General features: G+C 32.8%; 4 protein-coding genes across 6 annotated transcripts; 2 read left to right on the plus strand and 2 right to left on the minus strand.

Annotated features, from left to right (window-relative positions):
- Nucleotides 1–22,589: 22,589 nt before the first annotated feature.
- LOC130510956 (protein C2-DOMAIN ABA-RELATED 1) lies at nt 22,590–23,906 on the plus strand. Its single transcript, XM_057007695.1, has 3 exons — nt 22,590–22,756; nt 23,079–23,174; nt 23,274–23,906. The coding sequence occupies exons 1-3, from the start codon at nt 22,646–22,648 to the stop codon at nt 23,571–23,573; spliced, it is 507 nt and encodes a 168-aa protein (XP_056863675.1). The 5' UTR covers nt 22,590–22,645; the 3' UTR covers nt 23,574–23,906.
- Nucleotides 23,907–26,728: 2,822 nt separating this feature from the next.
- LOC108848610 (protein C2-DOMAIN ABA-RELATED 1) lies at nt 26,729–31,257 on the plus strand. The gene is made up of 3 exons (XM_057007694.1): nt 26,729–26,990; nt 30,451–30,546; nt 30,644–31,257. Exons 1-3 carry the CDS (start codon nt 26,880–26,882, stop codon nt 30,941–30,943), a joined length of 507 nt encoding a protein of 168 aa, XP_056863674.1. The 5' UTR covers nt 26,729–26,879; the 3' UTR covers nt 30,944–31,257.
- Nucleotides 31,258–32,002: 745 nt separating this feature from the next.
- Nucleotides 32,003–36,408, minus strand: LOC108854190 (calmodulin-1). Of its 3 annotated transcripts, XM_018627700.2 has the most exons (6): nt 36,229–36,408; nt 34,654–34,737; nt 34,292–34,413; nt 32,953–33,001; nt 32,721–32,867; nt 32,003–32,523 (listed from the first exon to the last, which is right to left on the minus strand). In XM_018627700.2, the coding sequence occupies exons 5-6, from the start codon at nt 32,794–32,796 to the stop codon at nt 32,150–32,152; spliced, it is 450 nt and encodes a 149-aa protein (XP_018483202.1). In that variant the 5' UTR covers nt 32,797–32,867; nt 32,953–33,001; nt 34,292–34,413; nt 34,654–34,737; nt 36,229–36,408; the 3' UTR covers nt 32,003–32,149. The 3 variants fall into 3 exon arrangements, with proteins under 3 accessions (XP_018483202.1, XP_018483201.1, XP_018483199.1); XM_018627699.2 differs by lacking the exons at nt 32,953–33,001; nt 36,229–36,408 and adding an exon at nt 34,847–35,110; XM_018627697.2 differs by lacking the exon at nt 36,229–36,408 and adding an exon at nt 34,847–35,110 and having other exon boundaries at nt 32,721–33,001.
- Nucleotides 36,409–37,788: 1,380 nt separating this feature from the next.
- LOC108855853 (probable serine/threonine-protein kinase PBL7) lies at nt 37,789–40,543 on the minus strand. The gene is made up of 6 exons (XM_018629767.2): nt 39,586–40,543; nt 39,261–39,518; nt 38,994–39,166; nt 38,844–38,923; nt 38,627–38,774; nt 37,789–38,499 (listed from the first exon to the last, which is right to left on the minus strand). The coding sequence occupies exons 1-6, from the start codon at nt 40,181–40,183 to the stop codon at nt 38,140–38,142; spliced, it is 1,617 nt and encodes a 538-aa protein (XP_018485269.2). The 5' UTR covers nt 40,184–40,543; the 3' UTR covers nt 37,789–38,139.
- Nucleotides 40,544–72,089: the final 31,546 nt, after the last annotated feature.

The raw sequence follows: 72,089 nt of genomic DNA on the forward strand, positions 1-72,089 counted from the left end.
ACAGGTTCTTGCGTTCTTATCGTTTTAATTTTTATATAGGTGGCTTCAAATATGTTACAAACTTTGAAGGTGGTTCTGAAATCCTTTTTGATATTGACGTTCCAGACATTCGTTTCTTCAAATCGCAGTAAGAATAATATTCTTTGTTGTAACTTAATATGAGTATATATTTAGAAAGGAAAAACTGAAACTGCCTAATATATTTTCTACGCTTTTTTGCAGGATTCCAATACGCGAATACTGAAGTCTCAAAGTTATTTCTATTTAATTTTAAGTTTGCTTTGGTCTTATAATACCCTATTTTTATTTAGAGGATTCTTTGTATTTTAAAGGATGAGTTATGCATCTTTTTTTATAATGGAATTTTAGTATTTTTCGATTTTACATATGTTTATCTTTACATATGAGATTAAACACAAAAAAAAACCGAGATTAAACACCAAAAAAAAAATTTCGAGTTATGCATCGCCTATGCCGTAAAAGTAGCACAACCGAGATTAAACACCAAAAAAAAAACACACTAAACCCAAATTCCAAACTATATATATATACTTTCTAATATTTCGAAAAATTGCTTAGCTAACAACCTCATCCCGCGCGAGGCGCGGATCACTACCTAGTGGTGGTATTATTTGTATTACAAATATTTTTTCTTTCTGAAAGAGTATTACAAATATATTTACCAGAATTATAATGCACCGAAATTCTTTAGTCCAATCTGTAGAGAAAAGGCTCTGAAATATGAAAACGGAAACCTAAGAGATATTATTTGGAATATCACAACGATCGATTAATCAAATATTAATTACTACTAATGTCTTCATCAATAGTCGTGACCACGTTCTCCAGAAACGGTCAAAGACTAAATCATTTTTGGAAATTGTAAAAATAAATCAGCTCTATATATAAGAGCTTTAGATGATGTTTATGTCACAATCCATCTTTTGTCCCTTCTGAAGTTTTCTGAAATTTTGGCCAGTTTAAGAGAGAAAAAGGTAAAAAGAATTGTATCATGCAGATCATCGTCAAGGATATGCAGAACAGAAACGTAACCCTCAGTCCTCACTGTATATGGATCTGATACTATTGATAACCTAAAGTATATGATCAAGGAGAGTGAAGGCGTCCCAGCGCAAATGCAGAGGCTCATATTTTCAGGCAAGCAACTTCAAGATGGTCAAACCGTAGCAGATTACAACATCCAAAACGGTTCATTAATTCACTTGGTTCTGCGTCAACTTGGCGGTTTCTGAATGTGCACAAGAAACAGAATGTTGGTCTCCGTTGTTATCTATTAAATCAATAAATTGAAGTGTTTATTTTCTGAATAACCAAATTTCCTAGAATTCAATTAAACAAAAATGTCTTATCTAGTAGACTTAACAATTTTTTTTGCATGGTCTCAATTCTTAAGATTGTTTGTTCGCACCACTACTTGTTTATTCTCATTTACTTTCTAGAGAATTTTGGTTAGAGGAGTCATCAAGTCATACGTACTGAACATCGACAAAGATATATAAGCACATATGCTCAAGAGATGAAATACAAAAATGTAGTGCTGCTATTAACACTAACGCTACTCATGGGATTAGACACAAACAAATACAAGAAATGGGATATTAGATTTTCAATTAGACAATGCAACAATTTTTTATTTGAAACCAATTTTTAGAATCTATGGTACTTACAATACTTTGTTGTGAAATAGATTTTGGGAAGAGCAATGTATAAAATAAATATATTAATAACACTAAATTTTTAAAATGACAAAATGATTTATTTTGTTTTATCTTAAAATAATAAAAGACTTTTCTTGATTTTATAAAATGATGAATGCAATAAATATAGACTTTAAAATATTTACTATTTTGTAAATTTAGAAACTAATAACACTATGTATAAAAATAATTTGAAAAGTATTACTTAAATACATCATAATATTTTAAAATTTCAAATGTTTCTCATTCTAAATAAGCAAAACCAAACCACGTGTCAGTGGTCGAATGGTATGTGCTCTCTCTTGTTGTCCGAAAGGTCGAGGGTTCGAGGTTACCTCTCACAGATTTGTGGTGATTATCTTGAGGGACCTTTGGACCTAATACAGAGAAGCCCAAATCTGCTGCATGTGGCCACTGGTAGCTTAATATGGGGTGATCACCAGCTCTCCTGGATATCTTCGGTGGGCTCTCTAGCGGGCAATGTTTAGATTTCTGAGATGGTCACTAGGCGTTAATCGGGTTCCTCTCGAGATATTCGGATACCAGTGTCATCAAAAAATAAACAAAACCATAAAAACATATTTTAAAGAACAATACTTTTGTTCACCTCCTGTTTTTGAACTGTCAAATTTACATCAGCTCTTATCGCCAATCAAAATGCAACATATGTTTAGTAAATAAGTAATATAAAAATTAAAAAAATAGCTGAAAAAAAGAATAATGCCGACATCAACAACATTAATTCCGTAAGAAAAATTCTAAATCCCAAATTCTAAACCCTAAATTCTAAATTCTAATCACAAACCCTAAAACATAAATATTGTATTATATTAAAAAAAATTAACCGCAAGAGAGAAAAATGAAGATTTTTTTTGTGACCTTGCCCAGAGGCTTTTTAAGCACCGGCGCTGAGATTTCTTTTCTAATAATCTTTTATTTTTTGTTCTCTAGTATTATAGATTCATTCTGGATTTCCCAATATTTTCGGGGATATTATTGTTTTCTACCGGCTTTTGTAGTCGGAGATATACTTGTCTGACTCCGTTATATGTTGTAATGGTTATCGCAGATTGTTTGATGGGTTCAAGAGTAAATTTTTTTGAAGGAATATCCTCCGAAACAACTTTTACCAAAGAAAATGATCTATCTTAATCTAGAGAACTTTTCTCGTGTAGGCAACGCAAGTGACTGCAACCCGTTGTAGTGGCAGAAAAACACTTTGATTGTTAACAAGCGCAAAAAAAGATCAGCTTGATATCAATGTATTGTCACCATCCAACCAATATTAGGTCTAGACTTCATCATTGATTTCTCTTGTAATCGTAATTATCAGGTTATATTTTCTGTCGGGTTAGATTGTTTTCTCAAGATTTTATTTTGGCTTTCTTCATACGATGTACCACATCCTCTGTTATATTGTTGTCTTTGAAAGACTGAATAAAATAACCTTAGACGAAAAAATAACACCATAATTTTTATAAAGTTATATGTTTCTGTTTCTTGATAAACAAACCAATAACACATCCTGAAAAGTTTCTTCAGTTTGTATTCTTTCAATCTCCTAATTATTTGTTCAAAGCTGAATCACGTTTTTGCCCTTATGAATATCTAATTTTGTATTCCCTCCATTTTATATTAAGTGTCGTTTTAGACTTCTACATACAGATTAATAAATCATTTAGTTGTACATTTTTCTATATAAAAATATCGTTACCTATAAACCTATTCATATTTCAACTAATAGAAAAATAAACTGGAGAATTAAGTTAACAAATTCTATTTTGCAACGAAATATTTTTTCTACAACGATATTTAATATGAAACGGAGAGAGTAATTTGTATAGCTATTTTTTGGTAAAACCAGCCAAAAAGTAGATGAAATCTCCTCTCCGGAAATATACTATATACCTCTTAGTCATAGAGAATTTATTTTGACTCAATATACAACATCCACATCTAACCCCAGCCCAGCCCCAATCGCAAATCGCATCATGCTTCGTTGACGCAGCTTGGGAAGCCTCTACCTCTCGAGCAGGACTTGCATGCGTGATTGTTCAGAACCCACCGCTTGATCCCATCTTAGAAGCGCAGATCGTCGATTCGGTGGCTTCCCCACTCATGGCGGAGGCGATTGCCCTACACCGCGGGCTATAACGAGCCCTAGAAGAAAAGCTCCCCTCCATCAGAGTCTTCTCGGATTGCCAAACGCTCATAAGAGCTATCATAAACAAGAATCAGATCAAGGAGATCTATGGTGTTCTCCAAGATATCGATGTTTTGTCTCCTCTGTTTTCTTCAATTTCCTTCCAACATATCCCTCGTTCACAGAACAGAAAAGCTGATTTTAGTGCAAAACAGGCTCTTAAGGCCCATTGTCTTTTATCTTCTGCCAGCATGTAATAGCCTATGGGCTAGAAACTCTTTTATTTTTTCCTTAATATGAATCTGTTGTTCAAAAAAAAATGCCTAAAATTTTCTATAAGACTTAGAACTAAAAGAACTCCAACCTAGAATTACTTTAGAGTTAAAAATTATTATCGTACGTATAGTGAATATATTATTAAAAAATACTTTAAAATATACTTGCTTGTCACAATCTTACTCATATCATGTGCTATTTTCTTCTTACCCCAATTTTTCTTTTCTTTTTCATTTTTCATCTTCTAACAAAATTTAAATAAAATTTCTTAAATGAAATTCAAAATTTATGTTTAGAAGATTTATTTATTTAATTATTTCTTATATTGTTTTATATATTAGACTTTTATGATATATTGTTTCAGTTTGAATTTAAATGGAGGAATTTGATTTAAATAGTTTAATTAATTCATTGAATTTTTATTGATTTTAATCTAATATTAGATCCAACAAAACCTTATTTTTATAATCTAATATTAGATCCAACTTGGTATCAGAGATGTCAAACTAAGCTAGCTTACTCAACTCATTTCAGCTCATAGTGAGCTCAGATTTTCATGAGTTAGCTAAGTTAATCTCATTTATTATATGAGTTTTAATATGTATACTCGAACTTAGATCATTTTGAATCATGAGTTAAATGAGGTAACTTGCGATCAAATATAATAACAGAAACTATAAAAATTAATAAATAAATATAGAATAAAATAACATTATAATATAATTTAAAATTTTATTATAAGAATTCAAAAATAATATTAAATACCGAATTAGACCAATACCTAATAGTAAATTCAATTGAAGCTAAATTAGTAATCCAAAAATCTATTCCACATAATATTATTGAGATAATTCATCTTACATCTATTCAAATCATAAAAATATATATTCCACACGAGAATCTATGGGAATATTTTATTTTATATTTTAATTCTAAAGATATATCAATATTCTTTTACATTTTTATATATACTTAAAACTTTTTGTTTTTACATTATAATTTTAGAAGATATATATGACTAATATAGAAACTATCTTTTCATACATAAAAAATAGAAGTCATACATATATATAAAGTATAAAAACGTCCAAGCTCATAAGTTAGTTAATGTTCATTAAAATTCATTTATATAACCCGTGATCTAGTTTAAACTCGATCATTAAGTTCATTACAGAGCTCATGCTCATGAAAATTTGAGAAACTGAACCCGCACATGTTTTATAATTTTTTTTGACATCCCTACTTGGTATATTGATTAAAATTATGTATAAAATAGAAAATACCCATTTATATTGGTCTATTTGTACTTGGTATACTTGGTAAAAGTAATATAACTTTGAAATGATGAAAGTTCATAAAACAATATTTGTAAATCTGGATCATTTGGAACTAGTTCGATATGCAGAGAGTGAGTGTCAATCCTGGTTTAATGCAAACGAGATAGTACCAATAGCTCCACAAGACCTTAGTATTGAAGAGGCTCAAGTCTTAAGTTTGGGAAATTTTTGCATGATAGATGGGTCATGGACATCTACTGCCCAGTCCAATGGGTGTGGATGGGTCTGGCTAGATGGCTTGAAAAATGTACAACTTATTACACGAAATTATATTCGAAGAGAATCTGCTTTGCATTTAGAGGTGGAAGCACTGAAATGGGCAATTGAGAGTATGCTTCAGCATTTGATTGCAATGATCAAGGAACCTCATGCTTGGCCAAGCTTTGCAACAAAATTGGAGAGAATAAAGACTCAAGATATGCTTCCCGGATTTCAAGATTTTTTTATATCCCACGAGCGCAAAATCAGATTTCAGACTTCTTAACTAGGACTACGAAATCTTTCCATAGGATTCTTTATTTCATTGGTTGTTTATTCCGGTCAGATTACCTAGACTACCTCAAGTTGAGTAATAGAATAGTCTTTCGATGTCAAAAAGACAACATTTACTATACAATTACAAAAAATGACTTACCTATTTTAATTATTTTATTATATATTTTATTTATATTTATTTTCTACACTTCTTATCTACTTCATTAATTATTTTTACCATAGCAATTCGACGTCATTTATTTTTTGTGTTAACCATAATAATTCCAAATGTTTGAATGACGAAATTTTTTATTTTTTACATAACCAGTTAAGTATGGATGGATATTCAGGTACATTTTTGTTCTTTAGGATTCAAGTTTTTTTTTTTTTTAAAGTTTTGAAATTAGACACCACTCGGATATTATCAATTTCTGGATGGAGTTCAGGTTGGTGTTTTTTATTTCGTGTTGGTTTGTTGTAATGTGTAGGAACCTAAAATAAGAAAAAATAAATGTATATATTTAAAATTGTCATTAAACAATTTATTTAAAATATAATTAAGATCACCACTTGCACGTGCGGATCAAGTTCTAGTAATTGTTTATTAATTTTGACATATTTCTGAAGCAAAAGTTAACAACAACAGATTCAGATCTAGGTCATGTGCATATGAATCATGTTACCACATTAAATAACTTTGTAATACCATTTCAATGTATTTTATTATTTTCTTTTTAGAATAGAACTAAAGGCGGACCCAAGAAAAGCATGAGTGTGGCATAAGTTCCACACTGATTTTTATTTTTATTTTCCTAATGAACCTAAAATTTATGAGAGTATCAATGTTCTTAATATGATTTACAGTAAGTGCCCTATACTAAAATAATTGCTGGTATAACAACTCTATAATAATAATAAAGTATAAAGTAGATTTTTTAAAAATGTTGATCTCTAAAAATAAAGTAGAGAGCAGAAGACATGAAAATAATAATATCTATTTATTGGAAGAAAAATAAACGAATTAGAATAATATTACTCTAAACACTATTTTAGTACAAAAAAATAAAGATAAGTTAAAGATGTTCTAAATTAGTTCCACCACCAAGACAATAATTGAGTCAATCAAATACAAACTAGTTTTTAAAATAGTGCAAGTAGGATACCCATAAATATTACTAACATATCTATCACTAACTCTGGATAAGATAAGGTTTTTCTAATTGCAAACTAACGTTTAACCAAAAATATATACCCTAATTTTCTTATTTTTTTATTATTGCCTTTATATTCTCATTTAAATCCAAACACACATATCAAATAAAATTTTCTAATTTTCATCAAAGTTACTTGAATAAATAATTTGCCCAACTAAAATAATCGATTACAAAATTACCATTGCTTTTATACGCAGTCATATAATTAGTGCCAGTCTAACATTTTTTACACTGCCCTGATCCAACTTTTAAATTATACCCTTCAATTTTTTTATCCAAAATTACAAACATCAATATAAAAATAACTAAAACTTTCATAAAACAGTCAAATCACATCAAATTTTTATAAAAGAACAGTAAACAAAACAAAAAATATAATTGCATTTTTCTTGTAAAATCATTTACTAATTTAATAAATATGTAATCATATCAGTCTTAATTAATCCATTTAATCTCATGTGTAACATAGTTAAACCACAAATATATATATATATATATATATATATATATATATATATATATCAATTTTAATTTTAACAAACATTTTAGCTATGATAATTGATATTAGAATAGTTAGCAATACATATTAAGCAATTTATGTGTTTGATAACATCTTCTATTTTTCAACAAAAAAAAATACTTTACTAAGCTTTGTAATTTTTCTGATATTGATTCTCATAAAAATTTTAGTCCTGTAAACATATTATCATCAATTATTTTTGATGCATATCATTTTGAAGTTTTCAAATTTAAACATTATGATTTCAAATTATTATAACTAAAATTTTCGTATTATATTAAGTAAAAAACCTTATCAATTTTATTTATTTATAAACATTAATAAGAAAAAAAATTTGAAATATACCCTTATAAATCGGATGCCTCAATTGATAACTTGGACGGCTTCTCCTTTGGGTCGACCCTGCATATAGTGAACCACTCTAAAAACTACCTTTGAAACCATTTCGAAACAAAATATGTAACACTTTATTTAAACATTAATTATATGTAAAATAAAAAATAAAAACGCTTATTCTTCGAGAAATTATCTATATAATACTATATATTTCATGATCCAGTATTCTTGTGAGAGAACAATGTCTTATTATTCGTATATAATTAAGGGAAAATTGTTTTCTAGGCCAAAAAATGAGAACTATGTCCTAATAGACTAATTTCATATATTTTATGTCCTATTAGACTAATTTTTTTTTTCAAAATTACAATACTGCCCCTAATTTCAATTAAAAAATTCGAAAATACAATTAAAAAGATTTTTAAATATTAAAAATAATTATAATTAAAGTAATTAAAAATATGAAAAATCCCAAAAAATCCTAAAATTCGTTTTTTTATTTTAGTTTAAATTTAAAAATTGATTTTATAATTTTTTGAATTTTTAATTTAAAAATTGATTTTATAAATCACGATGTTTTAAAAATAAAATCGATTTTCTGTTCTGATAAATCGATTTTTCTATTTTTTATAAATCAATTTTATTTAAAAATGATTTTCTATTTTTTTTAAATTGCTTTCTATTTTATATAAATCGATTTTCTATTAAAACATTTTTTAAATTGATTTAATTAATAAATTTAAGGAAACTGAATATAAATCGATAATCTATTTTATATAAATCGATTTTATATAAATCGATTTTCTATTCTTTTTTTTTGGAACTGATTATCTTTATCCATAGAATGTAGAATACAGTAAACATGTTTGAAATCGTTTTTCTACTAGTTATAGATTTACAATAATATGTGCTGATTTCTACAAGTTTTAGATTTATAATAATGTGTAGATTCCAATTTCTACATATTTTAGAACGATAGGTTAAGTGCGGAATGTGTTTTCCAAATATTTTTAGATTACTATTATTTACGTAGAACACATATTCTAAACATAGTAGATTCAATGAAAAAATGGATTATGTTTTCTAATATGTAGAATGTGGATTTTACGTTTTTAGAACAAAATATGAAATTATGATTTAAACATTTTTAGAACTGAAAAAATATCAATACGTAGATATAGATATTTCATCAGTATTTACTATTTTGATTTTTTTGTTTGTAAAACTATTTAATTTGATTTATTTTAGAAAATACTAAAATTTATTAGAGGAAAAAATGGTATAAAAAAGATTAACCTAATAAGACATTTTTATTATTTGTTGGACTAAAAAACAAATTTCCCAATTAATAGCATTTTCTATACTCATTCTGTTTCATAATAAATGTCATTCTAACATTTTTTTCTTTTTACACAAAATATCACTTTACAAATTTTAATGCAAATTATACTTATTTTCAGGTGAAACTTAATTGTAAACTGCATTAATTTTATAAATAATTTTATCATCTCAAATATTATCGGTCAGAAATGTATAATTAATAATAAGTTACATATATTTCTGTAACTTTTTTGGCATCAAATGGCTATCATATTACTCAAACTTGAGGTGGCCTGAGTAATCAGAACTGAATAGAACAACCAAAGTAACAAAGAGATCTATGAAAGGTACGAGCAGTCGTAGCTAGCGAATTAGCTATCACATTTTCAGCTCTCGGGATATAGCATATCTTGAAGTCTGAGTAACACATCTTATGAGCTGGAATCATTTCCAGCTCCGTTGAAATTTTGGGCCAGACTGGTGGCTCCGTCAGCATTGTTATTAGATCCTTGCAATATGTACCAAAACGTTGGCAGTTCGAATGTTGTATCATGGTTTTTATAGCCCATTTTAGTGCTTCCAATTCCTAGTGTAATGCTGACTCGCGTCTCCTTAAGTTCCTCGTCTCCATAAGTTGAATCTTCCCCAAGCTATCTTTCCATATCCATCCAATTCCACTGAACTGATCAGTACAGGTCTATGAACCATCCACCATGCAAGTCTCACCCAAGCTTAAGACTTGTGGTTGCTGAGTAATTTGACCCATTGGAGAATTCGATATATTCATCTTTGCATCGCGTCAGGCTTGACATTCACTTTCTGCATACCTGACTAGCTCCATTGGGTCTCTGTCTAAGCCCCTGAATAGTTTATCATTCATTGCCTTCCAAATGTACCATATTATCCAAGGATAAGGGTCTCTATTATTTTCTGGCTCCATGATACTATTCTTCTTCCAAAAAAGATAATCCATATTGTTATAAATGCTGGAATTAGGAAATGATTGAGGATTTGACGGTGTAGATGATAATGCCCATGTTTGTAATGCTGGTGGACATTCAATGATTGCATGAGTAGCAGTTTCTTCTGGTTCTCCACATCTTAGGCAAAAGTTATCGCATCGCATATTCCTTCTTACCAGATTCTTTGTGACTGCTACATGTCCCGTAAGTAATTGCCAAATAAGATGGCGAATCTTGGTGCATTCATTTTCCAAGCAAAGGTTTGGAATTTAGTTATACTAGGCTCTAGAACTTGTTTTTCCTCATCGTCTTTCAGTGTATTTGTAGCTACCCAATACCCAGATTTGACTGTATATTGTCTATTTTTGGTGTAGCTCCAAAAGAAGATATCACGTTGATGAGTAGGGCTTATGGCCAAACTCTGTATCAGTGGTATATCCTCATGATCTACATAATGTTCAAGCAAACGAATATCCCACTCCTTTGTTTCGATATTAATAAGGCTGCGGAATATCATATCCGGATGTACCAATGGGGCCCTAGGATGAGCTGATCTGATTATGGGAATCCATGGATCCTGCCACACTTTAATCTTATAACCTGAGTGTACTTTATTCCTAATACCAAAGAGTATTAGTTTCCTCGCTGCTATAATACTCGTCCACACATAAGATGGGATATCTACTGAGCCTATTCGCAAAGGCGAACTCAGACGATAATATGTTCCTCTTAGCACTCTTGCCACAAGTGAATCTGGAAACTGAACAAGACACCAAAGTTGTTTTGCTAATACGGCTAGATTAAATTCATGAATCATACGGAAGCCAATTCCTCCTTCTTCTCTAGGTGCGCGCATCTTATCCCATGTTTCCCAATGAATTCTTCTTTTTTGGCGGATTTGAACTCCACCAAAATTGTGTGATGGCACTTGCAAAGTTCTCACATATCTCTAAAGGGAGCAAGAATCTGGACATCACATATGTCGGGAGAGACAATAAGATAGATTTAATTACTAATTCCTTCCCTCCTTTCGGTAGCCATCTACCAGTCCACCCATTGACTCTGTGCAATAGCTTATCTTTCAAGAACGCAAATAACTTGCATTTGGATCCACTTATATTCTCTGGAATTCCTAAGTATGAGTTCATTCCTCCCTCATTTTGAATACCAAGTGTATCTTTAATCTGCTGCCTCTCATTTGCTGGGATCCTCTCATTTGCTGGGATCCTCTTGCCAAAGAGCAATGAGGATTTGTCAAATTTTATACACTGTCCTGAAGCCTGTCCATATTTTCTGACTACTTTCATAACTTCTTCAAATTTACGGGGCTCCGTGTAATGACCCGCTCCCGGAGTATTTTTAAAGTTGAAGGAAAGAAATCGTGAGAGGTTTGATTCATCAAGGAGTCTATTTTTCTAAGTGTAGAAACACTTAATAAATCCAAGAAGATTGGAAGAATAAGTTGTACTTTGACAAGTTTCAGATCATTAGGGAGCTTATGGAACGAAATTGAAATGGGCTGAGTGACTGTAGACCGATCATGAATGATCAGAGCGTACATAAGTAAAGGTCGAGACCGCATGGCTAATTAATGAATGTTCGACTACTGGACAATGCGGGTTCTAACTAAGGAAAGTTTGACTGGTCATCTTTGGGACAATTTTACGGAAGAAAGATCGGGATATCGAGATTCATATAAGGAAAGAGGCGCAGAGATTCTTCAAGTATGGATGGCAAAGTTTGGCCAAGACAAATAAGAAAACAACAATAAATTTCCAGCTTGGTGAGCAAGTCCAAAAGCAATATAAAAAGGGACCTCCAGCTATCATTCTAGACACAACACAAGAAGCAAGTCTTAGGCAGTCTAGAGAAGGAACACAGTCTTAAAAAGAGAGTTTGGGAGGTGAGGATCGAGCAAGGAGGATCGCAGGATTCTTCGCCGGAAAACACAGCTAGGATCAGAGTCTTCGATCTTTTAAGATCAATCAAGGTGAGGACGTGATTCGTGGCAGTCCAATAAGGATTATTTTGTCTAGTTTGATTCAGTAAGAACGTGTGTATGCTTGGATAGAATTCGTTTATGGAAAGTTTGTTCATCGTATTCATAGGAAAATGTTTGATAGAATTCGATTAAGGAAAGTTCGTTCTTCGTTTTCTTAAGAAATGTATGATAGGAATTGATTAAGGAAAGTTCGTTCATCGTGTTCTTGAGAAATGCATGTTATGGATTATTGAGTTATGTTAAAATGTTTATGTGAGAAATGAACGTTTGACCTTGAGCACCTAGGTCATGAAATTATAATGCGTTTAAGGAAATAATAATTAAAATGTAATATAAGGAAAAAGGTTAAGAAAAAAGGTTAAGGAAATGTAATGGACCGACGGGTCATAGGTTGGTTACGGCCGCATGATTGGCATCGGCAGCAGTCCGCAGATTTGGCTTCGGCCGCAGGTTTGGCTACGGCCGCAGATTTGGCTTCGACCGCAGGTTTCAATATGGCTGCATGTTTGGCTTCGGCCGCAAGTTTGGCTTCGGCCGCAGGTTGGCTTCGGCCTCAGGATTATGGACCTTCGAGTCGAAAGGTTAAGAAATATTAAAGTACTGGAACTAGTTAAGTAAAGGAATGATAGAACCGGAAGCTAGGGTGTTTGTATTGATTGAGTATTTGATTTTTGAGCTGTAGTGGGCGGTATTGAGCGTCCTCACTGAGTATTTTTGTTGGCTCATGCCTCCTTTTGAGATGCAGGTAAGGTTAATTATGTGGACCGGAGCGCGAGGCAATAAAGACCATCGACAAGGATGTTTTTGACTTGGATAATGTTGAGAGATTTTGGAAAATATATTTTATTGTAAATTACATGATTTTTAATACTTAATCTCGGATTTTATTTATAAAGTTGTAGTATTTCTCATGGTCATCCGATAAAATTTCACCTGATCTTTTACGTAGGAATTTTCACGTGTTTTCACAGATTCACGGGTTGGGGTGTTTCACTCCGCCTTACAAAAGAAAAGACTATCGTCATCAAAGAGAAGACGGGATACCAAGGGGCTAGCACGAGCGACGCGCATCCTCTTATCTTTCCTTGATTCTCTGTTTGACTAAGAAGGCTAACGAGTTCTTACGTGCATAAAATAAATATGAAATGAGACAAATGATCTCCTTGACATAGAACTCTCTCTGGGACTATATTGCCCCCTGGTTCTCCATTCCTCAGAACTTTGTATCTGACCGATGTGATGCATCTCATAATCCATCCAATCCATACCTCGGAAAATTCCATCTTCCTCATGACAACCTCAATAAATGACCATTCCATCCTATCATAAACTTTACTCATATATGTCTTTATGACCATTCTCTTAGCTCTTCCACCTGGCTTAGTCCTCAAAGCATGGACCATTTCCTATGTTATCCTGATATTATCTGTGATTTGCCTTCCTGCGACAAAAGCTGACTGGGTTTCAGATATCAGATTTGGGAGAAATTTTTTTAATCTTTGGAATTAGACCTTGGAAATTATTTTATAACTGACATTACATAGATTGATAGGTCTAAACTTTGTCATCTTATTCGGCTTAGTCGTCTTAGGGATTAAACAGATATTTGTATCATTTAACCCCTGAGCCATTGTTCCTTGAAAGAGAAATTGATTAACCATAAGAGTTAAATCATCTTTCACAATGTCCCAAAACTTCTGATAAAATAGGGCTGTCATCCCATCTGGACATGGGACTTTCTCCGGGTGCATAGCAAAAAGCGCTAGTTTTACCTCCCATTCTGTTACTGGTGCTTTAAGATCATCGTTTATTGACCCAGTGATCGATCTCTTAACCTCTGATAGCGCCTCTGCTATATCCTCTAGATTAGAAAATTCAAAATTGCAATAAAGTAACTAGTGGCAATGGCTACTAGTCCTTCCTCATTTTCTCAATATTTCCATTTTCATCTAGGAGTTGTATGATCCTATTCTTCGCTCTTCGTTGTTTCACTAGTGCATGGAAAAATTTAGAGTTCCTGTCACCCTCACTTAACCAGAGGACTCTACTTTTCTGCATGCAGAACATATATTCCGCCTTAAGAGCAGAAGATAATTCCTTTAGGGCTGCAGCTATTTCTTCGGAAGTAGCTTCATCATTCGAGTACAGGTCCTCGGCCTTTTTCTTAAGTTCCTCCACTAGCTTTCCTGAATTTATGTCATTCTCCCTTCTCCATTGGCTCAAGGCATTCCAACAACTAGCAATATGATCCATAATACTTGCTCAAGGAGGTACATCCTCTGATTTCCATCCTTCGGGAATGACCTGCCTTAATTCCTCGTTATCTAGTCAGCGTATCGAATTTGATTTTTTTTTTCCTCCTCACTGGTCTTATAAGAATATTAGCAAGAACCGGACGATGATCCGATCCCCATAGCCTGAGATACCTCACTGCTGTATGTGGGAACTTCTCATGCCAATCCTCATTTCCCACCGCTCTATCTAAGCGACATCTAACTGTTGCTCCCCCTGATCTTTTCCCAACCCATGAAAGCATGTTCCCAGTGAATGAAAAGTCCAGAATGCCGCAATCGCTTAGAATCTGTTTTAAAGGCAAAAAGGAGCTATCAGAGCGCCTTCTACCTCCCTCTGTTTCAGCATGATCAGTTATTTTGTTAAAATCACCAATCATGAACCAGGTCCATTTCTAGTCGTTGAGAAACGCATAAGATGTTCCCATACCTGATCTCTGCTTTCTAAAACAGGGTCTCCATAAACAAATGTCATAAAGACTTTTACTCCATCAATGACTGCCTCAATCTCAATCATTCTATTATTTGAAAATAAAACATTAACTTGAAAATCATCCATAAATAAAAGAGTTAAACCTCCACTGAGACAAAGTGGCTCAACAATAAACAAATGTTCAAATCCTAAGTCGGCATGAATGTTTTGTAACAGCAGCCTCTTATTCTTCGTTTCTGAAAGGAACACGAGTCATTGGTGATCTTTATAACACATCTTCGTAAGGCGCAGAGATTCTTCGAGTATGGATGGCAAAGTTTGGCCAAGCCAAATAAGAAAACAACAATAAATTTCCGGCCTTGTGAGCAAGTCCAAGAGAAATATAAAAAGGGACCTCCAGCTATCATTCTAGACAACAACACAAGAAGCAAGTCTTAGGCAATCTAGAGAAGGAACACAGTCTTAAAGAGAGAGTTTGGGAGGTGAGGAACGAGCAAGGAGGATCGCAGGATTCTTCGCGGGAAAACACAGCTAGGTTCAGAGTCTTCGATATTTTAAGATTAAGCAAGGTGAGGACGTGATTCGTGGCAGTCCAATAAGGATTATTTTGTCTAGTTTAATTCAGAAAGAACATGTGTATGCTTGGATAGAATTCGTTTATGGAAAGTTTGTTCATCGTATTCATAGGAAAATGTTTGATAGAATTCGTTTAAGGAAAGTTCATTCTTCGTTCTCTTAAGAAATGTATGATAGGAATTGATTAAGGAAAGTTCGTTCATCGTGTTCTTGAGAAATGCATGTTATGGATTATCGAGTTATGTTAAGATGTATATGTGAGAAATGAATGTTTGACCTTGAGAACCTAGGTCAGGAAATTATAAGGCGTTTAAGGAAATAATAATTAAAATGTAATATAAGAAAAAAGGTGAAGGAAATGTAATGGACCGACGGGTATAGGTTAGCTACGGCCGCAGGTTTGGCTTCGGCCGCAGATTTGGCTATGGCCGCAGATTTGGCTTTGACCGCAAGTTCCAATACGGCCGCAGGTTTGGCTTCGGCCGCAAGTTTGGCTTTAGCCAAGGTTGGTTTCTGATATACCATGTATTTTACCCATTTTTACCCATGGTATATAAGTGTTTTATATACTATTTACTATGTATTGGAGTCTATTTAGAGTATTTACAGGTTCATGGACGATTTGGAGATATATGGTGATTTTGGTGCCTTTTGGAGTCTTTCGCAGTGCAGGACTGCACATACGCTTCAGATGTTTATCTCTCGATGGAGACCTTCCCACCGTTGGATTTAGCCCGTATCTTGACAAGAGATATAGCTTTAAGTTAGATTTCCAATGCCACCGGTTTGAGGTCAATCCAACGGTTAGATCGGACGTTATGCCCATTTTACTAAAGAGTGGTCAGTCTACCTCGCGAGAGAAGGCTGCCGAGAAGAGGATTGTATGTCGATCGATGCAACATAGTGCATGTCAATCGACAGGGACATCCGAATGTGGGCTGAGTATATTTCATGACCGACTGAAGCCCAGAAGTCACCACAAAGTTACCAAAATACCCCTGACGACCAAAAACCCTATTTATGTTATTTCTAAGCCATTGTTGACGGCTACGCTTTAGATTTTCTTTTACGCTTTCTTTGTTCCATTGTTTCTCTTAGGAGAGAAGGGAGGAACTCTTATCAGAGTCCTCCTGGAACTCCTTTGCTTTTGGTTTATTTATCTATTGCATTTCTATCTATTCATCTATGATTTCTGTGACAAACTTCATATCTGAATAGATCCACCTGTTAGATCTATGGTTCAGATAGGTTTGTGGGATTAGCCCCAAAATATACTTGCTAAGTTGTGATATTCATCAAATGGATTGAACTCTATGCTTGTTATAGATTAGCTAACTAGAACATAGATCACTAGGATCTTTGATATCTTGAATTATCCATTTGAAAATGCTTGTCTCCCGTTGAGAAGAGCGACAGCTCCTCCTTGAGACCTAGTGTTCATTATCGGCTCGCGCCTAGGCATATCTAGAAGCCGTCGATCGATATCCCGACATGTGAATCGATCGGCGCTGCGAAAGGTGTATCGGTCGATATCTCAAAAGGATATCGATCGACTCTTTTTCTGTGTCATCATGCGAAAGGTGTGGCCAGAGATCTAGATAATTTAACCAGTGATACTTCACTTGAGTTAAGCGGCTGAGATCTATAGTATCATGCAAGCAACTTGTTAGGCATTTATAGATATTATAATCTCCAATACCTGAATAGAAACCCTAGATCTAGCAACCATCCTTCCATCAACTACCTTGGTTTCATAAGAACAACTACCTTGTTCGCCCTTGCTATTTAATATATTTATTATTTTATTTACTGCTTTACAATATATTTACTTTTAGCCTAGCTAAATCATAACTATTAGATCTAGTGTGTGCCTTAGCTCCTTGTGGATTCGATCCCTAAGTACTATAACTTGACCTCTTTTGATGAGAGTAATTCACTCCTTAGGGTAATTTGAGTGATATCAGCTTCGGTCATAGGTTGGCTTCGGCCGCAGGATTATGAAACTTTGAGTCAAAAGGTTAAGAAATATTAAAGTACTGGAACTAGTTAAGTAAATGAATGATAGAACTGGATGCTAGGGTGTTAGTATTGATTGAGTGTTTGATTTTTGGGCTGTAGTAGGTGGTATTGAGCGTCCTCACTGAATATTTTTGTTTGCTCATGCCTCCTTTTGAGATGCAGGAAAAGTTGATTATGTGGACCGGAGCGTGAGGCAATAAAGACCATCGGCAAGGATGTTTTAGACTTGGGTAATGTTGAGAGGTTTTGGAAAAGATATTTTATTGTAAACTACATGATTTTTAATACTTAGTCTCAGATTTTATTTATAAAGTTGTAGTATTTCTCATGTTCATCCAATAAAATTTGACTCGATTTTTTACGTAGGAATTTTAACGTGTTTTCAAAGATTCACTAGTTGGGGTGTTTCACTCCGCCTTACAAAAGAAAAGGCTATCGTCATCAAAGAGAAGGTGGGATACCGAGGGGCTAGCGCGAGCGACGTGCATCCCCTTATCTTTCCTTGATTCTCTGTTTGACTAAGAAGGCTAACGAGCGCTTACGTGCATAAGATAAATATGAAATGAGACAAAGGATCTCCTTGACATAGACCTCTCTCTGGGACTATATTGCTCATTGGTTCTCCATTCATCAGGACTTTGTATCTGAGCGATGTGATGCATCTCATAATCCATCCACTCCATACCTCGGAAAATCCCATCTTCCTCATGACAGCCTCAATAAATGACCATTCCATCATATCATAAGCTTTACTAATATATGTCTTTATGGCCATTCTCTTAGCTCTTCCACCTTGCTTAGTCCTCAAAGCATGGACCATTTCCTGTGTTATCATGATATTATCTGTGATTTGCCTTCCTGCGACAAAAGGCTGACTAGGTTTCAGATATCGGATTTGGGAGAAATTTTTTTAATCTTTGGCATAGGACCTTGGAAATTATTTTATAACTGACATTGCATAGACTGATAGGTCTAAGCTTTGTCATCTCATTCGGCTTAGTCATCTTAGGGATTAAACATATATTTGTATCATTTAACCCCTGCGACATTGTTCCTTGAAAGAGAAATTGATTAACCATTAGAGTTAAATAATCTTTCACAATGTCCCAAAACTTCTGATAAAATAGGGGCTGTCATCTCATCTGGACATGGGACTTTCTCCGGATGCATAGCAAAAAGCACTAGTTTTACTTCTCATTCTGTTACTGTTGCTTTAAGATCATCGTTTATTGACCCAGTGATCGATGTCTTAACCTCTGATAGCGCCTCTGCTATATCCTCTAGATTAGAAAATTCAAAATTGCATAAAGTAACTAGTGGCAATGGCTACTAGTCCTTCCTCATCTTCTCAATATTTCCATTTTTATCAAGGAGTTGTATGATCCTATTCTTCTCTCTTTGTTGTTTCACTAGTGCATGGAAAATTTTAAAGTTCCTGTCACCCTCACTTAACCAGAGGACTCTTCTTTTCTGCTTGCAGAACATCTCTTCCGCCTTAAGAGCAGAAGATAATTCCTTTAGGGCTGCAGCTATTTCTTCGGAAGTAGCATCATCATTCGAGTACAGGTCCTCGACCTTTTTCTTAAGTTCCTTCACTAGCTTTCCTGAATTTAGGTTATTTTCCCTTCTCCATTGGCTCAAAGCTTTCCAACAACTAGCAATATGATCCATAATACTTGCTCCAGGAGGTACATCCTCTGATTTCCATCCACATGCCTTAATTCCTCGTTATCTAGTTAGCGTTTATCGAATTTGAATTTATTTTTTCTCCTCACTGGTCTTATAAGAATACCAGCAAGAACCGGACGATGATCCGATCCCCATAGCCTGAGATACCTCACTGCTGTATGTGGGAACTTCTCATGCCAATCCTCATTTCCCACCGCTCTATCTAAGCGACATCTAACTGTTGCTCCCCCTGATCTTTTCCCAACCCATGAAAGCATGTTCCCAGTGAATGAAAAGTCCAGAATGCCGCAATCGCTTAGAATCTGTTTTAAAGGCAAAAAGGAGCTATCAGAGCGCCTTCTACCTCCCTCTGTTTCAGCATGATCAGTTATTTTGTTAAAATCACCAATCATGAACCAGGTCCATTTCTAGTCGTTGAGAAACGCATAAGATGTTCCCATACCTGATCTCTGCTTTCTAAAACAGGGTCTCCATAAACAAATGTCATAAAGACTTTTACTCCATCAATGACTGCCTCAATCTCAATCATTCTATTATTTGAAAATAAAACATTAACTTGAAAATCATCCATAAATAAAAGAGTTAAACCTCCACTGAGACAAAGTGGCTCAACAATAAACAAATGTTCAAATCCTAAGTCGGCATGAATGTTTTGTAACAGCAGCCTCTTATTCTTCGTTTCTGAAAGGAACACGAGTCATTGGTGATCTTTATAACACATCTTCGTAAGGCGCAGAGATTCTTCGAGTATGGATGGCAAAGTTTGGCCAAGCCAAATAAGAAAACAACAATAAATTTCCGGCCTTGTGAGCAAGTCCAAGAGAAATATAAAAAGGGACCTCCATCTATCATTTTAGACACAACACAAGAAGCAAGTCTTAGGCAGTCTAGAGAAGGAACGCAGTCTTAAAGAGAGAGTTTGGGAGGTGAGAATCAAGCAAGGAGGATCGCAGGATTCTTCGCGGGAAACACACAGCTAGGTTCAGAGTCTTCGATCTTCTAAGATCAATCAAGGTGAGGACGTGATTCGTGGCAGTCCAATAAGGATTATTTTGTCTAGTTTTATTCAGTAAGAACGTGTGTATGCTTGGATAGAATCCGTTTATGGAAAGTTTGTTCATCGTATTCATAGGAAAATGTTTGATAGAATTCGTTTAAGGAAAGTTCGTTCTTCGTTTTCTTAAGAAATGTATGATAAGAATTGTTTAAAGAAAGTTCGTTCATCGTGTTCTTGAGAAATGCATGTTATGGATTATCGAGTTGTGTTAAGATGTTTATGTGAGAAATGAACGTTTGACCTTGAGGACCTAGGTCAGGAAATTATAATGCGTTTAAGGAAATAATAATTAAAATGTAATATAAAGAAAAAGGCTAAGAAAAAAGGTTAAGGAAATGTAATGGACCGACGGGTCATAGGTTGGCTACGGCCGCATGTTTGGCTTCGACCGCAGGTTTGGCTACGGCCGCAGGTTTGGCTACAGCCGCAGATTTGGATTTGACGGCAGGTTTTAATACGGCCGCAGGTTTGGCTTTGGCCGCAACTTTGGCTTCGTCCGCAGGTTGGCTTCGGCCGCAGGATTATGGAACTTCGAGTCGAAAGGTTAAGAAATATTAAAGTACTGGAAGTAGTTAAGTAAAGGAATGATAGAACCGGATGTTAGGGTGTTAGTATTGATTGAGTGTTTGATTTTTGGGCTGTAGTGGGTGTTATTGAGCGTCCTCACTGAGTATTTTTGTTTGCTCATGCCTCTTTTTGAGATGCAGGTAAGGTTGATTATGTGGACCAGAGCGCGAGGCAATAAAGACCATCGGCAAAGATGTTTTAGACTTGGGTAATGTTGAGAGGTTTTGGAAAATATATTTTATTGTAAACTACATGATTTTTAATACTTAGTCTCGGATTTTATTTATAAAGTTGTAGTATTTCTCATGTTCATCCTATAAAATTTGACACGATCTTTTACTTAGGAATTTTCACGTGTTTTCAAAGATTCACGGGTTGGGGTGTTTCACTCCGCCTTACAAAAGAAAAGGCTATCGTCATCAAAGAGAAGGTGGGATACCGAGGGGCTAGCGCGAGCGACGCGCATCCCCTTATCTTTCCTTGATTCACTGTTTGACTAAGAAGGTTAACGAGTGTTTCCGTGCATAAAATAAATATGAAATGACACAAAGGATCTCCTTGACATAGACCTCTCTCTGGGACTATATTGTCCCTTGGTTCTCCATTCATCAGGACTTTGTATCTGACCGATGTGATGCATCTCATAATCCATCCAATCCATACTTCGGAAAATCCCATCTTTCTCATGACCGCCTCAATAAATGACAATTCCATCCTATCAAGGCATTCTTTCTGCTGGTGTTATCGCTCCAACTCTTAAGTGAATCTGATCGATGATTTTAAAAAAAAAAATAATTAAGTGAAAAATGTCAAATTGACACTTAATAGGAGTATTATATACGGTTGCTAAAGTCATGAAATATTCTTACTTTATTTTATCTTTTTCTATATCAACACGCGTGGTGGAATATTATATATAGAACAAGCTATTATATATCAGTCAACGAAAAAAGTAAAAGATAAAATAATGAAAATTTGGTGTTCAAAAGAAATTAACGCAATACATTTTTAATAGGGATATAGTTTATAAATCATTTTCTACTTTTAGTGAGTTATAATGTAAATTACAAATATACAAAAAAATGTTGTAATTTTATTTATAACTTTTACAACAAGAGGTATGTGTGATTTTCTCAAAAGATAAAAAAGGAAGAGAGAATCTACTATCCACGATTCAGGATTGTGTTTTAATCTCATGAATGAATTAATTTACACAAAAGAAGGAGATACAATATTATTTTGGGTAAGGTTGACCAAATAATATGTAGCATACAAAAGTATTAGCCAAGTGCATTTAATGATACTTATGGTAATTAAACCAAATTTTAGTAACTGTGAAGGGGGAATTACGCGTCGCTAAATTCTGACCCAATCACATTAATAAAAAGATTAATGGTTATTGTTAATGATAATAATAATAATGTCCTTTTGTCCAACATATAGACAGTCAATATAGACGAAGTCAGAGGTGGCTAAAGGTTGACTAATATAATATTTTCCATATTTCTTACGACAATGAATAATTGAAACGAATAATTAATAGAATACGTGACAAAAAAAAATTAATAGAATACGTATTTTGTCTCTTATCGTCTTGATGTGTAAACCATCCGTTCCTTCCCTCTCTCTTCTGAAGCCGCTATATATACTAACTAGAGAGACAAGTTTAATTCACAGAAAAAAACAAGTTTGCTGTTGACCAGAAAAAACGATGGAGAATCTATTGGGACTTCTCAGAATCCATGTGAAGAAAGGTGTGAATCTCGCCATTAGAGATATCTCAAGCAGTGATCCTTACGTCGTCGTTCACTCAGGAAAACAGGTAAACGACTCGATTATGTTGTCATTTCTAACTAAGCTGGTGATACATCTGTTCCAAGATAACTTGTAAAGATAGTTATAAAAGTAATTGGACAAGAAGACTTAAGTTCATGTTCATATTGTTGGTTCTTTTACCATATGATTTATTGGTATATTCATAATCTCTTACTCTTAAGTCATCAATTTTTCTTTTTCTTCTTTTTTTCCATCACCAATCTTCTGGTTCCACCATAATATGATTGAAAATGATGAGCTCTGTCGCCTTGTGATCAATCAAAAGCATTCTTAATTTTGTCCTTTATTTGTGATTTGTTTTGATGCAGAAGCTGAAAACACGCGTGGTGAAACACAGTCTTAACCCCGAGTGGAATGACCATTTAACGCTTTCTGTGACTGATCCAAATCTCCCTGTTAAACTTGTAAGTGATTCTTACATTTTTTTTGTTGGTTCGAAGGTTAAACTAGTGGGCTTTACTAGAAATTAAGCATTAATTATTGATTGTTAATTATTCATACAGACGGTCTATGACTATGATTTTCTCTCGGCGGATGACAAGATGGGCGAAGCTGAGTTTAACATTGCTACATATCTTGAAGCCATTAAATTCCGCCATACGCTCGAAGGAGGACTTCCCGATGGGACGATAATAATGAAGATACAACCGAGCAGACAAAATTGTTTGTCGGAAGAGAGTCATATTGTGTGGAACCAAGGCAAACTTGTTCAAAATATGTTCCTTAGGCTCCAGCACGTGGAATGTGGAGAACTCGAGATACAGCTCGAGTGGATCGATATCCCTGGTTCAAGGGGTATTTAAGTCGGACCCAACTTAGGACGTGTGCTGACTGTGCATACAGAACCCACATTTTTATTAGTTTTTCTTTGTATTTTAAGTTAAATTTATAATTTCTTTGTAAGAAAGAGTTTCATTTCTAAATTTATAGAGACCTTAAATTTGATTAAAAAAATTTGGACAGCAAAGGGCCATTGACTCCAGTGCGGTTTAAAACTGGTCTGTGAAGAATCTAAAATAGTTTTTACTTTTGATTTATTTTCTTGCCTTTGAGAGTAATAACCATATTTATTCATACACAAAAATCATTGATAATATGATATATTACTTACAACTTGTATAAACTTAGATTTGTAGTTGTATAGCAATAATCCTAGAAAGGACTTGTATAAACTTAGATTTTTACAACAATGGCGCAGGAGTTAAATCAAGCGGAAACGCTCTTTTGCGGCATTAAGATCGCAATCTGGGATTCAGATGATGTCGTCGTCTGAACTTTGGGGGCATCGGCCTCCGTTGGAGGAACCACCTTTGCGCATGATCAGAGAGGATTGACTCATGGTGAAGTGAGAGAGGGGAGAGGAAGCTTAGCAAAGGCTAGAGAGGAGAAGATTTTCTAGATCGAAAGCTGCTGTGTGATGGTTCTGAGAAGAGAGGCCTGGCAGCTTTTATGGTGGAGCAGACGGCTAGGGTTGGAGAGGGAGTTGCCTTAAACGGACGTCGTTTAGTGACAGAATATTGGGGAAAACGTGGCAAGGAAGCCAGATGTAGATCTTTCGAGAAAATGAAGAGGCGGCGCTGAGATAACGTTAGGGCGGCGAAAGGAGTGTGGAGTAGTCTCCCTTGTGCCCCAGTGTTCTGATCGGAGATCTTAGAGGGACGGCGAGGTACGATTGGTGGAGGAAATTTTGGTCTCAAAATTGCCTTTGATATCGCCAAACCCTAGCGGCCGCTCCATAGTTTTTAGTTCTTGTTATCATGTCCTGAATACGTTTTCCTCTTATTTAGAAATTTAGTAAATAGTAGAATGGGCGTTCTAAAAGAAGTAGATGAACGTGTTTATTTTAGAAATCGGTTTTACTATACCATTTTCCGTAGAAGACGTATTCTACTTTTAGTAATCGCTTTTCATTTTCCGTATATATGTGGGTGTTTTATTAATTGTTTATATTTTTAATATTTTTTGATTCAAAAAATTATTTATTTCATTAGTTTTCAGAAATATAAAAGATAAAAACGAGAAAATTGGACAAAAATGATTTTATACCAAAGGGAGAACAACCTAGTTTTTTTATTCTCTTTTGGCAATTTTCTTTTTTTCTTATAAATTATTTTCACACTTATTTTGATTCATTGCCAAAGGTTATTAATTCGATTACATTCTTTATGAGTATGTTTCATATTACTATGCATAAATTTCTTAATTTTTATAATTTTTATTATAGGTGTACTCTATATTTTCTATACTATTCCAATTTTTTTCATAAGTAATTTTTTTCTGTTCGGTAAGTCAGTAATAAAACTAAATTGGGGAGAATTTTGTATTTAATTGAACATGTAAGCATTTTGTGTATTTGACCTATAACATATACTTATAGGTTTAGGATAAAATTCCTAATGTAAATTTAAATTTAAATAAGCTAAACCAAAGATGTAACCCACAATATTATTTATATGTGTGTTGTTAGCGGCTAAACATAGCAGAACACCATAAGTTTGAATCCTACTTTAAAAGGTTTTTGTGGTACATTTTCTTTAATTGGTACATATGGAAGGTTCGAAATGATAAACTCTTCAGGAGAATAGATAGGGATCCATTGGAACTCGTCATATATGCAGAAAGTGAATGCCAAACCTGGTATAAAGCGAATGAAAGAATTCCTGCAATGGTACAAGACGTTAGTCGTCAAGATTCCCAAATCCTAAGTTGGGCAATATTTGCTTAGTGGATGGATCATGGACATTAGATGCGCCTTTTTCGGGTTGTGGATGGGTATGGATGGACAATGCTGGAAACATCCAACTGATGGGAACATGTAACTTGAGTCGTCGTGAATCACCCTTGCATTCGGTGGTAGAGGCACTACGATGGGCAATAGAGAATATACTGCAACACTCTTCGTGTCAGCGATTTAGGACGGATTGTAAGGAACTGATTGCCATGATAGAGGCTCCTAATGCATGGACGAGCTTTGCAACGGAACTAGAGAGAATAGTGACGCTGCTGATATGCTTTCCAGACTTTCAGATTATTCATGTACATACCACGTCCTCAAAACATGATTTCTGATTCTTTAGCTAAGACAGCTAGATCTTTCTATAGGAAGTTACTTTTTGTTGGTTGTTCTTTTCCGGTCTGGCTACCCAGACCACCTCAAGTTTGAGTAATAGAATGACCTTTTGACGAAAAAAAGATATAAAGATGAGGTGTTAGTCGGTAATTCTTGTCATTTTGAAGCACCATAAACTTAATTTGATACTTTATAAATTGCTCATTCCTTCAAAAATGATGTATGTTGGTCTTATATTGAGCCGCAGTTTTCCTCGATCCTTTGCATTTATTTTTTAAAATAATCACCAATAATTAGTGTGAAAAATATTGAATAAAATGATAAATATATTAATTTTTTTAGCTAAGAAGATAATGATTGTTAGAGATAAAGATTTCACATCGGAAAGATGAAAGTGACTTAAGTAATATATAAGGGACTTGAAGTCCTTCACTTACCGCCTATTGATTTTAAAGTAGAAGTCCATGAAACTTATCATGGTATCAGAGCGGATCCACATCCTAACCTATTGATTAGTTGTGGATGGTAGTCCGATCATCCTAAGTTAATGGTTTAAAGAAGGTTCAGTTCTACCGAATAGGTAGAATAGAATTATTTCAGAGGAATATGATGGATTCGCGAGATTAATGATTATACGCACTATTATTTCAAGGAAAGGTGTTGGAGATAGAGATTCTATATCGAAAAGATGGAAATGACTTAAATAATATATAAAAGATTTAGATCACTCCACTTATCGCCAGTTTATTTTAAATTAGAAATCTAAAAAACTTATCAATAATTGTTCTGAAAATGTTCGTAAGCAAATGGCATTTGGGCATATATGATACAGAATGCGTTGAATATTATGGTCATTTTCTTGCTACTTTAGTTACGTCAATAATAAATAATATAAAAATCTTATTGATTAGCATACCAAATGAGACGAGTCTCTCTCTCTCGGAAATTGTAGACTAGTTTCCTAAGTTTACCTCATCACAGTTTCGTACTAACTCGAGAGCCCAAGAAATAAGAAAGAAGAAAGAAGAAACACGAAACAATGGAGAATCTATTGGGACTTCTCAGAATTCATGTGAAGAGAGGTGTGAATCTCGCCATCAGAGATATCGCAAGCAGCGATCCCTACATCGTTTTTAACTTCGGAAACAAGGTAAAAGGAATCTATTTTGGCCTCTTTGTATTTCACTTTTAGTATCTTTGTCTGAATCTGTTCGAAGCAGAAGTGTTTGTTATTTAAAAAATCTGTGTTGTGAAAACTCATCTAGGTCTTTCGATCTTTGACTGTGGAACACTTATTCTTGATGTTATATATCTCCAGCATAATCTCACCAAGAACAGAGATTTAAGGTGTTAAAAGGCCACCTTCATGTCTCTACACTGAATCTCTAGTTAATAAAAATTGAAAATAAAGAACAGAGTAGATATGGTTTCTTCGTTGAGAGAAGTATTCACAACTCAAAACAAAAAAAGTATTCACAACTCTAAGAAACTCAAAAGACGGAAGATTCATATTTAGTGGTTTGTTCTGTTAAAAAAAAAATTAATTAATTTTTAAGGGACTTGGAGAGTCTCATGTATAACAATGCCGAATTTGAAGCCATGATCTTGATGAGAAGTCTTTTTTGACTCTTGACGAGAAGTCTCTTTCTTTTTAAAGTATTAACTAGGTGTTTTCCTGCACCATGTGCAGTAAAAGAATTTTAAAATATTTTTAATAGACAAATATAAATTATATTTAACTTTTATTAATATTATAAATTTTCTTTTCTTATCAATATTTTAATATAAATTTGATTTAACTGAACATTAAAATTAAAATAAAAATAATTTTGTTTATTTTGAATTATATTTAAGAATGTGCATGTATATATTTTAAATTATAATCTGAGGTAGATTTTTCTATATATTTATTTTAATTAAATATATTAAATAAATATGTAAAATTGCATAATTGTCAAAAATTAAAATTAAACAATATTTATAAAATATGTAGATATATATAAGAAACTAATAATTTTACGATTTAATTTGATTTTATGATTTAATTTTATAATTTTTTAAAAATATGTATATATTTTTGAAATATGTTTAATATAAATGATATTTCGAAATTTGAAATGCCATAATTGAATATAATCGAAATTCGAAAGTTTACCAAAAATATAGATTAACATTAAATATAATTGTCCATGTCATATTAATCTATAAGACATGTCATCAATTTTAGTAGTCATGTCACAATTATTAATCTAGGTGTTTCCTGCACCATGTGTAGTGATGAATTTTTTTAAAATTAAATTTTATATTTAAAAATGTAATTTAATAATATTATATATTTTAATTTTTGACCAACAACTAATATAAATATCATTAATTAAGCATAAAATTAAGAGAAAATATTTTTTTTAATTTTAAATTATATTTAAGAATGATATATATAAAGTTCAAATCGTAGATTAAAAAATATTTATTTCATTTGGTTAAATGTATTAAATCAACTTGTACAAAATTACTAAAAAATCATATAAAATTGTATAGTTATCAAAAATTAAAACTAAATAATATTTACATAATTTGTAGATACCTAAAAGAAACTAATGATATTACGATTTTTTTTTAAAAATTCCGAAAAAATTTAGATAATTTAGATAATAAAATTTTTATAATTATAAAAATAAATTATATAATATTTTGAAATTCAAAATATCATATTTGAATATATTATTTTAGTGATGATTTATGATTTATTACCATATTCCACAAAGTTTACCAAAAATATAAATCAATATTAAACATAATATATGAGTTATTGCCATATTCTAAAAATATTTCCAAAAAAATATATCAGCATTAAATGTAATTGTCCATGTCATATTTAACCATATGACATGTCATCAATCTTAATAGCCACGTCATAATTTTTTTGTGAAAACGATTGTAGAGAAGACATGTGGCAAATCACTTCTCAAATATAGACTAGGGGATATAACTCTTCGAACACATTTTATTGAAATTATAACTTCATTTAAACTAGATGATAAAAAAATAGACTAATATTTTTATTAATTTTATTATGTAACAACTATATATTCTTTTATCATAATAGTACGGTCTTGATAATTTTATAATGCTATAATATATTAATACTGATAATTTATTATTAAACTGTTATAATATTAATTAATCAGACGTATTTTAAAATTAAAATATTATTTATAATTATACAATTTTAATACTAAAAAAGTTTTCAAATTGTTTTACAGTTTTTCTAAAATATAAATGTTTAACCGTAATATTATTAACTTTTTTATATATATAAAGATTCTAAATATAATATTCATTTGTACTTTTTGATAATTATACAGTTTTATATCAATTTTTATTTATTTTATACAAATTAGTTTAACATATTTTATCTAAAATAAATAGATAAAAATATCTAAGATTATAGTTTAAATATATACATATCTCTAGGGATATGACAGATGGAGTATCCGGGGTATATTAGGATATCTGAATCTGGATCCGGATCCACCGGATCCGTAATTGTTACCCAGATCCGGATTTGTGTCTTCCAGTTATCCGGCATTCGGATATCCGGATTAAAATTTCAATATCCGCGGATACCCGGATCTGAATCTTTTTTAAAAAAATTAACTAATTAATCATTTATTTAGTCTATTTAAAATTATTTTAAAAAATAAAATTGAAAAATTATTGAGATTTAATAAAATTAAAATTTTAGTTATTTTATATATAAACTATATATTTTATACTTATATAAATATAATTATATTTTAAATATTTTAAATATATAATAGATCTGGATCCGGATCCGGGTATCCGGACCTAAAATTTTACTACCCGTATCCATAAAACTATTTAATTCCTAGGGTTACATATCTCTATTCTTAAGTATAGTTTAAAATAAACAGTTTGTTATTTTATCTTAATTTTATATTCAGTTAAAACAAAATTTATATTATAATATTGATAAAATAATAAAATCTAGAATAGTAATAAAATTTTATTTTTAAATATATTTTTGAAATTTAAAAATTTTATTACCGCAGGAAAACACCTTAAAACCGCAGCCGGCATGTTTAACACATGAAAGTCTAACAGGTGGTGTTTTCAGTGGCCGACAAACTCTCGCAAACTACGTTTCAACAATGTCTAAAGAGTTAATGGTGTCTGATGTCTTAACCTAATCTAAACTAGTGGTTACACTTTTGATATCTTTTTTTTTCTAGTGTTGATTAAAAATTGATGTGTTAAATTGATTAGTTAAAAGGGTGATAACAAGGCATGTGATTTTCTTTTCTTGTGCAAAAAGGAAAAGTTAAAGATTGTGTTCATATTTGTGGTCCTTGTACCATGTGCTTTGGAATTGGAATATTGGTACTCTTTTACTCTGACTCCATCAATCTCTCTTCTTTCTGTCAACATCAATGTTCTGTTTCCACTACGAAATAATTGAATGTGGATGTGTGTGATATGTATTCTTTTAGTTATGATGCTTTCCTGATAAAGACTTTTGATTGTTCTTGTTTTTTTTTACTTAATGAGTTAATCGCAAATCTTTTTTAATTTTTGTTTACATGATACAGAAGCTGAAAACCCACGTGGTCAAACATAATGTAAACCCAGAGTGGAACGATGATTTGACTCTTTCTGTGACTGATCCAAATCTCCCTGTTAAACTTGTAAGTGATCCTTATTTACGTTTCATTTCGATTGACCGTTAGAATCGGGTAAGCTAATTTTACTAAAGAATATGAAACATCCTTGTTTATGACGCAGACGGTTTACGACAAGGACATACTCTCTGCGGATGATAAGATGGGAGAAGCAGAGTTTAGCATTGCTCCATATCTTGAAGCCATTAAGTTTCGCCCTAAGATCGAAAGAGGACTTCCCAATGGAACCATAATAATGAAGATACAGCCAAATAGACAGAACTGTCTGTCTGAAGAGAGTCACATTGTGTGGAACCAAGGCAAGCTTCTTCAGAATATGTTCATTAGGCTCCAGAACGTAGAGTCCGGAGAGGTTGAGCTACAGCTCGAGTGGATCGATGTCCCCGGTTCAAAGGGCCTTTAAGTCACTTCATGTCACTCCGACCCGATCCTTATCCCTTGTGCATATATGGTTTAATTGGCCATTGAAGAATCTCAAACTGGTTATGTAATAAGCTCTCTTTTCTTTTGTTCTTTTCGAGCCCAATAAGGGTGCAAGTCCACTAGGACTGACTTAGTTAGTGTAACATTTGGATACCAGTTATATTCCTCTCTCTCGTTTGCTTGAATAGGCAACGATTCAACCAACCAAACTTCTGTAAGATGCTAAATTTATCATTGTAACTTAGATGGGGTAAAGTTTAGATCGTACAAAGAATCTTGCAACTTTGTTTCCTATCCTCTCAAGTTTCTAGATGTGTTCTTGTGTATACGAATTTCCTGTACAAGGGAATATCGATGTATATGTGTCAGGGATACTATTGTGATAATGATCAATAGAATCGTTGCCAAAAAAAAAAAAAAAAAAAAAAAAGATCAATAGAATATTTCTATTATTAAGTTTATGACAATTTCCACTATATTAGAGGTAATTTCATTTCCCTTTAGATATATGATATATCTAGTGTATATGGGGTTGTATATGTACGATGTTAAGTTGGACATATCCAATAAGAAGATCTATTCAGTTTACGAGCTCCCAAATGTACATGGTATCACAGAAGACATATTTTGAGACCTAAATTGTTTGTGTCCGTTGTGTTAAAGCAATTTCGAAGTTCCAAGTAAAACTAATAAATAGTTTTGAGGATCGATAAATGTTTTATTTGGTTCTCAACTCAGGCAAAAGATGTGAGAGCATAGTTTCGGGAACCAGTTTGAAAGTATTCTTCTTGTTGAAATTTGTTTTATTAGGATTATATGCTGGAGCTGTTTACAACGCCGTTGTCATATCTGCTCGTGTTACCCATTCACACGAGTGCATCGTGTCGTTTTTGCTGTTTGTCTAGCGTTAAATTTCAACTTGGAATCCAAATAGAGATGAGAGGAATAAGACATTTTGAAACTTCTAGCTTTCCACATCCTCATACTCCATGAGATGGTAGTATATGGCCTTCATACCTAAGCATATGATTGCGAAACATTACGCACAAAACAAGAAAATCATTAACCATAACGCTAAATAACCGTCTCATAATCACAGTCTTTTGAAAAACCCATTTCTAGACCAATCATGCAAATGTATATTGGTTAAACTCCTAAGTAAATAATAAGAGGTCATCATGATACGTCACTTAGCCATCATAATCTTGACAAACTCTTCATAATTTATCTGACCATCTCCATCAACATCAGCTTCACGGATCATCTCTTCCACTTCCTCATCAGTAAGCTTCTCACCAAGATTAGTCATCACATGGCGAAGCTCAGCAGCGGAGATGAAACCGTTCTGGTCTTTGTCGAAAACCCTGAATGCCTCTTTCAGCTCTTCCTCAGAGTCAGTGTCCTTCATCTTCTTAGCCATCAGGTTCAGGAACTCCGGAAAGTCGATGGTACCGTTCCCATCTGCGTCCACCTCGTTGATCATGTCTTGGAGCTCGGCCTCTGTTGGGTTTTGCCCTAGCGAACGCATAACAGTTCCCAGCTCTTTCGTAGTGATGCAACCTGCGTAAACACCAAACACGTTGACGGTTCAACAGATCGAATAAAGATGAGCCAAAGACCAAAATGAACAAAACTAAAAAAAAAAAAAATATCCAAGACTCAGAGACATATTCCTAGTTCTATCAATGTATAATGCATCGATTCCAGAAAATGTAAAATTCTACGGCTTAGAGAAATTGAGAAAGAGAATATTAAACCATCGCCGTCTTTGTCGAAGAGGCTAAAGGCTTCCTTGAACTCGGAGATCTGCTCGTCTATCAGTTGGTCCGCCATTGCTTCCAGTAAATCGCCTTTCTTCCTCCTTCGCTTACTTATTGCTTCTTCTCAGTCGTCTCTCTTTGGAACTGTTTACAACCAAAATAAATATCTAAGCAACACGACAAATACCAAGAGAGAAAAAGAGATGCGGCCCGGATCAGTCGGTCAGACCGGTTCACTTGCAACTTCATAGCTCGGTTCGGTTTGGACCTGTCTAAAACTAAAACCAGCCAAATTAGCATCCTTTCCCTCTATTATCTATCTAGATTAACCAAAATATCATCAAACACTTTACTGTTTTAACATAATAACTAGATTATGACTAGCGTTTTAAAAACTCAGAAATAATTACCTAACAAATGTAATTTATATGAATAATAAATAACAAATGTAATTTACATGTTTAACATTTTTGTGTTAGCGTATTTGAAAACTATGATATAATTTATATTTATATTAAATATAAAATTATATAATATATTATTCAATTTTTTTTTTCAATTATTTCAATCTTTTTCAAAAATTTGTTTTAATAAAATATATGTAGTTTGTTTATTTAATTATGCATTATTTTTTTATAAATAAAATAATCTATTAATCTAACTGATTTCATACTATTACATGAAATTATTTTATAGTATCTAAACCTGCTAAAAAGAGTTATACTTATTTCGTTTATTAATAAATTATTTGAGTGTTTTAGTCAATTATTTAATTTACCAAATCGTTAAAAAATAATAAAACTTATTAAAAAGATAAAACTTAATATTTTATATTGTTTGAACAGAAGATTATGTTGTTTGGAAATGCAGTTAATAGTACAAGGTTGTTTTCATAATTATTTTTAACGAGATCTAATGTTTTATTAGTTACTAATGATATGTAAAATAAAACGTTAAATCCAGATAACTTTTTTCTATTTTAATAAGATTATAATATATATATTATAATATTGATTAATAGATTATCCTATTGATAAATGATTATGAACAACATACTGCTACATATTATCACATTATAAAATAACAAATAAATTCTAGTTAAACTAATTAATATCATAATTATCTTTTTTGGTTATCATAATGATATATTGAACATTAGAATCCAATATCTAAGTATAAATCTTCATCCTAATAGAATAGTCTTTTGATTTTAAAAAGAGAGTATAAAACCTCATCTAATTCATTTTTTCAACGTTTTCATTCATAAACATTCAGACGAAAGTGATCAGAACAAAGTTTAGTTATAGCATTCACTGCAAATACAACAGCCAAACATAATGTTGTGTGTAGATTAAACTGAATAGATAGAGAAGTGAAGATAGTGACAAAATCTACGAATCGTAAAGAAAACTTCCGATCTCTTCCAATTTTGACCATGAACTCAGGATACGGATAAGGGCAATTGAGTCAGCAAGTAATTTCAATTTTATAAATTCATGTATTTTTATTGATTGAAGAGCTTCCTATAATGACATAACTTCATCTGCAAAAATTGACCGAACACATACTCTACTAGAGCCGTTTTGCGAGTCAAGGATTCATACATTCCCCGGGTAACCCACCCAAACAAGGCATCCACCTTTTAATGCATCCTTCTATGTTTCATTCATTGAACAAGCATCAAAGATACCTGACAAAAGAAAACCAACAAGATAATAGTCCAAATAACAACCTCATAATGAAGTAATATAGAGGTACAACAGAGTGTGATGTCCTCATATTGTGGTGAATAAGGTTTTATAATGAAACTCAGAGTATGCATAACATCTTCAAAACTGAGGTAAAATAAGTCACTTGTTGCGATAGATAAAACCTAATAGAAGGTAATATTCTAACATAAGCGACATGTTCAAGATTAAGAAACCAATACCTTTGTAAAAAATGATGGAAGGAGAACATGGTCTTGCAGAAGGTAACCATGGTTTCATTCGGAGAATATACTAGGAATGAAACTCTGCACAAATCAGTAGATAACAACACTTCAAAGAACATAAACACTGAGTTGGATAAGACCGAAATCGAATCCTAAAAGAGAAGAAGCAGCTACAAAGAAGGACGGTAACCATAGAGAAGGGAACAAATCTGATGGGTCAAAAGGGTAGCAAGGTCGGAAGGTGATATCACAGCGAGAAAATCTGAGAGACTTGTAAAAGGCGGATATGAATCTTGAACTGGCAAGGGAATCATAATTTACAAAGAAGAAAGTATAGTAGGTACCATTATTGTCAGAAGAGAAAACAAGAGAGAGAAAAGAAGAAATTTCTCACTAGTGAACGTGAGATCACACCAACAGCGACAACATAATAGGTGGAGCCTTAATCCCTCTTATGTCACATTTTCTCTCCAACTATAAAATTTAAATTATATAATATTCATTTTTCCAGTACCAATATCATTGTCCTTTCAAACGTAGCTATGCCGAATGATTGAAATCCAGATTCTAGAAGTCATTCTCTCGAAAGAGCTTCCCAATTCTTTATGTGTCTATAATTGAACGCTTAGAATCCAACTTCGCCTAGCTCCTTAAATGTGTATCATAAAGACATCTCGTAAGACATACATCATTTTATTTTGTAACTGGCATAGATCATTGCTCCAATACATATCACATCGTTTAGAAAACTATCTCTGCATATATGTTTGACTTCCAACCAATTTCAGATAGCTCTATTGACTAATCTTTTGTTTGTACATTGTAATTAGCACCAAATTTTTTGCATAGAAACAAAATGATACTGATCATAAAGTATAAATCTGAATCTAGAACTACCATATATATTCATTACATAACTTATCATTACTCCAATCTTTATGCATAAGATTGTAGTTGAGTTGAAAACAGAAAACTTAGTTTGGTTTGTGTACTATGATAGGAGTTAATTAATAATAGGGTTGTGTTCAAATCAAAATGGGTCGCTTCTAGTAAAAAAATTCAAAATGGAGCCTGACTAGCCAATGTTGGTGTTCTAGACGGAAGCTTCCCGTGTCGATTTCATTCAGTTCGGCAAAAAAAAATCAGATTCAACAAAACAAAATCGTTTCTGAAGTTCTGAAGGTTTTAAATCAAATATTGAAAAAAACATCAGTGAATTTGATGTGAAATAACACAAAAACTCATATATTCAGTGTATTTCGATAATTCTATTATTGATGATAGCAAAAAAGTTGCAAAACTCTAAAATATCAAGTATTGAGTTACTAACAATTATATCACCCATTTAAAACAAACACAAAAATATCAAAAATGAACTACCACATATTTGAAACCAAAAAGTGATAGGCTATATTAAGCTCAATAACCATCAGACCTTTGTATATTTTCTATATTTCTTCCCAGAGCTTTTAAATATGTATACACTGTAAAACATGATTTTACATGAACCCTAAGATCTTTAACATCTAGACTAATCACATAATAAAACTATAAGAAGGATTTGCAGAATACCTCGATTCATGGCTGCAGAAATCTTCTTGAATGGCTATGATCATGGAAGATGATTTCATGAACTTTAAATTGGAGTTAACCCTTCTCTCTACAAGATGATCTCTTGATCTTTAAGTTGGAGTAGATCTTCTCTCCTCTTGCCTACACGTTTCTTTATATGTTTCTCTTTTGGTTTTCTTCATGATGCTTTAGATGGAGCAAAGACATCTATTTATAGGTGGGGAGAGGGACCTAGCTTCCTCATCAAGTTTTCATGACTTTCTCACCAAGTCTTTCTTACTTCATTGGCAAGTTTCTCCTTTAATCTCAACTATCCATCAAAGTTGAGTAAGTGACAAGTGTTTTGCTTAAGGGGACTCATTTCATTAGGAGAAGACAAGTGTGAAGTGTTCTAAAACATTAGGTTTATATATTGAACTTGTTTTCTTAAGCATCTTCCATTAGCTTGTCCTTTAAATCACTCTTCTCTTCTAGAACATTTGTCACTTATACTTTAGTTAAAATATTAAAAAATAAATTCTTTTAGTTACCAATTTTATTGGTTACCAAATGCTCTTAAAGTTAACAATCTTAATAAAAAATAAATTTAACATAAGACCACATCATGGAAAAGAAATATTCATTCATATACATTAATATATATATAATATTTCTTACATACACTTATCCAAAATTTTATAAAAAAATAAGATAAACAGTTTTTGATTAATCTCTGGTTAATCTTCAAATTTTTGATAAATCGTTAGAATCAGAGACGCCTTGCATATTTTCGAACATGGCTTAAAAGTAGTCACATAATTATATAATTTCTCACTCCACTGGAAAACTAGGTCTAGTTGATTAGTGTTTTACTTCTCCACAACAATATGAGCATGAATATATATGTCACCTACAACTATCAATACTATTAAACATTACATCGACTTTTTGGACATCTTTTGTACTTACCACAATAATAGTTTTATTTCAATATACATTATTAATTTAAGATATTTAATATATAAAAATATTTGTCTTCATTTCTTTTCCTCTTTTTATCATTCTCAATGTATATCATAATTTAATATATGAGAACATATATACAACAATATTTATCATTGTCCTATCATCGCCATCAATATAGAACACATGATCCACATTTTCTACATAACCGGCTCATCTCACTTATGTCTAAAATTTGTATTCTCAACTGAATATATATCTTTTACGGTTAAACAATTAATTTTTGTTTGTCTAGTTTTATGTTTTTTCCAAGCATCTAAGAGCAACCTTTTTTTTTTTTTTGCTAAAATCTAAGAGCAACCTCATCAAATAAAATACTCAAAAGAGGTCTTAACACTTTTATACATATATGAATTTATTTTTATTATAAAATCAAATTTCATTATTTTTAAAGCAACCTAACCACTACCAAAATAAAATGTATAAAAAAAAAGATATCTCGTAGGCTTCTAGTAAGTGTTTATTTGAGAACCAATATCTCACTATCCCTCCACTTTTTACTTTTCTTTAATTGCTTATTTTCGTGATACTTTATTGTTGGAATATAACTTTACAATATAACTAAAATACAAAATACAAACTCACACGATAAATAGTCAGATACAAAATACAAACTCACACGATAAATAGTCAGCCATCGCAACACATTTTACCTTTAGATATCAAATAAACAAGAATTTCAACACACTTTTCAATAAATTTCCAAAAAAGCCCCCAAAATATTGAAAACGAAAAACGAAACCGGAGAATCTGACATTCTCTCATCAAGCAAACCGGAAATAAAAAGACTAAACCGGTTTTCTCCAGTGGAAACAAAAAAACGGAAAGCATGGCAAATTCACTGATTAGTTCCAAACATCCCATTAATTACCTATTTACACACTTTTTATCCATTCTTTTCAAATGTTTTTACCCTTCATACAAATGACCATCGTCTTCAAAATCAGTTACTCCAAGCATCGCAAGATCAAGATGACATTTCATCTCGGATTTGGTCTGTTGCAACTGAGTATAAGAGTCAATCATACCCGCAAGACTTGTGTTATTTTTCCTGCTTGAGTATGTTCTTGTCTCTAGTCCTCCTTCTCCACCTTTCAAGATTGTGACTATCTCTTCCATACCAGGTCTTCGAGACTCTTCATTGATCACACATGCCGCTGCAGCACGGATCATACGCTCCATGTAAACCGAGTTTTTTCTTGTACATCTCAGTCTCGGATCAATTAGCTCTTCTATAGCTTCAATCCCTCTATCCAACAACGGTTTCGCCTATACAAAAAATATATATAATCAGTCTTTTTTCAAATCATAGTTTTAGGACAATATCTTTTAAAAAATAAAAATAAAATGGTTTAGGACAAAATTATTAGTTTGATAAAGAAATGTTGCGACATACCCAAACAACTAAATTTCCTTCACCAGATGATCTTCTTGGTTCGATTGGTTTCCTACCGGTTATCAGCTCAAGCAAGACAACACCAAAGGCGTAAACATCGGTCTTGTCAGATATCTTACCATGTTGGAAATACTCTGGAGCTAGATATCTGCATAGCGGATTAGATCATTAAGAAGTGGCTCTAATACAAAAACTCGTGGTAGGTTTCGATCTATACCCGAATGTGCCTTTCACGGTTTTGCAAAGGAAAGGAACAGAAGGTGCAGCGGTCCAAGTAGCTAACCCGAAATCACATAACTAAAAAGAAAATCAACACAAAACAGTTAATTATTATTTCAGTCATCTAATAGAAAGACTTTGTCTTTACCTTTGGTATCTTCTTCGAGGAAAGAAGTATATTGGAGGGTTTGATATCTCTATGAACAACACACTGCTCTGTTCCATTATGCAAATAAGCAATCGCATCAGCGATCCCTAGTGCTACCTTGTACCTTGTTGACCAAGGTAAAGCGGTTTTCATGCCTTTCCTTTTCTTCTTATCTATTAATAAACAAAAAAAAAGAAAAACTAGCGTCAGTCTTTGAGATTAGCTTTGATCTATAAAGCAAAGGAGATGGTAAAACTTTTCTCTTACCGTGTAAATAGTGTTCAAGGCTACCACCAGAGACATACTTGTAAACCAAGAATAAACCTTCTTCAGGATCTATACAGAAACCAAGAAGAGGCACAATGTTTGAGCTATGAAGAGAGCTTGCAATCATCAACTCTCTACAAAAAGATTTAGGAGACTCCTTGTCTTCTTTATCAAGTCTTTTGATCGCTAAAGCCGTTTTCCAAATTCCGATTTTACCCCTGAACACGTAGCTACAAGCTCCTCTTCCCAACACTCTCCCTTAAAAAAAAGTCAAAGAAGTCAACACCTCTCTCCAAAAACTAACAAAGCTCAATGAACTTATTACCTTTGGAGAAATTACGAGTGGCGGCGACGATCTCGCCGTAGCTGAACCGGACCAAAGTATTAGCTACCGGAGAGATACTCTTCTCCAGCGACCGAGCCCTCGTCCACGTCAACTCGTCTGTAGATTTCCCAGTTTCCTTTACTCCGTTCTCAAGATTCACCATTAGAACCGTCGCGGAACCACCGGAGACTGATAAATTCCGACAAGAAGAGGAAGCAGACAAGGAAGGTGCTCCTCCTTTCATCTTCTCAAGCTCGGTTTGCGAGCAGAGACTGAATCTAAACGAGGAGTGAACAGAGTGAGGGTCATGGTTTATATTCTCCGGAGCTGTCTCCGCCAAAAGCCACGCCTTGTTGTTCTCTCCGCCGCTGCCGCTGCTGCCGGAGTTTTCGATTGAGGTTGGTCCAGCTGGAGGAGGAGGGAGGAAGCATGCGAGACCCAGATCAAAGATCATCTTTTTCAAACGGGTCTTCAGTCCTTTCTCGTTGGCGAGATCTGGAGAAGATGGAGAAGTGAGAATGGGAGTATTTAAGGAACTTCCCTGAAGATTTGTTTCTGGGTTTCGTGGATGAACAGACGCTCCTTCATAAAAACCCATTCTCTTTTTTTGTAAGTTCACAGATCTCAAGAAAAGAGCACTATTTACCCACAGAAAGTTAGATTCGTTGCAGCTTTGCTTGATGGAAGAGAAAGAGAATATTTTTTTTCTCTCAAATTTTGTTTTTCTTAGCAATGTTTAGGTTTATAAGTGGGGGAGAGATGGAAGAAGAAAGATTAAACTAACATATGATTAGTGGTGGAAGGTAGTGGAATCATGTTATTTCCTGTATCGTTAAGTTGTAGTTGTGATCTAGAGCAAGAAAAAACAGGAGAGTGGGAAATAATTAGGCATGATTAGTGGATTTTTAAATAATTGAGTTTAAAATAATAGGGAGCGTTACAAAACAAATCAATGAGTGAGTATTAAATGTATATAATAACAATGTAATATTTTAAAGATTAGGTCATATGGGTAAAGCTGTTTACTAATACTCATAGGGGGACAAAAGCTGAACCCACAAGGTTATGGGTGGCTCTGTGGATAATGAGGAAGAGAGAAACGTTTTAAAACGTTTGTAAAAAAACAACAAGTGTTATATAGATATTACTAGGATCGGCCCGCCCGGGATGTACTTTAATTGTGACTTTTTTTTGAACTCTACTTTAATTGTGACTTACAATATTATTTTTGTATGATTTTGTGTTAGAAACAAATATGTGCATATGTGACTATTTCTTGCTTGGTCTTTATATGATTTCAGGTTTTGGAGAAAGTGATTCATAATGGTATTTATGTCTATTCATCCAATTGACTGCAAAATATATTTTTGGTCAAGATTTGGAAGTGTATGTCGTTAGCGACCAATATACAAATCTAGTTTGTTTCCATAAACTGGAATCCATGTAGTTAATATAAACTGAACGGAGCACGTACATATAAAAACTTTTAATCCATGCACGAACAAATAACCGTCTAAAAGTAGATCGCAAAAGGAAATGCCATTATCTTTTCATTCAACCATTAAATAAGGCCCTCAAGCTCTGAGAAGCTTATGCCGTCAAACTACAACACCGTTGATTCTCCACCGGAGAAGCAACCACCGTCATGTCATCAGCCGACAAAATCAAACAACCACTAACTTATTTAGCCTTGAAAACCTCAAAGAAAGCTTCATCGGGTCATCGTAACGACGTAATTCACACCTGAAGAAACAAAAACTTTTTGAATTGTCAAAGCGTCCCAAATCTTGCCGCATCCCATGATCAGAAACTTGTCTTACTCTGTTAAATTTATCTTTTTGATCTCCTGGCTCTGCTATTAGTGGAGACAGGACACTCGTGGTAGTTTCATGTCCCAATCGCTATGCCCTTTAAGCAACTGGCATCGTCGAAGGCGCCAATTCCGTCAATTTATTCTTTTGCGGTAAGTAGATTGTGGTCTTCAGATGGCTTCACCATTCCTACAGAGAACGGCTCTTCCATCTCCTGCATTTACAACCATTAAGTGTCTGGTGCAGAAACAGAACAACATGAGCAAACATGCCTACACTTAAATTCAAATCTTAGTAATTCTGAAGATGGGTTTGGTCAAAGCTAGCAAACACACCTTCCAAAAATAAGGGGAGCAAGAGCCGAGGTACCGGAAGAAAAACCTGAGAAAAGAGCCTCTGTTGCGGTCCTCTGCTAAAGCAAGATCGGCCTGAAGAAACGTTGCTCAATTCTGTTCCGTTTTTTTCTTATATAAGGTGTGTTGCTTCCTGTTCTATTACGAATACATCATCTTTGATGAACCTAAGAACATTAAATTCAGTTTCTCGTTACAAAGCAAACCCACAAAACCCAACTTAGGAAAAAATATTTTTTATTGAAGATACTTACCGAAAGAGAAGTGGTGTGAAAGATTGTATACCATTGGGGGTTTTCTCAGAAGTCTCGTTCTGGTTTTCAGAAGCAACTGAAAACCATAGATCATATCATAAGATCATTGAAGTTAATCACAACAAAGAACAACAAATACTAAAGTACTTGATAAATTAAATCTGTTCAGCCATGAGCTTCCTAAGTCAATTGAAAAGTATTTTTTTAACTGCATCTACATGAAGTTCATTCAAAAAATATATACTTCTCAGTCCAGTCTTATATAGCTAGTCCAGCTCGCAACAAAATTTGAGACTAACTCTTAGTCGCAGAAATATTTTACATCATATGAAACTGAGACAGAACCAATTTATTGAGGAAAACAAATTCTTACCCTGCCTAATGGTCTCCAATAGTAATGAGGCTGCAGAGAAAGCCTTCTAAATATTATAAACAGCCCGACCTTAAAGGAGAAAGAGAAGGAAAGAAAAAACACTTTAGCAGCAACTAAAAAATAAAAAAATAAAACCATTCGCCTAGTCTCTAAGTAACACATGAACGTAAATAGAAAGGATGAAGAAGCATACAACTCGAGCTGCAAAGACACTACAAAGTTGTGGAGCCTGGTTTATAGAACCGTCCACGATATATTATACGTCTCGATCGATATAACCTTCTCGGGACAATCCCAGTAGCATCACTGATCACATACTCGAAGCATGACATCTTCCTGCACAGAAAATTATAATCAAACGTGTTAAAACCAAAAGAAGATCAATCCTTTGATCCTCCAACACTATCTTACAAAAACACTATCACACGGAAAAAAAACAAAGAACAAAACACCAAAATTTTGAAATCAAAAGTAGCAAGGGGATGATAACGAAAGTTAGAGAGTGATAGAGAGAGTGAACGGATTGGAATACCTTGGAGAGACTGGTCCCTGTTTTCAAATCCACAAGAATGATGAAGGAAGTAGCCATTCTCGGAGTGTATAATTAGCAGAGACTTTTCTTCTCGATTTGGTGAAATTGTGTTGTCATCGCTAGGAGATTTGTAGTGGAGGATTCAACCAGTTACGGTGGAAAACGAAGCGGTAGATTGAATTCTTCAAGTGAGCGGAGTAAAGTAATCATGAAAAACTCTGATTAAAGAGGAGCATAAGACGATTTAAGACGAATAAAAAAAATGCACCGTTACAGAAATTAGATCGCCAATCGAAGAGATACGAAGAACACGAAGGTAAGTTACGGAAGGGTTTCCATCACCTTATGCGGTCGATGGGCCGCAAGACGCGCACAACATAAGGCCCAACGCCAGACCCAGAACAATAGAAATAACACATTAGTGAAACGCAGTGCTGCTAGCGTGTCAGCACGGGAGACACCCTGTTTCCAGCCTGGATCTGACGTGGAGGCCTTTAGGAGAGAGTAAGGGTCTTCTTTATATATAAAAATATTATTTATTTATACATTTATTTGCGAAGTAATTTTTCGCAACGGAGCTCCCACGTTAAAAGTTAGAGTGGTTAATATCGATACTATCCTTAATGAATAAAATATATAACTAATCTAAAAATAAAAACAAAAATTAATTTATTTAATTAGATAATTGATTAAAATTAATAATAGTAAGATTTATCCAAAATCTAAAAATATATTAAAATATAAATATAATTCATATATGTATGTTGTGTTGTTATCTGAATTTGTTTTAAAAATATAAAGTTGAAAACATAAATTATAAAACTAAATATTAATCAAATAATTTTTTTAATTTTATATAATTGAAAAGAGAATATTAAGCTAAAAATAAAAAACGAAAATTAATTTATTTAATTATATAATTGATTAAAATTAATAATAATAAGATTTATCCAAAATCTAAAAAATATTTTAAAATATAAATATAATTCCTATATGTATGTTGTGTTTTTATCTGAATTTTGTTTATAAAAATATAAAGTTGAAAACAAAAAGTATATAACTAAATATTAAACAAATAAATTTTTTAATTTTATATATTTGAAAAGAGAATATTAAGTGACTTTCAAAATTTATTTCTATATAATATATATGTGTACAAAGAAATTTCAAAAAAATATAATAAAAGTGTAAGAATTTTCAAATGAAATAAAATAATAATTTATTATCATAGTCTTTTAGTTAGTAACGCATATATTAATGAGTAACTATAAAATATTTAGTAATTATAATTTAATATAATAAAACCCAAACATAAAAATGAATTTAATCTTTATGAAATCAGATAACTCATTAAAACTGATATAATAAAAATATTATTAAAATAAAAAAGATAATTCATATACATATTTTGTTATTATCCAAGAATATTTTTAGTAAAGATTAAAAAATGATTTCTATATATATTATCATCTAAAAAGAATATCTTTCAATCATAAATAAAATTAGTTGCAAAAATATATAGTGAAAATATTTCTACTATATATATGAAAGCTTTCAAGAAATTAACGAAATAATGAATATATATATATATATATTTTGATACATAAATTTCATATATAAATAATTTGATATTCTATTAAAAACTTAAAGATCATAACCAATAACTTTTCATGATATTTAGTTGGTAATTGTAAAATGATTAGGCCCGCTTGAGCGGACACCACACCTAGTAAATAAATAAACATACATCAGAATCATATAGCGAAACTTCTTTATATAAATTTCGTGATATTTTAAATTTTAATTTAAAAAATATTACCTTTCTATTTATTTTAATTATTTGCAAAATATAAATGATTGTACTTTACTTTATTTTATTATTTATTAAATATGTTTAGACAAATGATGTTTTATCTTTATAAATAATTAACTAGGTGTTTTTCTTCACTATGTGCAGAAATAAAAAAATTAAAATTTAAATTATATTTCAAATAATTTTTTTCTTAATTTTATATTTTATTATTTGTATAAAATATTTAATTTTAAAATTTATATGTAAAAATTTAAGATAAAATAAATAATTTGTATTTAAATTTATATTTAATAATAAACATGTGTATTTTTTTTTGTCATCAGCGTAAACAAAAACTCTCATCTAAACTCGGAAAGGCAAGCCGGTAACTCTGCATCCATGTGAACAATAAAAGACGGTTTTATCCTGACACTTCGTGCTAGATTATCATCTTGGAAAGATTTTTAATATATTTTTTTGTTTCAAATATATTAAATAAAATTTTGTAAAATTACAGAAATTTTTGTTAGATATAAATTATCAAAACGTAAAACTAAATAATATTTCTAAAATTTGTAGATATTGAAAAGAAACTAATGGTAATGGAATTAGAAAATTACAATTTAAAAAAAAAAACTGCATAAAATATTGAAGAATTATTTTAGAAAGAAATTTTTATAATTATAAAAATAGAATCAAATAGTATTTCGAAAATTATAAAATATTATTATATTTCAATTTTTACTATTATATTATTTGTTATACTAATGATAATATATAAAATATTACTACAGTCTAAAAAACTTACCAAAAAATGGACCATGAGGGCTTAAGCAATATGTTCTTGAGGTTCCTATGGGGCGAGCTTTGGCACATACTTCAGTGTGTTTTATTGACGGAGCATTGAGAGAGAAAGATATTTTTACAGCCAAGGATGGTTCTATCGAAAGGTGGAGACAACAGAAGTCACGATGGGAGTGATGAACCTACGACGAAGTCTCTCACCTCTACATGTCAAGTGTGAAGTCCTGATTTGGACAATAGAATGCATGAAGATCCTATAAGTCTCTAAAGTAGTTTTTGCGACAGAATGTTCTAACTAGTGAAGATGGTGTCGACACCTGAAGAATAGCCAGCATTTACTACACATATGAAAGAATTCAAACGCAGTAAAACTTTCTTTCTTAACTTTTGAATCAGACATATCCCAAAAACACAAAATACTAAGGTGGACAAGTTTGCACGTGGTACGAAAAATTTTTCATCAATTATTCTTTATGTCATTTAACTCTTCCAATTTGGCTTTCTAAATTTAACATGATTACCAAAAAAAAAAAATTGGCTTTCTGAACCCGAAAATCTAGTTACTTAGTTTCTTCTTTGTTGTTAAAAAAAACTTACCAAAAATACAAATCATGTCAATATCAGAAATACCTTCAAGTGATAACATATTGTAAATTATTTATTAAATAATGTCTAGTAGATTTTTTATCATTCTGCAAAAAGCATACTCAGCTCGATAGAAGGAGAGTATCAAGTGATAATTGATAAAGCAGGCAGTACGGTGAAAACGCACCGTTTAGCTATAAGGCGATTTGAGGCGATTTTGGGGGCGAAAGTTCTAGGGTTACTCGCGATGGATTCGGCGGTCTCGCCGAGCACATCAGGTTCACCGGAGATAGATCGGAAGATACAAGAAGCTATGAGAGAGGCTATAGGTCCAGGGGTTACTGATTTGAAGGAAGTTGATGCGAAAGAGGGGGTGTCGGATTGGGTTTTGGTGGCTCAAGAGAAAAGAAGTCTGAAGAAATATGAGGTTGAGGTTACTACGATCGATGGCAAAAACAAGGTGGTGATTCCGGATAATCTACTTGCAGACGCTACACCTCTGTGGGAAGATTTCATAGTAGGAAAATTTTTGGATATCTCGCCTCATATAGCGAAAGTCCATATGGTGGTTAACAAAATCTGGAGCTACGGAGATTCAACGAACAAGGTGGAGGTATATGATGTAAACGCCACAACAATGCGATTCAAGATCAGAAACCCAAAAATCCGTGAAAAGGTCTTGAGAAGAGGAATGTGGAACATCGTGGGTGTACCTATGATAGTGAAGAAATGGACTCCTAAAACAGAGGAAGAGAAGCAAGAAGAAGAGACCATCCCAATGTGGGTTCACTTGAGAAAGGTTCCATTGCAAATGTTCTCTTGGGAAGCTCTGAGTTTCATGACGAGTACGGTGGGAAGTCCGGTCCATCTACACCCGGAGACTATAGCTTGTTCAAACTTTGAGGAGGCAAAAGTCTTTGTGAATGTTGATGTATCAAAGACTCTTCCAAAGGAGATCGATTTTACAATAGGAGGAAAAGAGTTTACAGCGGAGTTTTATTATCCATGGTTGCCATCGAGGTGTAGCTTGTGTGAGAAATGGGGGCACTCAGATAAGGTCTGTGTTTTGAATAAAAAAGATAAGAAGCAGGGGTTGAGGAGGAAGGAAGAAGGAAGTGGTACAAAAGAAAGGAGAAAGGAAAGTGTAGAAAGATCTATGATTAAGGAAAAAGAGGATCAGTCAAAGACTACTGGTAGTGTTGTGAAGGAGTTGAATAAGGAAATTGATGTATTAATAGAGAAGGAAGATAATGAGCAGAAGGATAAAGAGAGAGATGAATGGTTTCAAGTAGCTCCTGATAAGGTTGGAAGATCTCAAACTACTCCACAAAGACAAGAAGAAGTTCAAATCTCAGCATCGAAGTACTCTGTTCTATGCGAGGAAGAGAAAGAAGAAGGTGAAATAAGATCTGCTGAAATGATGGAAGAGGAAGAAGGTAACAATGAGGAAGGGGAAGAGTGTAATGTTACACAAGAAGATCTGATAGAAGAGGAGTTACTTGATCAGAAAGAGAAGGCAGTTGTGCAAAAAGGGGTGAAGAAAGTTCAGAAGACTAGAGCCCAGGATGCAAATCCTAAGGGTAAAAGGTCTTCTAGACGCAAACTATAATCATGGGAAGCTTCTTTTGGAATGTGCGCGGATTCAACAAAACTTTGAAACATTCCATTGTAAGTGACTGGGTCAGTAATAAGGAGTTGAAGTTTGGATGCATTATTGAAACAAGAGTGAAAGAAAGTAAAGCTAGTAAAATTCTTAGTTCGGTTTTCAGGGATTGGTCTTCTATTATGAATTATGAAGAGAGTCAGGGGGGCAGAATCTGGTTTTTATGGAGAGACACGGTTTGTATTACTCCGGTTTATAAGTCAGATCAGCTAATAACAGTTTTGGTGGAGCTACAAAATGAGGAAACTTTTTATTGTACTTGTGTCTATGCAAGTAATCAAGCTGAAGGGAGGAAGGGGTTGTGGGAGGATTTGGTGAATCATCATGATTCTCCCTGTTTCAAAAGGAAAGCTTGGATGTTAATGGGGGATTTTAATGAGATTTTGGGTGGTGAGGAAAGCTCTATCTATGAGAATACTGGAAGAACTCCGAGTGGGATGAGAGATTTTCAGAATTTGGTTCTTCACTGTAATCTCACTGATATGGCTTATCAAGGTCCGCAGTATACTTGGTGTAATAAGCGCGAAGAAGGAATAATCTGCAAGAAGCTTGATAGGGTGTTACTAAATGAAGATGCTTTTCAGAGATTCAGTAACGCTTATGCTGTATTTGAGGCTGGAGGCTGCTCTGATCATATGAGGTGTAAGGTGCAACTGTTACCGTTGGAAGAGAAAATTAAGAAGCCATTCAAATACGTTAATGCGTTGGGAAGTATTCCATCTTTTCTTCCTATGATCCAAAATTACTGGAACTCTACTGAGAATATTTTTTTATCTACCTCGTCTATGTACAGATTCTCAAAGAAGTTGAAGAACTTGAAGCCTTTAATCAGAGAGTTGGGTAAAGAGAAGCTGGGGAATCTAACCAAGAGGACGAAGGAGGCATATGAGGAGTTGTGTACGAAACAGAGTGTAACTCTTGGGAATCCTACTGGTGATGCTATAAGGGAGGAGGCTGATGCTTATGGGAAGTGGCTTCATGTAGCTAGCCTTGAAGAAAATCATTTGAAGCAACGAGCAAAGCTTCATTGGCTTGATATAGGGGATCAAAATAACAAGACATATCACAGAGCTATAAGAACAAGGCAAGCTCAAAATCTAATAAGAGAGATTAAATGTCCAGGAGGGATGGTGGTAAAGACTCATCAGGAAGTGAAGTGTGAGGCTGAAAGATTCTTTTCTGAATTTCTTAATCGGAAGCCAGATAATTATGTTGGAACCTCAGTGGAGGACTTGAGAGATTTGATGAATTTCAGATGCTCTACAGATGACTGCAATATGTTGGAGGCTGCAGTTACCGAAGAGGAGGTCAGGAAAACTTTATTTGCAATGCCAAATAACAAGTCGCCAGGACCTGATGGATATCCAGCAGAATTTTTTAAAACAGCTTGGGCAGTCATTTCAAGAGAGTTCACAGTAGCGGTTCAGTCGGTATTCAGGTTTGGGTTTCTTCCAAAAGGAGTGAACTCTACTATTCTTGCACTGATTCCTAAGAAGTTGGACTCTCTAGAAATGAAAGATTACAGACCGATTGCCTGCTGTAACGTCTTGTACAAAGTTGTTTCGAAAATTCTAGCCAACCGTCTGAAGCTTCTTCTTCCGAGGATCATTCTTGATAATCAATCAGCTTTTGTGCAAGGCAGACTCCTAATGGAGAACGTTCTTCTAGCTTCGGAACTTGTTAAAGACTATCACAAAGAAGATGTGTCTCCAAGGTGCGTTATGAAAATAGACATCTCTAAAGCTTTCGATTCAGTTCAGTGGGCTTTTGTTTTAGAGAGCTTGGCTGCTTTGGGGTTTCCTGATCGCTTCATACACTGGATAAAGCTCTGTATAACTACCCCTTCCTTTTCGGTTCAAGTCAATGGTGACTTAGCAGGTTACTTCCAAAGCTCAAGGGGATTGAGACAGGGGTGTTCTCTGTCACCGTACCTGTTCGTTATGTGTATGAACGTCCTCTCTTGGAAGATCAACAAGGCTGCAACAGAAAAGAAATTTAACTTCCACCCCGGGTGTAAAAAGCTATCTATTACTCATTTATGCTTTGCAGATGATTTAATGGTCTTCGTGGAAGGCACTAAGGAATCTGTCCAAGGAGCATTAAGGGTTTTTGATGAGTTTGAAGCTTGGTCTGGGTTATGTATAAGCTTGGAGAAATCCACCATTTATATGGCAGGAGTATTGGAGCAGGAGAAGAGAAGTATCTTAAAGAACTTCAAGTTTTCAGATGGTCAGCTTCCTGTCCGTTACCTAGGCCTCCCTCTCATGACGAAAGCAATGAGTAAGCAAGACTACCACCCGCTTTTGGAGCATCTCAGAAGTAAAATCAGTTCATGGACTTGCCGGTTTCTCTCCTATGCTGGTAGACTTATGCTTATAAGATCAGTTTTGATAAGCATAGTCAATTTTTGGATCTCTGTCTTCAGATTGCCTAGTTGCTGTATTAAAGAAGTTGAGAGTATTTGTTCTGCATTCTTGTGGACAGGTCCAACTCTTAAAAGTACAAATGCAAAAGTAGCTTGGAAGGATATATGCAGCACTAAAAGTGAAGGTGGTTTGGGGTTGAGAGACTTGAAAGAAGTAAACAAAGTGTATGGTCTTAAGTTGATTTGGAGAATGCTCTCGGGTGTGTCCTTATGGGGAAAATGGCTTCAGTATGATCTTCTGAAAGGTAAGAGTTTCTGGGAAGTAAAAACCACAATGCAGAAGGGATCTTGGATGTGGCATAAAATGCTAAAGTTGCGTGATCTTGCTAAGTCTTTTTATAAAAAAGAATTAGGGAATGGGAGAAGTACTCTGTTTTGGTTTGATAACTGGTCAGGAAAAGGGATTCTAGTGGATATCTTGGGAGCCAGGGGGATTATTGATATGGGGGTTGGTAAGAATGATACAGTAGAGGATGCAGTTAAAAAGATAAAAAGAAGGAGAAGGCATCGCATGGAAGTGTTGAATGAAATAGAAGCAGAGTTGAGTATCATAAAAGGAAATCTCAATAATGATCGTGAAGATGTGAGCCTTTGGAAAAGAAGATCGGGATTTAAGCAGAATTTCTCTACCAAAGAGACTTGGGAGATGTTGAGAGAGAATAAAGTGCAGTGTGATTGGGCTTGTGGAATCTGGTATCCCCAAGCCACTCCTAAATATGTGTTCATGTCCTGGCTTTCTGTCCGAAATAGAATGTCTACGCTGGATAGAGTTTCTAAATGGTGCCACGGCATTGATGATACTTGCGTTTTCTGTAAGGTGGGGCAGGAATCTAGAAACCACCTATTCTTTGAGTGCTCTTACACAGCACAAATTTGGGAATATATTGCTAAAGGGGTGCTGCGGGATTCCTATACTAATATCTGGTCTGAGATCATGTTGATTATTTCAGATAGGAAGAAGGAGAAGAAGTTTTTATTCTGCATTCGCTATGCTTTTCAAGCTGTTATTTATGCAGTATGGAATGAAAGGAACAAGATTAGACATGGAGAAAGGATGACTCCGCTTTCTGTTCTTCAAAGAATGATTGAAAAGGGGATTAGAAATAAGATTAGTCTTATGAGGGGTAAGAGTATGAAAGGGATGGAGGAGCTTATGATGTATTGGTTCAGTACAAGGTAATCTCTGTGTTCTTGGTTGGTGTCTCTCAGCTTTTGGGGAGGTTTGATGGTTGAGGATTGGAAAGTATGGTGTTTCGCGTTTGGAAGAGTTTGTAAGTCTTTATCCCCTAGCTATGGGATTCTTACTCTTTTTCCCCCATTAGAGTTTTGTCCCATTTGGGTTTTCTCTAATTTGGGTTTTAATGAGGAGAATCTCATAGCATTTCCAAGTTGACTTGTGCCTTATGGTTAACTTGAGGGGGATTAGGGAGTTTTGAAGTAGAGTAAATGTTTGTTTTTCCATATTTGAGTTGTTTCTGCTTGTTGCACAAGTATCAAGTATGCACTAGTTTGTAAAAGGCTTTTTTGATGAATAAAATTTAACATTCATTCAAAAAAAAAAAAAAAAAAAAAAAAAAAAAAAAAAAAGATAATTGATAAAGCAATTCACAGTAGGATCGGATCTCTTCTTTGAAGTATACAGGAAATCATAAGTTGGTTGGTTTATTTCGTCGATGGGTGGAAGTATATACATGCGCAGATGAGCTAGGGTTTTATTTTAATTTGGTCGCAAATAATTTTTTTAGCATTTTAGGTTTACATTCAATTTCTTTGTAAATTTCCATTCACTATTCGATTAATCAATATAAAATTTAATCAAAAGGAGTATCAAGTGTTACTAATCTAGTTCTATTCTCTGTATTTTGACTGTTATATGTGACAAAATATGAATCCAAGTTGTGAAGTTAGCACATTTGAAATTATATCATTTACATGGAAGATTTCTAAAAGTTTGGGATAAGTTCCTTTAAGAAAGTTTATATGTGAGTATTAATATCAAGATAAATAAATACAACAAAAAATAAGGTGAACGTCATCATATTCTAAAGTAAAAAATTGGCCATAAAAGTGCATTACTTCATGCTCCATACGTAGAGTTGAACTCTATGTGCAAAGTTTTTTTTTGATAAAAAACTCTGTGCGAAGTTGAAAGAATTTGACTATTTCCTAACGATCCATAAAAGGTCTCCTCAATTCCAGTTTTAGAACTTGCCCCACCCATCACTCTAAATGCATCCACTTGATATTTTGGTTTTTCTCGGCTGTTCAGTTTAAGTCTCTCTATCGCCTCACCTGCGTATGTTATTTCATGTGGCATTTCTAAATCTTACATTTTGAGTGGCCAACTTCGGTGTCTCCATAGATTTGACATCTTTACTATTAAAAAGTATATTATTTATGGTCTTTCATAAGTACCATTGATCCCTAGAAAAATTTCTATGCTTTGCATGAATACTCCTCATGAATGAAATTGAAAGAGGAGGAACTCGAAATTCTCATTGATAGATCAACTCAGGAATTGACATGGAGCTGATAGTATATCCAATAGTGCCCACGTGTGGAGGGCAAGATGCCGTCATGTTTTTTATTAAAATATGTTCTTAAACCGAAATCACAATGATGAAGCTTATCAGCTCTCGCTGCAGAAACTATCTATGTCTAATTCCTAGAATCTCAACTCTCGTTGCGAACTCAGTAAGTTCAGAAATGTATAAGAAACAAGTTTGATATGTTCACTAAATCCCTAAACCAACTGTCTCTGCGAAAAAGTATTTAGCTCATGCAAGATTAGTTCAGGTAAACAATAACACTTTCGTGTCTAACAGTTATCCTATGATCTATATCTCAAGTTTTCAATTCAAATATAATGTTAAATTCAATCATGATTAAGAATTCTATGAATAAACCTAACAATTCATTTTAGCAATTCATCAAAGCCTAGAAATCCCTAAATCTTACAACTGTTCTACTCAGACGTGGAAACATAACCACAAAGCATGGTCTGAATTGATATCATAGAATAAACTAAAACCTGTGTTTTAATCGATCTATGAAGGAGTTCTGATCTTTTTTTCCAAATCTAAAATAAATTTTTGCCCAAAACAATGTCTGAAAGTAGTAGATATTGTTTAAACAAGTTTAGGGACTCTTGTGCAAATATAGAAAACTTAGGAGAAAAGTTTCAATTTTTAAAACTTGCATTAACTCGTCGATTTGCTTCTATGGAAGGAATGTCGCTAGAAACCCTCCTTGGTGTCGATCGACACCAGGTAAATTGATCTAAATTCTCGGAAGCTTTCTCCTAGCGTGGCAGGCATATCACTATATAGTAAAATGCATTGAACGTTTGATCTAACCGCAGATTGACCTCACACCGGACGTATTAGAAAGCTAATTCCATTCCATATCTTGTGTCGAAATGTGAGTTTCATCTATTGGTGGGAAGTCCTCTGTATGTTGCGAAACTTCTGATGTATCTGCAATGTACCTAGAAGCATCTCAAATTTCCTTTTTTGCATCCAAGGCGACCTAAACCCGGTACAACACAAAAGAACACTAAAACGAAAACATATAATATAAATTCTAGAACCGGACTTATACCATGATTAAAAACCATGATATATCAACTCATTTATCCTTTGTTTTCCCTCAAGCAAAACATAGAATTAACCTGAGGAAAAAGTTTGAAAATGCAGAGGCTCCCCTTTTCTTAAGAACACCAGTGTCACCTCTTATAGTTCTGTAAGACACATCAAATAATACTATTTCCATGTACTCGACTTCTATATAGCAACCTAACCATCTAGTCCACATGTCACTAGATACCATCTGACATTATTTAAGAATTTAATTTGCAGTCTCATTTTTTGAATAACGATAAAAGAACATACAAATTCTTCTGATCACACACGCAGCCATTCTCTAGTTCCCTTCCTCTCTTTTTCTTAGTTTTCTGAATCATTTTCTTCTTTTTGTTTCTTTTTCATGCTTTGCAAAGTGTAGGCGAAAAATTGGGTCATAGAAAATATTTCTACCCCTTACTTCTAACTTTGTATGATCATTCCATTGCAATGAAATAGAGGGGTTATAGGAAATTTTGTTACCACTGTACTACTCAGAAAATTACTCAGTTTTTTCTTGTTGATGTTGAAGGGAAGAGAGAGAGGAAAACCAGAAACACATTTACATGCCTTCCAGATCTGAGTGAGGAATCCAATCCAGTATATACCAAGCCAAAAGACAAGAAAATGGAGTAGATTATATTGGAGGTCAGTTTGAGTTTCTTCAAACACTCATAGTAAGTATGGATGTTACTGGCATATTGATCTGCTTTGGCGTTTTCCGTGTAATACAGTCCTGCAATCAGTAACTCAAATAATGGTGCTAAAGTAGTGGTTAGATGGTTATTTCCAAAAAAAAGGTAACTGTCCCGAACTAACAAGCCAACAGAACACAATGTTAGTAGACACCTCCACCATACTTAAATAACAATGTCCATAGTGATATTCACTCCAAGATCTATCAAAATAATAAGATAAATATCAAATATTTAAATAAAGGTATAGTATGTACTTGATGATCGTGAAGTGTTGATCGCTACTCGGGGTCGGTGGGTAAGTCAAGCCACACCATGATGGTATCTACCAACACTGTGTACTCTACGACACTGACATTTTCTTTTGTAAAGAAAAATTACTAGTGATTTGCCTCCCACCAAGCATTTTTACAGTCTTTAGCTCGACTTTTGAGACCAGATTTAGTTCAGATGAGCTTGAGAACTTACTCCAAAACAATTCCCAACGTCCAATAGCTTCAGCACATTGCTAGTGTAACTTTTCATAGAATCATATCCTTTGTCTATCATCTTAGAAGTGAAGAACACTCAGACATTTGCAAATGGCTGTGAGAAATCACAACTATGCACTTTGTACTAGGGGTGGGAAAAAAAAACCAAACCGAACCAAACCAAAGTGACCCAACCCAACTCAAACCGACCCAAACCAAAGCATATGTCTAAACCATTTGGCTCAGAATTTTATCAACCCAAATGGTCTGGTTTGGTTTGGTTTTAAACCGAACCAAACATAAAACAAAGTATATTTAGTTAAATTAATTAAATATATTAATAATATTAAGAATTTAAAATAGTTAATCATTTAACCTAAAAAAACTAAACAACAATTTATAAATTTTACTTCTAAATGAATAGAATAAAAAAACCTAAAAAAAAATAAAGAATATGAGTCTCACACAATAACATTCAAAACCGAAAAAGTTACTTATGATATTTATATTAGTTTCAAAAATGATAATATAAAATCATTGGATTATACCTTCTACATTTTTATTGTGATGTTTAATTTGATGTTTAAATATGAAGAAAATAATGATTTATTGTCAAATGATAATATGTCTTGTAAATTGTATTTTTGTAACTGAATTAAAACAAAACTAAATAAATCAACTTGATAGAAATGATCCAAACACAAACCAAAACCGAACATAAACCAAAAGAAACTAGTTTGGATTGAATTTGGTTAATTTTTTAGACCCAAATAAACCAAAATCGAACCGAATCCAAACCAAATCCGTAATTTAACTGAAATGCCCACCTATAATTTGTACTCAATGGCATCATCTGAGGTGCTCTGAGGAATCTGTCAAGTGAGGACCCCCTCAGTCCCTTTTCTCTTTGTTTTCTTCTTCTTCCTTTAGTATTTCCCCAGACTTATGTGTTTATCAATATTCATGGGCCAAAGGGGTTGAGATTGAAACAAGTACTTTTGGGGAACTATTGACATCGCTTAAGCCTTCCTGTAGAACTTATGCAGTAGATGAAACAATACAAATGCACTATCCATAAACCTATATAACTTCATAAAATAGTACATTAACCTCTTCCACAGTCTCTCTAGAGATCTTGAAGAAATGAGTCAAACTGATGGCCTTCATAAGCATCTTCACAGGAGACATCTTCATGTATCCTTTTCACTCTCTTCTGGAAACTAGTCAATTCTAGTGTGTTACTAGGTCTTTTAGACGCTTCGGTACCTTAAGATACGAGACATTTGGATTTTAGGCCTTCTCATCAATTGATTTTGTGAGATTTTAGAAAGTGCATGCTCAGACCGTGTAGGGTGTTGATCTACATTGATCTTTAATGAAGTCTCTATTACCTTGCCTGATGGGTGTCAATCGATGCTAGTGGGGTGTGGATTGACACCATGTTTCAGAGTCGGGTCTTCAGTGTCAATATGGGTTGCTTTGGATTTTCCATGAGAAAATTTCATGTATCTGCTCAATAGATGTTGACCGACACCAAGGTGCTGTCAATCAATACTGACCTCGTGACTCCGCAGTCAGTTTCATTCAGATTGTTTGACTTTCTAAATCTTTGCTCCTCATCAGTCTAGTTATGATAGCATTGACAAAGGTTTTTGGAGCGATATTTGAAATTCTTGGAAGAAAATTTTCATTCAGCTCATTGTAGACCGAATCCAACTTCTTACTGAAGTCCACACTCATCTTCTGCTGACCTTCTAGAAGATTCTCAATCAAACCTTCTATCCTAGTGAAAAATTGGTGTTGCTCTAAAAAGATTGATTATTGTAGCCCTGAAAACCAATACCATTGATGTAATCCAAATACTTCTCTTCAGCTTGTTCCACCATCAAAAGTTCGGGAACAAAATCAAATTTGGCTTTGACCTCAACAATGTCATTACCATCCATTTAGTCAATTTTATCTTGTCAAGATCTGCATTCTTGATATTGTTGTTAGACACCAAGTTCTCAATCACTCTTCTAACTTCTTCTTGACTTATGGTTTTGAATTTCCCTTTTCTCGTAGCATCTAGTCATATAATACCTCAAATCTATGCACATGTAAAAGATATCCATCAGCTGAATTTCTTGTACTCGTGGTATGGACAGTCTCTCTGATATGTTCTAAATCTGACCCAAGAGTTTTTGAACGCTTTTGTAGGTCCCTAAGAGAATGTAGAAATTTTATTTCTTAGTTCTTTAGACCTTGTATCATCAAAGAAGTGTGTCAGAAATGCAGTCTTGGTGTCAATATAGGTAGTGAGAGATCCTACTGGTAGCTGCTTTTCAGTCAGTAAGCTGCATCTCCATATAAAGAGTGATGGAATAGCTTGCAGAACAGATAGTCTTCGAAGACTCCATTGCTCTTGATTCTAGATGTTATACTCTAGATCCTCGAACCTCTCAAGATGGTCCCTAGAGTGCCCATGAAAAGGATGCTGACCCACAAAATTGTAGTACATGGGTTTCAGCTCAAAATCATATATCTCTCAATAGTGATGGAGTTCGAATCACATACCTATTAGTATAGGACTGATCAAGCTTATTGTAATCTCTCAGTGTTCTCTTTCTAAAAACTCTTGCAATCTCAGCTATTAACACTGCATCATGAATCACATACCAACATCATCAATCTTCTAACATGATGCATTATATGCACATCCTTCTTGGTCCCGAAAGACTCCTTAAGCATCAGCTAGTAATGCCACAATTTGATCGACCATACATGCTCATCCGTATGTGGTGTCGATCGACGCTTGATTGGTACTGATTGGCACTTGTTTTGAGATGGTGTCGATTGATATTCTAGTGGTATCGTTCAGCACTCCATGCTTGCATGCACGCTATGTACGCTCTAATGACAGATACTTGTTTGATAGATCTAATATCTCTTTCTCATTGTTCTTCTAGTACTGCAAGACATGCACCTAAAACACAAAAAATGCAGTAAGTAAACCAAAAAGAAAAACCTAGACGAAATCCTACACCTAGTCTAATGGTGATAAAATTCTGGCAACACCACAAAAATTTGATATGCATTTAATCTTTAAGCCACTCTGCATTTTTAGAGGTGCAGTGTAGTACTTTAGAATCAAATCCAAAGAGACTTAAAGTTTCACACAATAGATTTATGGCGATTAGATTAAACTAGACAGTAAATAAGAAAGCAGTAAACGACAAAAATTAGTTAGAGTTGTGAGCAATGGGAGAACACGCCAAATCCAGGGGAATCAAACATGCAAATAAAAATCTAGTCAAACGAATATGAGGGTTTTATTAAAATCAGTTCTTGAACTCAAATCACAATGATCAAGTTAATCAACTATCTCTGCATAACCATTGATATATAATTCCTCGAGTCCCAACTCTCGTTGCAAATTCAATAAGTTCAGACATGTATTAAAAACATATTTTATATGTTCAATGAATCCCAAAACTAATTGCCGCTGCGAAAAAGTATTTAGGTCATGCATGATTAGTTCAGGTAATGAATTACACTCATGTGGCTACCAATTATCCTATGATCTAGATCTCAGCTTGTCAATCCGAATCTAGTATTAAATTCAATCCTGATGAAGAATTTTATTGGCAACCCTAATAATTCATTCTAGAAATTCATTAAACATTAGAAATCCTTAAATCTAACAAAAGATCTACTCAGACATGGAAACAGAAACATAAAGCATGGTCTGTACAAATATCATAGAATAAATCAAAACGGGAGTTTCAATAGATCTCAGAAGGTGTTTTGATCTTCTCACCAAATCTAAAATAAATCTTAGCCAAAACTATGGCTGAAAATAGTAAACATAGGCCAAAACACGTTGAGGGACTTTTGTGAAAATAAAAGAAATTTGGGGTCAAAGTTGAAAATTCTTGAAACTTACATTAACTTGACGTTTTTCTTCTGCAGATGGGGTATCGTTCGACACCCTCCTTGGTGTCGGTCGGCACCTAGTAAAATTGAGCTGACTTCTCCGCAGCTTCCTCCTCACGCGTCATACGTACCACTCTTTAGTAAAATTTGCATAACTTTTAATCTAACTGATGGATTGACCTCAAACTTCCAGAATTGGAAATATAACTCAGTTATATATATATTATATAATATATATATATATATTGTGTCCAGAATCTGAGCTTCATCCATTTGTAAGTCCACTTTTGACGCATCTGCGTAGTTCTACATCTCAAATTTCCCTTTAACATTCAAGGAGACCTAAAACAAGACTTATTCCATAGTTTATATACATAATAACCATGATATATCACACCTCCATCGTCAAAATCTGATCTTTGTGGCAATACTGGGATTCATGGATCATACCAAAACCGTGTATTAAAATCCGATCTGATCGTGTATGGAGAGTTCTAGTTGCTGATTTGCATCAAATTTGTATAGTTGAAGTATCCGACTTTGTCTACAAAAGTTATGTGAAGTGGTGCAAAATCTACCATAATATCTTTGCAGCAGATCAAGATTAAAGTTTTGAAGGTTTATGATTCCCGTACCACATCTCTCAACCGGTTAACATATCTTATCTGAAGACATCCATTGTAGACCCCAATGATTATGCTTAGTTCTCTACCAAAATTTACCAATTTGTTCCTTTAGTTTGATAATGATCTCTTGTGACAGAAGGAATCAAGATATAACATAAGTGGGGTAAATCTTGGGCCACTGACTTTATAAGGATTAAGAATTGATACGTTCATTCAGCTTATCTCTGATGAAGGAGAAGGCGTGTCTATTTGATATACACATTTTCAGAGTTTTAGATCCATTCTCATTCCCCTTTTATGTATACCCAATGAGTTTTTATTTCTTGTTTGAAGTGAGGCAGAACTTTGTCTCCAAACAGAACACATATTTGGTTGTATCTTATATCTATTGTTAATGCTCCTAAGTACATCACACTGATGTACATCAGCTTTACAAAATAAACTATCATCGGCAAAACAAATCACTTGATTGAGATAAACCAAATAGAAAGTATCTGAAAGTTGAAAAGCCTAGTGAACATTATTCAACCCGATCGTTAAAGATTGATAAAAGATCGTCGATCGATTAATCTATTGGATTATCCATCGATATTCCTATGGAATCATCGATCGACACTTTCTTCAGGTCAACAAACAGAATTTGAGATCTGAAGATCTAGACAATAGATAGTCTAAACAAGCGACATTTGATAGATTATTGCTTAAGTTGAGGTCTCATATATCTTGCATGCAATTTAGTCTTTATATTATTATAATCATGATTACCTGAATAGAAAACCCTAGATTTAACGCTTTCTTATTATTGTTTTAAGCCTCAATCCAACTAACCGAACAACTACCTTGTTCATCCTGCTTGTTTACATTAATTGCATTCAACCTAACTTAATCATTGCTGATTAGGATCTATTGTGTGCCTTAGCTCTCTTTGGACTTTTTATTTGAGAGAGTAAATCATTCATTGGGGTAATTTGAGTGATATCAAAGAACACTCGAAAAATATCCAATTAATGGGGACACATAATATAAGACGACAAGATTCAGCTTTGCATTCAGCATAAGGAGCACTAATATGGGTGATGGAGAGTATGATACATCACTCAACTTGCCAAAACTTTAGAATAAACTGCACGGATCTGACCACCACGATTAAAAAAAAATCTCACGCATGTTTAAATTTCTCAATGGAGATGGAAGATATAGAGACTCTCCAAAGACGATCCCAACATTCATGATACCCTACATCCCTCGAGGACAAAACATAATCTCGGATTCTCTAGCTATAATTGTAAGATATTTCCACAGAAATCTTTGTTTTGTTGGGTTTTCTACTTCAGTCTGGTTGTCTAAACAAGTTCTAGTATGATTAATAAAATAGTCGTTTGATGTAAGAAAAAAAAATGTTAAGTACTTAATTTTCAAGACATGAACATATAACTTGTATAATTGCATTTCTAATGCAAAACTTCATTTTCTCCATTAAAATAAAGTAAAAGAGAAAATGAAATAAAATTTCTTCAACCCAACACCATATCTCACTCTATAATGGAGTAATGAATAAACAAAAATAGATTATTTCATTTATGGAGTAAATTTCATCATGGAATGAAATATGAAGTTGTATTAGAACATTTCTTACTACTTACTCCGTTTCACTCCATTTAAAAGGAAAAAAATTGAGTAGGGTTGGAAATCTCCTAACTATGTGAGTTATCATATCTTCCGTAGGACTATCATCTGGATATGAAAGAATATACACAAAATAAGATCTACCACTAGTCAAGTTTCCAACTACTGGAATAAAAGAATTTGGATCAGAAAAGACCACAATCCAAAGATAACTTACCCCTTTAAATCTATGAATTTATGTACGTATATTATGACAATGAATGAATAAAAACTTATGAGATTTTAAAATAAAGTGCAAGGTTCAAATTAATGTAACGGTATTACCTAATTGATATGTGATGTAACATGGTCAAAGATTCTTGATTTTATAATGTAGAACAGAAATCATATCTCACGAAACCACATGTGTTGTGTCTACGTACGTAGGACTACAAAGAACTACATGGTCAAAGATTCTTGAGGTTTGTTGCAAAAATCGTTCACAACTCTGTGGTCAGAGCTTATGGTACTGATTATGGACACAAAGGAGGTTTGCTGGAAAGATTTCTTGTTCACTACACATTGCAAGTTGCTGTTTCTTTCCTTTGGCGAGAGAGGAATGAGAGAAGACATGGAAGTACACCAATATTGGCAGGCTCTTTGGCGAAGCTCATTGATAGGCAAGTTAAAAACAGATGTCTCTCATTGCGACAAATAGGAGACTTGAAGTATACGGGAGCTTTAACTTTGTGGTTTGCCACAAGAAAGCAGAATTGATATGTATATAACTAAGCTCTAGTTCTTTTTAAAAAATCAGTTGCATTTGGTGTAAACAAAATAGTTTTTTTCTTTGAATAAATTTAACATATATTCAAAAAAAAAAAAAAAAGATAATTTTTTTTTCTTTGTTTTTTTCCAGTGACATTTTGATCATAATCATTATAAGTAAACTTTTTTGCTAATCATCCAAATTTATTAACAAAAAATGAATACTAATCATGCAGCTTTACATCCTCAGCCCTTCTAATGTTGATTAATAATATACATTGTGTGTGTGTCAAATGAGTCTTGCCTTATAAAAAATTGTAAATCTAAAACTAATTTTAAAAGTATATATTAATACAAGAGGTAGTCGGAGCTAGGCTTTCGATAGCTAATTAGGGTTAAAAGTATATGTGCAATCCTCGAATTCAAAAGCTAACTCAAGAGTGGAGAATTATTCATACACATATATTGTCTAAAGAACTTAATTCCATACGATGTGGGACATATTAATAGTCCCTCTCGAGATGTGAGTGAGAAATGATCTAACAGAAACAGTCCAAACAACATCTCGGATATACCACAACAATATGAATCACTTGTAAAAGCTACATAAATAGAAAACTATTTATGTGGAAAATCATATGCTGAGTTTTCACAATAGACTCTAATACCATATTAGTGATGAATTTAAAACTAGCTAAAGAGTAAAGAGTAGAGAATTTCCCTTACACATATATTGGCCAAAGAACTTAATCCCACACGACGTGGAACATATTAATAATATACTCAATTTTAATATTTAATAACTAGTAACTACTTATGTATGATAAAGTGCCACGGCAGTAGTATAAATTTTAATATTCTTTTCTAAAAAAACAATATTGTTACGAGACTAGAATTTGCCCGATTAGAAATAATCTAAAACGCTAATGAGAGGACCAAAACGATTCGAGTTTTTTTTGTAACGATTAGAGTTATTTGCCAAGAACTTCTAAACTTAATGAAAAGAACATAAATATACATTTGTGTGTGTGTCAAATGAGTCTAGCCTTATAAAAATAATCACTCTACCCATATAAATTCAAGGACACATTAAATTAATTAAAATAATCACTCTAAAATCTATATGGGTGACAGCAGGAAGAACTTTAAGAAAATTTCTAAAATTTCACAAACTGCGTGATAGATGAAACCGAGGATTCTGTGATGAACATAGTCCATGGTAACTTTAAAACAGTTCGTTGGCCAAAGAGAGCATGCATGTTTAACATAAATACCCAATTTCATAAACGTTTAGAATATCTCTATCCATACTCCATATTTTACTCCATTTATAAAGTAAATAGAGTGAAAAATAAAGTAGTGAATAAAAAAATAAAAGCATTACTCTATAAATGAAATAGTATTTTTATTTTTTGTTCATTACTCCATTTTATGCTCCATTTATTCTATAAATATAATAAAATATAGAATGGAGATGGAGATGATCTATAAACAAGGTGACAGTTGGTTGTCACCTTGTTCGTTGGCCGAAGAGAGCATGCATGTTTAACATAAATACCCAATTTCATAAACGTTTAGGGTAGTGACAATTGTGATTATTATATTAATATAATAGTCATAATACGATTATTATTTTGATACCAACCTAACAGTTCCAATTATTACCAGTATGCAAAATAACATGGGATCTCGATCAGCTATTTTAATTTTAGATACTGACTTAGAAGTGTGAACTTAAATTACCTAATATAGGACTGAAAGTACTACAAATTAATTACATGTAGAACATTTATACGACCTGCAAAACTCACCGAGAAAAAGGGGTAGTGGAACATTGAAATGATTCAATAACAAGATAACCCATTTCTTTGCATCCAACCGACTTTGCGAGACTAAATATTTTATGGTATACGATCGACGACAAGAATTCAACTCTAATCTATCAGAACCACAACGGCATATTAATTACATTATGAACGTCTTCATTAATCGTTGTCCTTATCTTTTAGTAATTAATAAGGTTTTGTTATTATTTATTGTTGCCTAACTAACCATCGCATGAGTTATGTTGGTTAACTAACAAGATGATGTGGTGTGTACATAATACGGTTAATACTAGGGGTGGGCAAAATATTCGTAAATTTTGATTCGATCCGTTATTCGTTTCGATTCGATCCGAAAAATCCGAATATCCGTAACTTAACGAATCGAAGCAAATACTAAAATCCAATATCCGTCAAAGACGAAGCAAATCACAAATACTAATATTTTTAGAAACGAATATCCGATCCGATCCGTTATATACATATATATGTATACATGTTTATAAAATTATATAATATATATATTTTTATATCTTTATATAAGTTTTATAATGTTTTATTCACTAAATTAAATATTTAGTTATTAAAAATTTTGAAAGTATGTAATTTTTTAAAAAATAATTAATGAAATATTATTATTTTATTTCAAATTTTCTTCTTTTCTTTTACTTTCATTTATTTTTTTTAATTTTTTATTATTTTTTACGGATCGAATCGGATATCCGGCAAAAATTCGGATATTCGCGGATATCCGGTGTTCCGGATATCCGAAGAGTTACGGATCGGATCGGATCAAAAAATCGAATATTCGTAAGGTACGGATCGGATCACGGATATCCTTAAAACTCCGGATATCCGCTCCGTGCCCACCCCTAGTTAATACCTATATGCAAGAATGTGATGTGACATTGAGAGAGGTCCAAAAGAAGGTGAACAAATACAGTGGCTGTTCGTTCAACTTACAAATGATGTTGGTTTGGTCACCTTATCACTTTTGAGATAAATCATTGACATTAATGAGGATAATAGTTATGAATCATAATCACCTTTGATCAGTGGCGGACCTAGCGTACATTTTAACCTGTGTCATAATATTATTAGAGTTAAAATAAATTATTTATACTAAAAAGAAAAAGATATAGTCACTTAAAAATATGAAACATATGAGTTTGAGCTTAAGTTAAGGGGTGTCAACTAACAATAATTTAAACAAAATATTTTCTTAAGGTTAAAAATCTAACTTCTATAATTTAACCTTCTATAATTTAACCTGGTGCAAGTGTCACCCCTACCGTGCACATAGGTCCTCCTCTGCCTTTGATCGCTTTTTCTGAATGTCTAGAGGTTTTCGATCTGAAAGTCCGTACACGAAATTCAAACTATTTTAAACTAACTTTGTTTACGAGATTTAATTAGTAAATTCCACTTAGCGGATTTTGAACACATAATTTCTTGGATTATTTCTTCAACTATATATACACATTCCATGCACACGTGTAAATGCGTCCGTACGAGTTTGTAAATTATACTTAGGAATAATGATAATTTTCTTTTAGCACAAAGAATTATGTTCTCCAAATTTAAATGTCGATATCCGACAAAACAAAATTACTGTTGTAATATTATTAAAGCTTGCTTAGTTCAAAGTTGACACTTTACTTCTATTTAACTTACGAAGTCTATAGTAAATAATTAGTACCTTTCCGAAAGTAAAGTGTTTTGGACTTTGTTAATGTTAGGAATTAGGATTTTGATTGCACATCCGACCTTCAATAAATGATATCAAAGCAGAAAAGTATAAATACGTGTAATTTTAATGGTTCAGATTCAATGTTACCGATTTCATTATCCCCTTCTTATTATTTGAGGAGCACTATTAGTAATGAACCTTGGCTTGATGTATGATTAACAAAAATGCCATTACTTATGTGGCAGCTCCATAGCCCTTCTCAGCCCATTTATTAAAATAGACATAATTTACTAGAGTATTTACAATAGAATGCCATTGGACATATTTGTTACATCATGGACTGTTACATATAAACAAAAAAATATTAATACGTTAATTTAGATGGACCAAACATAATTTAAATATAAACTGGACCGTTACATTATTTGTTTGGCTGTCATATATCGCTTAAATACTCTTTAAATATGATTAAAAATATCATTATGTTATATATTTTCTTTTCATTATGTTATATATGACTTTTATTTGATTCATAACTTCTAATATATATAACTTCTAACGTATATGACGTTAAATACCAACATAATATAATCCACTTCTATATATCTAAATTAATCATATAATATACTAACATATTATATATGAAAGTGAAGTTGTCATTTATAGATTTACATGTAGATAACTAGATTTTGACCCGCCCTTAAAAATGGCGGGTATATTTTTTGTTGAAAAATTATTTTACGTAACAAAAATTATGATTTTTGATAAATTATATATTTTAGTTTTTTATGAAATTTATCTTAAATTTACTTATATGACTTATTTTTGTTATTTTCAATAGGACCAAATTTTAGAAAACTTTAAATAATTCTAACCCGTAATATGATTTTATTTATTTAAACCAAAGTTAAACTTATTTTACTCAGATTTTTTTAATTTAAACAAAATATTTTATATCTTCAACACTTTTGTATTGAAAAATTCATTTGTGCGTTTCAAAATATTTTCTATAATTTTATTAAATTTAGTTTATGTGATTTAGTTTTTTATTTTAAATGAAATTATTTTTAAGGAGTTGAGATAATCCAAACCAGTATTATGATTTTAATTGTTGATTTAATCATTTGTTATTTCAAATTTATTTTATTTTGAGGTTTCATTGAATAAATGCTTTCAAATAATTAATAATGTGAAAGATTTTTTTGAAAGATATGGTGCAAACATTTAGGAAACAAATTTTTCAAAAGGCTAAAAACTTAATTATATTAAATAATCTTTAATGTAATTGCAAAATAATGACTTTTGATTGGTTATAAATAATGTTGGAAAAAAGGTGCAGACAATTTTTGTAATTACTTAAAAATTTCAGGGGCAGATTCATAAACATTCATATGCTTTAATAGTATATATATATAGATATATAATTTTTTTTAACTGGTGGTTGCTAAAGTGTTTTTATTAAATTTGAATTTGTTAATATTTGGACTATATAATGTAAGATGATATAGTATAATATTATGTATGATATATATTCTTTTAAATAAGTTTCAAAATGTGTATTAATTGGTTTAGAGGTCGATGGAATATGAATGATATTGTTTTGGTTTGTGGGTTAGTCAACCAAACAATTTTGTATCGTTAGCAAATTGATTAAAGGGGCTACGAATTGTTTTAAATGGTTTAAATATAGAGAAAATATAATTAAATTAGTGTAACCCATTTTATGGTTAGAGTGAAAACAGGAAACATTAGAACCATGATATATATATCACGTGTTGTTAGGATATATAAGGATAAACCAAACAAATAATTAGTTAAATGAAAGGGTCCAAAACAACTTGCATAAGTCGACTTTTTAAGACTGCTTCCCTTTTAATAGTATAGATACCAAGTCAAAATATATGCCTTATTAACTTGACCAGTAAAACCAGCCGTGTTAATATAATTGGTACTCGGTTAGGGGGAATCAGATTATTTACTGTAAACTAATTTGATTTTAAAAAAATATATATTTTCAATTGTTTTGATGAATCACTGTTGAAACAAATATATATTTTTCGTACTATAACCTTAATTTCTGAATCACTATTGAAACAAATAAATTTTCTTTAGTTTTATTATATTTTCATGATCAAAAAATATTTTTAAAACTATATTCCAAATTATCTTCTATACATATATCATTTACTTGGCGATGATTTGAATATATATTTAGAACTTGAATAAACAGATATAATTGGTTTTTATTTCTTAATTGATTGTACAATATTAAATTTAGTCTTTGCAATCCCTTAATTTAAGCCCCAAGATTTGTTTTAACTAAACAATCAACATAAATGGTGACAGATAAATAATTTTGACCATATACATTAAATTATTGGATTCCTTAATATTGTCAAATCTCATAGAGTCATAGTTAATATTGTTACCTAGAGTCAAATCTCATAGTTGATATTTTTTCTTATTTTTTGATTTCTTAGTTATAATACTTTTCAATAATTTTGAATTATAAACTAAAAGTTAGGGATTATTAGGATTAAAATTTTGGGGATAGAATATTCGTTTTATTTCAAATCGAGATGGAACTAACCCTATCAGTTATCACTATATATACATGACTTGAACTAATATCTACGGTACCTTTTAGTGAATTGCTAAACGTAAGTTTAGGTTTCTTACTGTTTAAAGTGAGCTCTAATGAGCTATAAGTTAAAACTATATTCCAAATTATCGTCTATACATATGTTATTTAGTTGACGATGATTTGAATATGTATTTATTGCTTGAATAAACAGATATGATTGGTTTAATCTCTTAACTGATTGTACAATATTAAATTTAGTCTTTACAATCCTTTAATTTAAGTTCCAATACTTTTTTTAACTAAGCAATCAACATAAATGGTGATAGACAAATAATTTTGATCATATAAATTATTGGATTCCTTAATATTATCAAATCTCATAGTTAATATTGTTTTCTAGAGTCAAAACTCATAGTTAATATTTTTTCTATTTTTTTATTTCTTAGTTATAATTATTTTCAAATTTTAAATTATAAACTAAAATTTTGGGATTATTAGGATTAAAATTTTGAAGATAGAATATTCGTTTTCCTTCAAATCGAGGTGGAATTAGCCCTATCAGTTATCACTATATATACATAACTTAAATTAATATCTACGGTACCACAACTTTCCTATCAGTTATCACTATATATACATGACTAGGGTAGTCAATTTCTCCTTGACACCTTCTTACAGTTTATACCAGACAACCAACCATCATTATAAGATTGACTTTATCTTTTTAGTATCTACTAGGTGATAACCCGCGCCCTGCGCGGAGTGAGTAGATTTGAAGAAGTTGATTATTTGAATTAATAGATATTATAAAGGTAAAATTCATGGAGTAAGAGGATTTACACTAATTTTCGATTTAATTTTAAACTTGTGTATTCATTTAAAAGTTTAATTGAATCATATATCACGGAAATTAATCGATAAGACTAAGCAAATACTAATATAAAAATGATGATGTAAAGACATTACCAAAACTAAGATAATAAAAAATTGTTTTCATTAAAAATTTGTAAATATAAGATAAAACAATTTTCCAGACAATAATTCTAATAAAACAATGCAGAAACAAAATATATAAAAAAAAAAAATTAGTGAGGGAGTTGCTTTCATGAATGGTTTGAGAAAGGATGATTTAAGAGTGAATATGAGGGTAATGAGGTGATAGGATGTCTTTTATACTGGTTATATAGCACATGATATTGGTCTAGGGTTAAGATAGAAGAATCATATCGCAATAATAACTGTAATATTCACAATTTAATTTGACGTAACTTGCGCTCCACAACAAATGTAAACTTGCCATAATAAAAAAAATCAAAATGTTTATTGACGTAACTTGCGCTCCACATTCTTTGTAATTGTATACTTGCCATAATACTCAAAATCGACTAAAATTTTCAAGATTGCAAAAATATAACATTTATTATCGACGAAACTTAATTCCATCACCAATCTCTGGTATTCATGGCACTATATAATTTTTTTTTGCAATGTTAGAGTGTTTTCACTAATAGTTGATTGAAACGTTTGTCAAGAATATTTTTTTTAATTATCGCTGACATTTAATTCCAAATCATTATTCAAATTAATCTTGATTGACAAAAATTAGGGGGGGGGGGGGAATAAAACAAATTATTATATTTAAGGAATATAATTTCTTAATAAGTAAATTCGAAATGAATGTATCAAAATTTCCGAAATCAACAATTAATGTATATATAAAGAATGTTTTGTATGATTAAAAATTCCTATATGACTTTATATATATATATATATATATATATATATATATATATATATATATATATGTGTGTGTGTGTGTTTTGTAATATGATAAACCGGTGATAATAATATAAATGAGATTTGATTTTACTGATTTGTATACAACATTGTACAATGTTGTTATTTATGTAATGTATTTTGTTACACTTAATTAAAAAAAATAGATTATACAACAAAGTGTCTGAGATGTTAAATAACAACAAATATACACTGGTTATATGCTTTTTTATATATTAAAATCTTATTTATCTAATTAGCATATAGTATATCGTAGACATTAAGTTTATGTTTTTGCAACAACTAATATATCAAAATATACATGCATATTCAATCTTACATACATTAAGTAAGACAAATAATCGACAGTGTATAACACGTTGCGACAACTATAACATTATATTTATCTTTTCTTTTCTCATAGCTTTAAATATAATGACAGTTTATATTATACACTCATAATATAATGACAGTTTATATTAAACACTCATTAAGTTAGACGTAAACATAATCGACAGTGTATTATAGACAAAACTTGGAAACATTAACTATAGGAGAAGAATACTTATGGCAAAATAAATGTTCAATGGCAATCTATGTAATTAATCTAGTAAGAAGAGGGCTTTATCATATTGAAGGTGAGAGTGATTGTGGTGTTGCCACATAGGAAATGGCACAATTGAAAATAACACATGAACTTAGGGATGGCAATCAAGGATCTGGACCGCGGGCCTGGCCCGTAAAGACTTGCTGCGGGACGGGATTGGGTCTACATTTGATAAACCCGCAAAATTGCGGGCCTCGCGGGACGGGCTCAAAGCGGGACGGGTTCAAAGCGGGATGGGCTCAAAGCGGGACGGGCCGAAAGCGGGATGGGTTAAACCGCGGGATTTTGAAGCTTTCTGAGAGAGAGAGAGAGAGAAAGAGAGAGAGATAGAGCTCCGTTGATGGTGGTTTCAGGGTCGATGATGCTTCCGGTCTCCCAAACATCTCTGATCTGTACTGGTGGAGATTCTTCAAGCCATCATAAATGATAATAAAAACATTTGTTTTGTATAAGATTAATGTATTGATCTTGTAAGATTATGCTCGATCATGTGTAAGCTCAAACTCAATTATTGTCTATGTTTGTTTGTGCATGTAGAAACAAGCAATGTAATATTCAATGTCCCGCGGGACGGCCCGCAAAGGCCTACATATTTCGCGGTACGGGATTGGACAGCTAGTTTGAAGACCGCATCCCGCGCGGGACAGGCCCGCCGTGTACCGCCAGAAACCGAACCCGCAGCGGTTCGGGACGGGATGGGATGGGAGAGCCCAATTGCCATCTCTACATGAACTAAAGGTTACTTATCTACAATGCTTCTAAAATAATATATAAGGGATTAACTAAAATTTATAATTTCTTTTAGTTCATTCATCCTGCGCAAGGCGCAGTTACCACCTAGTAATCAACTAATAGGTGAACATCCGCACCCTACGCAAAAGTGAAGTACTTTATAAAAATATATGTTACACACATATATGAATGGTTGTTCGGGTTCGATTTAGATTTATTCAATTTTCGAGTTTTCGGAATCATAAATTTCATCCACTTTCAGTATTTATAAATTTTGATTTAGATTTGATTCGGATTTTTGCGAGTTCTTTCGCGTTCGGATAACTCATTTAAATTATTTTTAAAAAAAATTAAATTCATTTTATACATTAAATTTTTCAAAATCTATAAACAAAATAATATTACATATAAACTTCAATAACATATGTCATAATACCTAAACTTAGTATATATATTGGTTTGATTTGAATATTTGGATACAGAATCAATAAATATTGTAAGTATTTTTGGTGTTTTGAGTATAGTTAAATTTAGCTATTTTGCACATCTATTTTTGACCATTTGTATATATTTTTACGTATGTTGGATAACTTAAAAGTATCTTATATATTTTGGATGTTTTTAGTATACATTAAATCTAAAATTAATTAATATATTTATGTATATAAATATATTTTGGATATATCCGGTTACCCAAAATATTTTAGTTCGGATCGGTTTTGGTTCTCTAGATACCAAAAATTTTAACTTGTTCGGATATTTAATCAATTCTGGTTCGGATTTATTACTATTTTCGGAGGATTTGGTTTGGTTTTTTGGATTAAGATTTTTTTCCAGCCCTACATACGTATATGTATTTACACACACATATATATATAAAATTCAGTATTATATCTATATTAATTTATAGTCGTTTTAAAAAATCTAAAATATAACATATAAGAAAAATCTAAGGCTTTAACTGGTGACCAAAAGAATGAGTGGAAATAGTTAACTCCACT

This window comes from Raphanus sativus, chromosome 4, assembly GCF_000801105.2.
Source record: "Raphanus sativus cultivar WK10039 chromosome 4, ASM80110v3, whole genome shotgun sequence".
Classification (NCBI taxonomy): Eukaryota; Viridiplantae; Streptophyta; class Magnoliopsida; order Brassicales; family Brassicaceae; genus Raphanus; species Raphanus sativus.

Coding starts and splice junctions, on each gene's coding strand:
- LOC108848610 (XM_057007694.1), top strand. CDS start 26,880: ATGGAGAATCTATTGGGACTTCTCAGAATTCATGTGAAGAGAGGTGTG. Junction 26,991..30,450: donor TTTTTAACTTCGGAAACAAG/GTAAAAGGAATC, acceptor TACATGATACAG/AAGCTGAAAACCCACGTGGT. Junction 30,547..30,643: donor CAAATCTCCCTGTTAAACTT/GTAAGTGATCCT, acceptor TTTATGACGCAG/ACGGTTTACGACAAGGACAT.
- LOC108854190 (XM_018627700.2), bottom strand. CDS start 32,796: ATGGCGGACCAACTGATAGACGAGCAGATCTCCGAGTTCAAGGAAGCC. Junction 32,524..32,720: donor CTTCGACAAAGACGGCGATG/GTTTAATATTCT, acceptor GTGTTTACGCAG/GTTGCATCACTACGAAAGAG.
- LOC108855853 (XM_018629767.2), bottom strand. CDS start 40,183: ATGGGTTTTTATGAAGGAGCGTCTGTTCATCCACGAAACCCAGAAACA. Junction 39,519..39,585: donor CACTCGTAATTTCTCCAAAG/GTAATAAGTTCA, acceptor CTTTTTTTTAAG/GGAGAGTGTTGGGAAGAGGA. Junction 38,500..38,626: donor AAGGAAATTTAGTTGTTTGG/GTATGTCGCAAC, acceptor TTTTTTGTATAG/GCGAAACCGTTGTTGGATAG.
- LOC130510956 (XM_057007695.1), top strand. CDS start 22,646: ATGGAGAATCTATTGGGACTTCTCAGAATCCATGTGAAGAAAGGTGTG. Junction 22,757..23,078: donor TCGTTCACTCAGGAAAACAG/GTAAACGACTCG, acceptor GTTTTGATGCAG/AAGCTGAAAACACGCGTGGT. Junction 23,175..23,273: donor CAAATCTCCCTGTTAAACTT/GTAAGTGATTCT, acceptor TTATTCATACAG/ACGGTCTATGACTATGATTT.